The following is a 72,089-nucleotide window of genomic DNA, read 5'->3' on the forward strand; positions in this document are numbered from 1 at the left end:
TTTCAGAATATATGATAAACAGTACATATGCTCAATTCAGTATCTATGATATGTTGGGCGCAAGGCCGCAGTTATGTATGTTAGTTGGTGCAAGGCTACAGTTATGTCTGTATCCGGCACAAGGCCATGATTATTTATGTTATGACAGAATTCAAAAAATGTTATAAATCTGTTTATGTTAAAACAGTATATGATTATGTACTATATGTTATCAGAACCTGGATAATAGTTCAGATCAGTTTTTAGGAGTACAATACCGTAACTATACAGTTCAGTTCAATTCAGACTTGTTCTAACTACCCCTACCAATAGAGGGGGTGGGAGCTGGATAGTCAATGTGGCTTTTAGTGTAGAGTTGTTGACGTCTACCTAGAAGTCCGGACCAAAGTGTGGCGGGCCCATCATACTTATAGATATTTTTGACTCGGTTGTGGTTGGACAACCATTGTTAGGTCCTGCCGTCAGGCTGCACAACCCGTCATGGGGGTAATACATGACATTAGCTAGCTATTCATCTTGAGTATATTTCAGTACTACTAGTTATATCAGATGATTTTATGACCAGTGAGATATAATATGATTTAGTATAACTATGAAATTGTATGTTTATTCAGTTATGATATTATCAGTGTTTTCAAGCATGTAATATGTACTGTATATTTATTATAGCATGCAAATATTCATGACGCCACATAATTTTATTTAGTTTATTTTCCTTACCGATAGGTCTCTCACCCCAGTTTAAATCATTTCAGGGAACCTAGAAAGACAGACGGACGAAGCTCCGCGCCGTTGAGGCAATTGTTCTACCCTGCTAGAGGGGTGAGTTTTGAACTAGGGTTAGTAGGTTTTTGATGTAAGATTCTAGTTTTATCTTTTGGTGTTTTGGGGAAAACATATGGTGGAATGTAAGTAACTCTGGTATTGTATTTTATGGTTGGGTGAATGAAATTATGTTTACTGCTGCTTAGGTGTCCGCTGTGTGTGACAGGTGTGTCCCCGTTACCCACGAGTTCGAGTTGACGTTGTTATCTTATAAGTTAATGGTATCAGGATATTTAATATGGTTGATTATGTAATAAATTAAGTAGGTCGTTATAGTATAGAAATGAATTTTTAGGAAAGTAGGAGACGGGTAGATTAGAAAACGAGTTAGTTATTGTTAGAGAATGAGAATTTAGGGTTCTATCTTGTAGCCTAGAAACAGAAGTACTAGGTTTGTTTCTATGTTTTTCCTGGGGTGACGATTTTAGTAAAACCATGGATACTATCGTTGGGTCTTGTTTCTGAGTGGTAGGACTGAATCTTAAATGGGGATTGAGGATGTGGAGATAAATGGTCATAGAAGAGTAATTTATGAGTTATAGTAGTGTATTGGTTGTGTTCAAACCTCTAGGGGGATAGGAGTACAGATTCGTGGGATCATGTGTGCCCCACCTCAGTTACTATCCGCCATTCAGGCGAGGAGATTGCTGCTAGAAGGCTGTCAGATATTTTTGGCCTATGTGAAGGTAATATCAGAAGGAGAGTTGAGGATGGAGGATATTCAGTAGTGAGGGATTTATTTGATGTGTTCCTCGAGGATTTGTCAGGACTACCTTCTGATCGTGAGGTAGAGTTTGTTATTAATCTAGTTCCGGGGATAGCGCCGAAGGCGCCATATAGAATGACACTGGCAGAACTGAAAGAATTGAAAGAACAGTTGTAGGAACTGTTAGATAAGGGGTTTATTTGGCCCAGTGTGTGATGACCCCTAAAATAATATGTGGAAAAAATATATATAAATAATAAATAAATAAATAAATAATTTAAGATTTAAAATTAAATTGAATAGTAAATTAATTGATTAAATTATAGAAATTATGAATTAGGTAATATAATATATAAATATGTTAAAGGTTATTATTATTACATATATGCATATATATATATACATATATATATATATATATATATATATAAAAGTTAAAGGTTATAGGTTATTATTATTATTATTATTATTATTAGTTATATATGTTTTGAAATCTAACCTGGAGCTTCTCTTCAGAAGCTTCAGGAATTGAAAATGAATTGTAGAAGCAGAGATGCCTCCTGCCTACGCTCAACTTGCTCACCTCCGTCTCTCTCCCTTTTCCTTCAATTTCTCGACTGATTTTCGCCCGTTCAAAAATTAGAAAATACCGCTAGACTCCATTTTTCGCCACCGATATTTTTACTGGAGTAGATTTGTCATAAGAGTGGTGTAGGCACCATTCTTGGGGTAAGGTAATTTTTTCCTATTTTCTCAATTTCTCCTTAGATCTTCAGTCAAATCGACAATCGGGCACTACCACGGGATCGTAGTTGCGATCGTCGTCATTTTAGCTGGAGTAAATTTTCAATTTGGGTTTCCTAGGCACCATTCCAAAGCGAGAGTGGACTTGGGGAATTAAGTAAATTGGTTATATTTGAGGGTATAATTATTTATTTGAAATTTATAGGCCTAGGAAATATTAAAATAGTATTTTATTTAGGATTGATTTAATGCAATAAGGACTTTTGATTCAGGGTCCGGGTGAGCGACGCATGCATTAGTTTGGGATTCCTGTTGGTGTAATTCAAGAAACTAGGTAAGGGAATAAATTAAGTTAGTATTTTTCATGGAAATAGTTACTATTTTATAGCATTTTACTCTAGGAAATTATGTATAGCATAAAATTATGTTTGGGAAATTTACTATTGTTAAGAAGAGATTGTTTTAATACATTTAATGAGGGAAAATGATTTTAGTGCAGATTTTATGAGTAGAACATGATTTACTTTTGTGTGGCATGGGTATAGAATTTTATGATTTTATGTAATGGCAAAATGCTATGTTTTTTGAATAAGTATGCTATCATTGTTTCGGGAAATTGTTAAAAACAATACAGAAATATGTTTAAAGTATATTATAATGCAACGACGCAAGGGCCATAATTTATATGATACGGCGCAAGGGCTGTAATTTGTATGAAATGGCGCAAGGGTCATAATTTATATGACATGATATGCCGGCGCATGGGCTGTGATGTATGATATGCTATTTTCATGAAATTATTATTGTGTTAGATATTATGATGAAACAGTTATGTTCTGTATATGAAACATAGTATATGATATTAGAACCCAGATGACTTAGTTTAGTTTAGTTTTCATGAGCACAGTACCGTAGCTATATATATTTAGATTATGATAGTGCAACCACACGATCAGAGTGTGGTAAGGTGGCAGTCGATGTGGCTTTAGTGTAGTTTGGAGATGTTCCCCTAGCAGTCCGGACCAGGTGGGGCAGGCCCATCGTACTTACATATTAGAGCTTTTGATCTAGCATGGTCAGCCAGCCATTGCTAGGTCCCGCCTTCGGACTGCACAACCCAGTGATGTGGGGGTAATACATGACACCAACTAGCGATCCATCCTAAGATTTATTTCACGTATTATACAATTGTATAAGATGATTTACATGTACAGAGATATAGCATGACATGTATGTTACTTTTAAATATGTTTATTCAGTAAATTATCACACAGTTTTCATAGATACGATTTATATACGGTATATGCTTATGACACATGAAAATACCCATGTTGTCACACACTGATATTAGTTTATTTCCCTTACTGAGAGGTGTCTCACCCCAGTTCTAAAACATTTCAAGGAATCTAGGTAGAGGAGCGGATAGAGCTCCGCGGCGTTAGTGGTCGCTCGATCTACCCTGCCAGAAGAGTAAGTCGCTATGCTAGGGTCAGATGGATTTTTGGGTAGTGACCCTAGGGAACTTTATGATCATTTTGGGATGTGTGTATATTTATATGACTGGTTGTAAAACTCTGGTATTATATTTGGACGGTTGGTTTGTTATGTACATGATGTATTTTTTTCGCTGCTAGGGTGTTAGTGATACATGACAGGTTTATTCCCCAGTACCAACGAGTCTGGGTGGATTATGTTTATGGTTATCATGATTATTGGCATGCTATTATGTAAATATATATATATATATATATATATATATATATGGTAAATTAGATAGGTTTTTACAGTTTGGTAGCAAAGCTTAGGTTGCTAGGTTCTGCAGATTTTAGTAAACAACGGAATACAATACCAGAGTCTAGGAATGAAATTTGAGGAAAATATGAGATGGGTGGATTAAAATGTGAGTTAGTCATTATGGAGGATGAGATTGGAAATTTAGGGTTCTATCTTGCGGCCTGGAGGCATGAGTTCCATGGTTGTTTATGTGTTTTTCCTGGGGTGACAATTTCAGGAAAACCATGGATACTATCACTGGGTCTTGTTTCTGAGTGGTAAGACTGAATCTTAAATTGGGATTAAGGATGATAAAATGAATGGTCATAGAAGATTATTTTTGGATCCTAGTGTGTTAAGTGTTTTAGTGGTATTATGTAGCGTCACCCAGTGGGTGATGGTAGAAATGGTCACGAGCTCAGGGAAGCGGAGCTGCACAATCGAGTAGTTTACGCGTATGCGACCCCCATCATTTGTTGAAGGAGTGGACCCATTAGTAGTAGAGAACTAGGTCCAGGATATAGAGGATATACTTTCAGTCCTCTCATGTACATATGAGCAGAGGGTGTTATTTGCTACATTTAAATTGACTGGGGAAGCAAAGCGTTAGTGGAGGTCGGTAAGATTGTTGGAAGAGCAGAGGCCTGACGCTGTAGTAATGACATCGAGTCGCTTTGGGGAGATTTTATTTAAGAGGTACTTTTCCTCTATGGTCAAGAGTGCAAAGGCTTTCGAGTTTCTATATTTGACATAGGGGCCTTTGACGGTGCAGCAATATGTAGCGAGATTCATTAAGCTATCCTGATTCACCCCGTATCTAGTGCCAGATGAGGAGAGGAAGATGAGGAAGTTTGAGGAGGGCTTAAGACAGAATTTATATAAGTAGGTGGTAGGCTTCTGGGCTCAGATCTTCTTAGAGATAGTAGATAGAACTATAGTGATTGAGAGTGGCCTACAGAAAGGCGCAGCGGCATAGAGCTAGGGAAAGAGGCCCGTGCCTCCCGATTTTCAAGCGGGGTCCAGTCAAGGGCCATGGAAGAGATATGATAGCAGAGGGGGATGACAACAAGGAGAAAGAGGATAAGAAGTACAAGGTAGACAGATGTCCCCTCCTTGTCCTAGATGCTACAGGAGACACCTGAGAGAGTGCCGAGTGAGGGAGGTTGTTTGTTATCAGTGCTATCAACTTGGGCATATATAGAGAGAAACTGTCAGGCATTGCCAGCAATAGCGGCCGCTCCTCGATCATATAAAGGAGGCTATCAGGTACCTTGAGGCGGACAACAAAGGAATACTATTCTGACGCAAGTTTATGCACTGACGCCGATAGATGCTGAGGCAGTAAGAGATGTGGCGATAGGTACTGTTTCAATAGTGTCATTTAAAGTTACTGCCTTATTTGATTCAGGGGCAACTCATTCTATTATCACCCGGGAATATGTTAAGTTGTGTGGGTTGAACCTCAGCAATTAGATATTAGTCTGTCTGTTGCTATGCCGACTGGGGATGTAGGGATATACAGAAAGGTATTTAGGGACTGTCCAGTGGGTATTCAAGGAGGTCTTTGTTAGTTAATCTGGAGGTTTTAGATATGCATGGATTTGAGGTAATCTTGGGCATGGACTGGCTAGCTGCCCACTATGCCAGCATTGACTGCCATCAGAGAGAGGTAGTGTTCAGACCTCAAGAGGAACAGGAGTATAGATTAGTGGGATCATGTGTGCGCACCCCACCTCAGTTACTATCTGCTATTCAGGTGCGTAGATTGCTATTAGAAGGCTATCAGGGATATTTAACCTGTGTAAAGGCGGTATCAGAAGGAAAGTTGAGGATAGAGGATATCCCAGTAGTGAGGGATTTTCCTAATGTGTTCCCCGAGGATTTGCCAAGACTACTTCCTAAGCCTGAGGTAAAGTTTGTTATTAATCTAGTTTTGGGGACAACGCTGATTACGAAGACGCCGTATAAAATGGCACCGATAGAGCTAAAAGAATTGAAAAAACAGTTGTAGGAGCTGTGATATAAGGGGTTTATTTGACCCAGTGTGTCGCCCTAGGGAGCGCCAAATTTTTTTTTGAGGAAAAAGGATGGGCCGATGTGGTTGTGCATTGATTATAGGGAAATAAATAAAGTATCAAAAATAAATACTCGCTCCCTCGTATCATTGATTTGTTTGATTAGTTACAGGAGACATAAATCTTTTCGAAGATAGACTTACGCTCTGGGTACCATAAGGCGAAAGTTAGGGTGGGATATGATCTGAAGATGACATTTAGAACACGGTATGACTACTATGAATTTCTGGTTATGTCGTTTGGTTTGTCAAATGCTCCTGCAGTGTTTATGGATTTGATGAACATGGTTTTTCACCAGTATTTGGATCAGTTTGTGGTAGTATTTATTGATGATATACTGGTGTATTCGAAGAGCTAGTGGAACATAAGGAATATCTGAGGATAGTGCTTCAGGTACTGAGAGAAAAGAAGTTGTATGTGAAGCTCAAGAAGTACGAGTTTTAGCTGGAATAGGTTACCTTCCTTGGACACATTATATCCATGGGTGGTATTTCTGTTCATCTGAGTAAGATTGAGGCGGTAGTAAACTGGGTACGACCAAAGAATGTGCACGAGATCAGGAGTTTCTTAGGATTAGCTGGGTACTACCACAGGTTTGTTGAGGGTTTCTCTAAACTATTAGGCCCATTGACCAGATTGACCAGGAAGGGAGTGAAGTTTAAGTGGTTTGAAGAATGTGAACAGAGCTTCCAGGAATTGAAGTAGCGACTCATCACTGCGCCTGCGTTGACGATTCCTTCAAGAGAAGAGGGATTCATAATTTACAATGATGCATCCCATAAAGGACTCAGATGCATGTTAATGCAGCGAAGGAGAGTGATAGCCTATGCCTCATGACAGATGAAAGAATATGAGAAGAACTACCCTACCCATGATCCGGAGTTGGAAGCGGTTGTTTACACGCTAAAGATTTGGAGGCATTATCTATATGTGGGTAGGTGTGAAATTTTTACTGACCATAAGAGCTTAAAGTACTTCTTCACATAGAAGGAGTTAGACATGAGGCAGAGGAGATGGCTAGAGCTAATAAAGGATTATAACTGCACTATCAGCTACCACCCAGGAAAGGCTAATGTGGTCGCTGATGCTTTGAGTTAGAAATCAGTGGATTCATCTGTATCTGTAGTGGAGATTCAACATCCAATCCAGATAGATTTAGAGAGATTCGGTGTGGAGCTGGTAGAGGGCGATCACTAGGCATTTATTGTTAACCTGGTTTTGTAGCCAACTCTACAGGAGAGACATAAAGTAGCTCAGAGGAATGATGCAGAACTAGTAGAGCTTACATATTGGTTGAGTTATATATCCAGGAGATAGTTAAGCTCCATTGCGTCACAGTGTCCATAGTTTCAGACAGAGACCTACAGTTCACATCTCGTTTTTGGAGGAGTTTGCAAGGGGCCATAGGTTCTCAGTTGTCATTCAGCATAGCTTTTCATTCTCAGATAGATGGGAAGATGGAGAAGATGATACGGATTCTAGAGGATATGTTGCGAGCATGTGTGCTGGACTTTGGAGGTCTTTAGATGCAGTATTTGCCACTAGTCGAGTTTGCGTATAATAACAGCTACCAGGCCAGCATTAAGATGGCACCGTATGAGGCATTATATGGTAGGAGGTGCCAATCCCCATTATACTGGGAGGAGATTGGAGAAAGACAGATTTTGGGGCCAGAACTGATACAACAGACTTAGGATAAATTCAGACTCCTTAGAGACAGGATCAGAGCAGCATAGAGCCAGCAGAAGAGTTATGCAGATACTCGCCGATGAGAATTGGGGTTTGACACGGGAGATCATGTTTTTATGAAAGTGGCACCATTGAAGGGAATCATGAGATTCGGGAGGAAGGGTAAACTGAGCCCTAGGTATATTAGACCATTCGAGATTCTTGAACGAGTGGGTCTAGTTACCTATAGGTTGGCACTACCACTGGTCCTACCTAGGATCCATGATGTATTCTATGTTTCTATGCTGAGGAAATACGTCCCAGATCCCTCTCATGTGATCAGTTATTAAGCACTAGAGTTGGGTGATACCTTAACTTATGAAAAAGTGTCAGTGCAGATTCTTGTCTATAAGGAATAGGAACTACACACAAAGAATACTCCACTGGTAAAAATTTTATGGGGCAATCATGCCATTGAGGAGGCTTCCTGGGAATTAGAGGATCAGATGCGCTAGAGATATCCATATTAATTCAATGGAGTTTAGAGTTGAGCCAGTCAGAATAAAGTAAATAATAATGTTGTATTTTGTTTTGTATAGTGTAATATAGGATAAATTGAATTTTTGGTTTTGGGGTGTGAATGGTTTTGGGAGAATTTTGAATATTTGTAATCTTCCTGAACCCTCTTTGTAACCATGGTGTTCCTCCGTCATAAGTGAGGGTAATTAATAAAATTGAGTATTCTCTCTAAGGATAGGAAGTAGATAAATAAAAATTTCGAGGACGAAATTTTTATAAGGAGAGGAGAATGTGACGGACCCGAAAATAATATGTGGAAAAAATATAAATAAATAAATAAATAATTTAAGATTTAAAATTAAATTTAATAGTAAATTATTTAATTAAATAATAGAAATTATGACTTAAGTAATATAATATATAAATATGTTAAAGCTTATTATTATTACATATATGTGTATATATATATAAGTTAAAGGTTATAGGTTATTATTATTATTATTATATTAGTTATAAAATTTTTGAAATCTAACCTGAAGCTTCTTTTCAAAAGCTTCAGGAATTGAAAATGAATTGCAGAAGCAGAGATGCCCCCTGCTTGCGCTCAACTTGCTCACCTCCGTCTCTCTCCTACTTCCTTCAATTTCTTGACTGATTTTCGTTCGATCGAAAATCAGAAAATATCGCTAAACTCCATTCTCCGCCATCGACATTTTTACTAGAGTAGATTTGTCATAGGAGTGGTGTAGGCACCATTTCTAGGGTAAGGTAATTTTTCCCTATTTTCTCAATTTCTCCTTAGATCTTCAGTCAAATCAATGATCGGACACCACCACGGGGTCTTAGTTGTGATCGTCATAATTTTGGCTGGAGTAAATTTTCAATTTGAGTTTCCTAGACACCATTCCAAAGCGAGAGTGACACTTGGGGAATTAACTAAATTGGTTTTATTTGATGGTATAATTATTTATTTGGAATTTATAAGCCTAGGAAATATTAAAATAGTATTTTATTTAAGATTTATTTACTGGAATTAGGATTTTTGATTCAGGATTTGGGTGAGCGCCACAGGCATTAGTTTGGGATTCCTATTGGCGTAATTCAAGAAACCAGGTAAGGGAATAAATTAAGTCAGTATTTTTCATGGAAATATTTACTATTTTACAGCATTTTATTCTAAGAAATTATGTATAACATACAATTATGTTTGAGAAATTTATTGCTGTTAACAGGAGATTGTTTTAATACATTTAATGAGGGAAAATGATTTCAGTGCTGATTTTATGAGTAGAGCATGATTTATTTTTGTGTGGCATGGGTATAAAATTTTATGATTTTATGTAATGGAAAAATGCTATGTTTTCAGAATAAGCATGCTATCACTGCTTCAGAAAATTGTTAAAAACAGTACAGAAATATGTTTAAAGTATATTATAATGCAACGGCACAAGGGTCGTAATTTATATGATACGGCGCAAGAGCCGTAATTTATATGAAATGGCGCAAGGGCCATAATTTATATGATATGATATGTCGGCGCAAGGGCCATGATGTATGATATGTTATTTTCATGAAATTATTATTATGTCATATATTATGATAAAACAGTTATGTTCAGTATATGAAACATAGTATATGATATCAAAACCTGAATGACTTAGTTTAGTTTAGTTTTCAGGAGCACGGTACCGTAGTTATATATATTTAGATTGTGATAGTGCAACCACACGATCAGAGTGTGGTAAGGTGGCAGTCGATGTGGTTTCAGTGTAGTTTGGAGATGTTCCCCTAGCAGTCCGGACCAGGTGGGGCAGACCCATCATACTTACAGATCAGTGTTTTTAATCTAGTATGGTTGGCCAGCCATTGCTAGGTCCCGCCTTCGGGCCGCACAATCTAGTCATGTGGGGGTAATACATGACACCAGCTAGCTATCCATCCTAAAATTTATTTCATGTATTAGACAGTTGTATAAGATGATTTACATGTACAGAGATATAGCATGACATGTATGTTACTTTTAAATATGTTTTATTTAGTAAATTATCAGACAGTTTTCACTGATACAATTTATATATAGTATATGCTTATGACACATGAAAATGCCCATATTGCCACACACTGATATTAGAGCACCGCGGCGTTAGTGGTCGCCCGATCTACCTTACCGGAAGGGTAAGTCGCTATGCTAAGGTCAAATGGGTTTTTGGGTAGTGACCCTAGGGAACTTTATAATCATTTTGGGATGTGTGTATATTTAAATGACTGGTTGTAAAACTCTAGTATTATATTTGGACGGTTGGTTTGTTATGTATATGATGTATGTTTTTCGCTGCTAGGGTGTTAGTGATATATGACAGGTTTATTCCCCAGTACCAATGAGTCTAGGTGGATTATGTTTATGATAATCATGATTATTGGCATGCTATTATGTAAATAAATAAATAAATTAATATATATATTTATATATATATGGTAAATTGGGCAGGTCGTTACATAGTGTGTTGCCTTGGGGAGCATCGGTTTTATTTTTGAAGAAGAATGATGGGTCGATAAGGATATGCATTGACTACAAAGAGATAAATAATGTAACTATCAAGAATAAATACCCGCTTCCTCGTATCGATGATTTGTTTGATCAGTTACAAAGGACACGGATATTCTCAAAGATAGACTTATGCTCTTGGTACCATCCAGTGAAAGTCAGGGCGGAAGATGTTTCGAAGACGACATTTAGAACACGATATGGCCACTATGAATTTCTGGTTTTGCCATTTGGTTTGACAAATGCTCCTGTAGTATTTATGGATTTGATGAACCGGGTATTCCACCAGTATTTGGATCAGTTTGTGGTAATATTTATTGATGATATACTGGTGTATTCGAAGAGTCCAGAGGAGCATAAGGAACATCTAAGGCTAGTGCTTCAGGTACTAAAAGAAAGGAAGTTGTATGCAAAGCTTAAGAAGTGCGAGTTCTGGCTAGAACAGGTTACCTTCCTCGGACACGTTATATCCAGGTGTGGTATTTATGTTGATCTGAGTAAGATTGAGGCGGTAGTAGACTGGGTACGACCGAAGAATATGCGGGAGATTAGGAGTTTTCTAGAATTGGTTGGGTACTATCGCAGGTTTGTTTAGGGATTCTCTAAATTGTCAAGCCCACTAACTAGATTGACCAGGAAAGGCATGAAGTTTGAGTGGTCTGATGATTGTGAACAGAATTTTCAGGAGTTGAAGCAACTACTCATCACTGCGCCCGTGTTGACAATTCCTTTAGTAGAAAAAAGTTTTGTAATTTACAGTGATGCGTCCCATAAAGGGCTCGATTGCATGTTGATGCAGTGAGGGAGAGTTATAGCCTATGCCTCACGATAGCTGAAAAAATATAAGAAGAACTACCCTACCTATGATTTGGAGTTAGCAACAGTGGTTTATGCGTTAAAGACTTGGAGATACTATTTTTATGGGGGTAGGTGTGAGATTTTTACAAATCATAAGAGTTTGAAGTATCTTCACACAAAAAGAGTTGAATATGAGGCAGAGGAGATGGCTGGAGCTGATAAAAGATTACGACTGCACTATTAGCTACCACCCGGGAAAGGCTAATGTGGTCACTAATACTTTGAGTTGGAAATAAGTGGATTCATCTATATCAATAGTGGAGATTTAGCATCTGATCTAGATGGATCTAGAGAGGCTCGGTGTTGAGCTAGTAGAGGGCAATCACCAGACATTTATTGCTAACCTGGTTTTGCAGCCAACTCTACATGAGAGAATTAAAGCAGCTCAGAGGAATGATGCAGAATTAGTAGAACTTGTGGAGAAGGTACATGATGGTCAGGAAATAGAGTTTAGCATCTCAGATGATGGAAGCTTGAGGTTCCATATTAGATTGTGCATTCCTGTGACCCTGAGATCAAGAGAGTTATTCTAGAGGAAGCACATCGGTCCCTGTATACTATACATCTAGGTAGCACTAAAATGTATAGGAATCTTCGAGAGTTTTTTTGGTGGAGCAGCATGAAGAGGGAGATAGCCCAGTATGTGGATCAGCATTTGACATGTCAGCAGGTGAAATTAGAACATCAGAGACTGGTGGGATCATTGTAACCACTCCATATTCCTAAGTGGAAGTGGGAGCATATAGCGATGGATTCCGTCATAGGATTACCGTCAACATTACATGGGCATGATGCTATTTGGGTAGTTGTGGATCGACTGACGAGGACTGCCCACTTTTTGCTGATCAGAGTTACCTACTCCATGGATAGATTGACTGAGTTATATATCGAGGAGATAGTTAAACTCCATGGTGTCCCAGTGTCCATAATTTTAGACAGAGACCCACAGTTCACATCTTGTTTTTGGACGAGTTTGTAAAGGGCTATGGGTTCTCAATTGTCGTTCAACACAACTTTGCATCCTCAGACAGATGGGCAGATGGAGAGGACAATACAGATTTTGGAGGATATACTACGAGCATATGTGCTGGACTTTGGAGGTCATTGGATGTAATATTTTCCATTGGTCAAGTTTGCGCATAACAACAGCTACCAGGCCAGCATTGGGATGGCACCGTATGAGGCATTATATGGCAGGAGGTGCCGATCCCCGTTATACTGGTGAGAGACAGATTTTGGGACTAGAGCTCATACAGCAGAAGAGTTATGCAGATATTCACCGCCGTGAGAATTGGAGTTTGATGTAGGAGATCACGTATTCTTGAGGGTGGCACTGCTGAAAGGGGTAATGAGGTTCTGGAGGAAGGGTAAGCTGAGCCCTAGGTATATTGGACCATTCAAGATTCTTGAAAGAGTGGGTCCAATTGCCTGTAAGTTGGTATTACCACCAGTCTTATCTAGAATCCATGACGTATTCCATATTTCTATGATGAGGAAATATGTCCCAAACCCTCCCATGTGATCAGCTATGAAGCATTGGAGTTGGGTGATACCTTAGTTTATGAAGAGGTGCTAGTGCAAATTTTGGATTGGAAGGAACAAGAGCTGCGCAATCATGCCATTGAGGAGGCTTCTTGGGAATTAGAGGATCAGATGCCCCAAAGATATCCATATTTATTCAGTGGAGTTCAGAGCTAAGTCTGTTAGAGGAAAAGTAAGTAATGTTGTTAGTATTTTGATTTGTATAGTATAGGATAAGTAGTATTTTGATTTTTAATTTAAAATGGTTTTGGGGAGAATTTTCTTTCAATGGTTGTAATCTCTCAGAACCCTTCTATGTAACCGCGATATTCCTCCTCCATAAGTGAGGGTAATTAATAAAATTGTGGTATTTTTCTTTAAGAATGGAAAAGTAATGAATGACAAATTTTGAGGTCGAAATTTTATAAGGAGGGGAGAATGTAGAGACTCGAGAAAATAAAATAATAAAAATGAGGAAATCAGTTTGGGAAGCCAAATCGTCGACGAGTTCGTGAGGGCTGCAGAAAACTGTTGATGGTTTTCTTTTTACCGCGGACTGGTAATTGGTGAAATGGTGAAAATGGGCAGGTTAAAGCCCAAACTGTCGATGGTTTTGTAAAAAGTGTAAAAATCGTCAACGATTTTCTCTGCAGTGGGCGTGATAAGGAAGTCCCGCGAGCCTCATTTCATTTAACAAAATAGAAAACTCTCTCTTTCTTTCGTAAACCTATGGCTCTCTCTCTGCCTTCTCTTTATGATTTTCCTCCGATCGTAGTCCGAATCAATGATCCGAAACCACCATGAGATTCTTGGGAAGATTCTTTACAACTTAGGCGGAGCTGATTTTCAACTTGGAGTTCTGGGGCACCATCCCAAAACCAAGGTAAGTGGAGTATTTTAGGGTTTTAATATTAATTTGGAGTATATACATCTTGGGAAATACTAAAGGTCAATGTTGTCGAGGTTATGTTGAATAATTTGGGGAAAAATAAATTCTAGGTTTTTGGGTTGTGAACGTCATGGAGCGTATGACTTAGGGTGTTAGGGGACCTCTCAGTAAGTTAGGTAAGGGGAATAAATTTGTAGCAGTATTCTTAGAGCTATTAATCAAATTGATATGTGAAAATGAGCATATGATATTTTGCTTGAAATTATTATGATATGAATATCAGATAAAGTTGTGTGGCATATGATTTATGTTGAATTGTGGTGTTTTTGTTTTTGAAGTATAAGAGACGATGAAAAGTGATAAATATTAATGAGTATTTTCTGAGAAATATTGATATGTGAAACATTGATATGTTTACAGGAAAATGATTATGAATTGAAGTTATGTTTTATAGAGAAATGTTGAAACATGTGAAACATTATATATACTATTATGAGATGATAAAATGTGCATAGAAAATGATGAGAATATTTTTACTGAGATGAAATGTGAATATGAAAATGGGTATATTGCAATGTAAATTCTGCAATATGAATATTGAAATATGGAAATTGAAAAGTGATTTCTGAAATGTGAATATTAAATTGAGAATACTGATTGTAAATACTGGAAAAATATGAACATTACAAAGTGTGAAAGCTACAATGGGATCATTGAAATATAAATGATGAAATGCTAATACCACATAATGATTGTGGTATGTGGTAATGATAACCTTGACAGAAGGATATGGAAACCCTAATGATGGGTAGTGATATTGAGCACGGTACCGTTGCTAGTGGAGATAGTGCAACCACACGGACTCTTGGAGCGTGTGGCATGGAAGTCGATTGAGTTGTATAGTAGATTTTTTGTGCCCCCTAACTCTAGATCAGGGTTATAGGATGGTCAGTCGTACTACAAATGCGGGATATATGATATGATAATTTGATCTAATCGGGTCGGCCAACCGCGATTAGATGCAGCCTTTGGGCCGCACAACCCTATTCTTGGGGGGAAACATGACGTGAAAAAGAGATCCTTAGGGCGGCCATGAGTTACAGACGTGACATTGGTACTAGGTACTAAGGATACTCATGTGCTAGATAGTGAAATAGAAAAGAAAGAAATAATGGAAAATGAGAAATAAAGAATGATGAAATTGAGAAAATGGATATAGGTGAGTTAATAACATAAATAATTAAGGCAAAGTAAAACTCTTTGCCTGAGAGCTTACTGAGTAAGGTGAGTGCTTTGATAAGTATCAGTTGTAGCTGAACCCGAGTTATTTGGGTTAGGATACAAACGACATTAGGGTAGAGGGAAGCCACTTGTATGGATAGGTAAGCTTCTCTATTCTCGGAAAATATGTTGGTAAACATGGGTTGCGTGAGAATGTTTTGGAAATGGAATTAAAAGCTTATAAAAGCTTGTATTTTATACCTATATGATTATGAGCATGTATATCAATGTATTTTCTCTGATGAATTAATAACTTGAAAAGTAAAATATGTTATAACTGAACTCATATTGCCACACACTGTAAGTAATTTATTCCGTCTTACTGAAATGTGTCTCACCCAAATTATCTAAACTTTTTAGGGAACAGAGACAGACTAGGTGATAAAGCTTCGGGTTAGTAGGAAGCTGGGACCTTGATATATAGGGTGAGTGTTTAGACTAGGGAGGTGTGATTCCCCTAGGGCTGTATCGTATTTTGGGTACATGATAGTAATGTATGTATATGGATATTGTTACTCTGGGTATTGTATTCTGGATGGAATGTACATTATATCTTCCACTATTAGGTTAATATAAATAAAATGCCCGTTACTCGGTACCCAAAGCGGGTCGGATCATATGAGTGGTATCAGGGTTGTTGACGTGGCCGATGTGTATGATTTAAATTATTATTGATGATTTAAAAAAAAATGGTATGATAAATCGGGGCATCACAGAAATTACCATCCAATTCCCAAATTGTATTGTTATTTGTTATGATTCGAGATTTTCACAAAACCATAAGAGCAATAACAAATCATAAGTCGACTAGGTGGGATCGGTTATATGAATCCCTTTTCACCAACTTACATGGTCAAAATCATTTTTCGTGACTAAGTTAAAGTTACTAAATTTTTTCTCACTACCTTATTCAAAGTTATTTTGAGTTTACCTCTACCTCTTCACAAAACTACAAAATCCTAATTATCTTATTCAAAGTTATTTTAAGTTTACCTCCACCCCTTCACAAAACTCCGAAATCCTAATTATCTTAGATTTTTTTCTAATTTCCAAAGCAAATCCCCTTTCCCCAAGTGGACATCCAACTCAACAAAGGGGCATGCCTAGTGAGCAAAATCCTCAACACCCGCCCCCCCCCCCCCCCATGATGACAATTTAGGAGTATATTGTACTAAGTCACAAAGCTTCAAAACTACCGCTACAACAAATTTGTTGACCCTATTGGTCATATCCCATTTTTATTATGACAAATACTTTGGTATTTAATGATTAATGAGCTTGTGTGTAAGACCAATCGGAAGTATCATATGGTGCACGCACATGTCACATGAAGTGAAAACCTGAGGACCCTGAACAATATTTCATGTTGTATTATAATTTAGTCCTTCATTTGGGTTTGTAATTGTAACATAGGAACATGGTTTGTAATAATTAATGCCTTACCTGCATGGTAGGATGGATAAGTCCAAGACCATAGATGGACCTTAGGGAACACCAGGTCGATCAACGCTGGATTTTTTTGGTTTCTTCAAAAAGACCTAAAATAACCCTAGGACACTCATATATGCATAAACATAATGTGTTTATAAGGATAGGGTGATTGGATAAGGAAAAAGAACTGAAATGCATTAAAAATGCATGTTCGGTTGACCAAACCTTCACAATGAAAACCTATCGGTCGACCGAATTGGTGCCCAGGTCAACAGTTTGACCATTGCCCAGTCGATCGAGCCATGCCAGCTCATTCCCTCCTGGTCGACCGAACTCCCTCCGAGTCAACTACTTGACCATAAGGTCAACCGAGCCCAAATTGTATGCCAACCACCTGGTCGACCGAGTTCACATGTGGGAGAACTCAACGCTCCGGTCGACCGAACTACTCAGTTCAAAAGCTCCCGATCAACCGAACCGCAAAGAAAATAAAAAATCACCTTTAGGACGCCATGTCCGGTTGATCGAACTTTTAGTTCAAATTATGCCCGATCGACCGAACGTGCACAACTCGGTTAACCAAACCTTGCTTCAATTGATCGATGCTCTCGAGTTGCCCCAATATTTTTACCGTGGTTAAAATATTTAAATGAGGTTAATTGTATTAAAATATCTTAAAATATTTATAATAATTCCATATGTGTCCTGAACGGTTATATTATTGGGGAACTCTATATATACCCCATCATTTGCAAAAATTAGTGCATGATTAGCAAAAACAATTAGCAAATTTTCTATGATTTTCAGAAGCTCTATGAGAACATTCAAGCTTCATTTCTTCATTCTTACTTATCCTCATTGCAAACCTTGCTAAGAAAGAGTGTTATTGTGAGTTTTTGGTTAAGCTTACACTCTCGTTAGTTCTAGTTGATTGAGATACATTTTTAACCGAGAGTAAGCTTGAGCTTTTTCTAGAAGACTTCATTAATAAGTCTTCCGTAGGAAAACTTCGTAAAGCTTGTGAGTTTTGCATCATCATTGCAATACTCAAGAGTTCATATTGCTTTTTGTTTATGAAATAAATTTTTATGAACCGTTTTTAGGAGCAAAAATTGTTGGCAAAACTAATAGTGTAAAGGGGAGAAAAATCAGGCTATAGGAGAAGAATCAGGCCAAACAACTTGTGTATGAACATGAGTATATTTCATTTGGAATCAGGCTAAACAACGTGTGTATGAACATGAGAATATTTCATTTGACATGAGCATATTTCACTTACTGAATATTTGATGCATTATTTGAGGGGGAGCCTTGTTAGGCGTAACCCATTTTATTCTATATTTTTGCTTATGTATTTGTCATCATCAAAAAGGGGGAGATTGTTGACTCTATGAGTCCAATCCGGTTTTGACAATGACAAATCACTTAGTATTTGATATGTGCATTGAGATTGTGAACATGAACTATATTAAGCATGCACGGAAGGATAACAAGTCATGGAAGCCATAAAGAATAAAGCATACATATCTGGGCAAGATCTATGGAACTAAAAGAGTTGAAGAATGAAGATACAAGCGAAAAGTTCAAGAGCGTCATGGGAATGGGTACTTAGAACTAATGTATTTACATTTCATATGATTTAACTTGAGATTCAAATCATAATTTAGAATGACCTTAGGACTCATACATTTCATGAACATCATTAGGAGACATTCATGGACTTAGAAATATTTTCAAAACTCCAGAAAATACTTTTATAAAAGAGCCAAGAAAGAGAGCAAAGTAGAATTTTAAACTAGAAATAAAAAATTAAGGAAATGGTAACTTCAGTAGACCGAACTCAACGGTCAGTCGCTCGAAGTCGCAACTTCAGAAGATCGAAGTTAAACTCAGTCGTCTAAAGACTTTCTTCAGAAGACTGAAGATTAAGTTCAGTCGCCTGAAGAATTTATGGTGAAACACAGAAGCTGGCAGAAGCACTTCAGAAGACTGAACCCCAAACTTCAGTCGTCTGACCCTATGTCTAGGTAAATTGTTTAAATCTCTAAGGAACTTTAGTCATCTGAGCCTTTAACCTCAGTCATTTGAACTTGCAGGAAAGTTTAAAATTTTAATTTTTAATGAAAGAACACGCGAGCTATTTTCTAATCCAACGATTGAGATTTATCCTAAGGGCAAAATACCTATTTATACATCATCTAAACCCTAGTGTTGGAGCTAAGACTTTTGGAAGAGAAGAGAACATCGTTTTGACATAGGTTTGAGAGACTTGAACATATTGCTATATAATTGCGTGCACTCCAATTTATACTCATCAAGCTTGGGCAAATCAACTTAAAAAAACAAAAAGGATTTTATTTACACATCTTGATTTCAACTTGGTATTGAGGTTTGGTAAATCGATTTATTATTTTCAAGAGTTTCCCATCTCATAATTTATTATTGAATATTATTAGAGAGAAATCGATCTTGAGTTTTCATATACATATAGAGAGTGTTTTGACAAGTTCATTACTTGAGAAAGTTTTTCTTTTGCCATTGATTAAATATTTATCATTCAAGTGTGTCCTTAGTTAAAGATTTGATATTTTGGATACTTCAAAGCCATTTGATTAAATATCTTTAGAAGCTCATGACTATATATATTATTGAGGGATATTTTTTTTGGGAAAACTTTATATTCAATATTTTAATCTTTGGAATACATATCGTATATATATACATATATATATATATATATTAAGTTGCATATTACAAAGATCATATTGTGGTTGAAAACTTGAGAGAAATATTGTTGTCACAAAGTGTGTTTCAAATCTTTGCAATCTTCAAAGTTTTTTTTATGTATTCAAAGATTTAACCTTAGTCCTCCAAAGCATTGACTTATATAAATATTTTTGAGAGATTTGATAAAAGGAAAAGTTAGTGAATCATACTCTTGCATATAACGATTATATCGTTACATACATTCTGAGCTTCAAGTTTGATCATATGATTATGTATTAGGAATTTCAATTGTACTTACTAACTTTATTAGAAGCAACATTGAGTGTTTTGCAGATTTGATTGTAATCACGGTTTGGGTTGTGAACCGAGTTTGAGGAGAGAGTTGTATCTCTTGTAAGCGGGAGATTAAGAGGAAGTTGTACCTCTTGTAAGTAGTGGATTGTAAAGGAAGCTCCTTGCCAATTTAAGAAGTAGGGATTTTAGTAGAATCCTTGAATGGGTTGCTCAAGGCGAGGACGTAGGTCGGGTTGGCTGAACCTCATAAAATCGCGTTTGCATTCTCTCTTCCCTTATTTTTTTATTTTCCGCACTACATTGCATTACTCGTATTGCACGTGTATGTTGAATAACTCCACATGCACTTCATTGGGTAAAAAGGATTCATTGATAAAATAAATTTAAATCAGTCTCAAACTCTTGCATCTAATTTGTTAAACATAGAAATCGGGATTAAGTGGTAAATAAGTTTGAAAGATTTTAAAATACCCAATTCACCCCCCCCCCCTCTCTTAGGATTACACTTAAATCAACAATTGACATTCAGTATTCCCCAAGCTATATATACTCCAAATTAATATTAAAACCCTAAAATACTCCACTTACCATGGTTTTGGGATGGTGCCCCAGAACTCCAAGTTGAAAATTGGCTCCTCCTAAGTTGTAGAGAATCTTCCCATGAGTCTCATGGTGGTTCCGGATCGTTGATTCGGACTACGATCGGAGCAAAATCGTAGAAAGAAGGGAGAGAGAGCCATGGGTTTACAAAAGAAAAAGAGAGAGAGAGAGAGAGAGAGAGAGAGAGTTTTCTATTTTATTAAATGAAATGAGGCTCGCAGGACTTCCTTATCATGCCCACTGCAGAGAAAACCATCGATGGTTTTTTACATTGTCCACAAAATCGTCGACGGTTTGGGCTTTAACCTGCCCATTTTCACCGTTTCACCAGTTACTGGCCAGTGGTAAAAAGAAAACCGTTAATGGTTTTCTGCAACCCTCACGGAACTGTCGACGACTTGGCTTCCTAAATCGATTTCCTCCTTTTTTTCTCAATATTTTTATTACTTTATTTCCTTGGGACTGTACATTCTACCCTCCTTATAAAATTTCATCCTCGAAATTTGCCATTCATTACTTTTCCGCTCTTAAAGAAAAACACCACTATTTTATTAATTACCCTCACTTATGGCGGAGGAATACCGTGGTTACATAGGAAGGTTCTAAGAGATTACAACCATTGAAAGAAAATTCTCCCTAAAACCATTTTAAATTAAAAATCAAAATACTACTTATCCTATACTATAAAAATCAAAATACTAAAACCATTACTTACTTTTCCTCTAACTGACACAGTTCTGAACTCCACTAAATAAATATGGATATCTCTGGCGCATTTGATCCTCTAATTTTCAAGAAGCCTTCTCACGGGCATGATTGCACAAAAAAACTTTTACCAGTGGAATCTTCTTTATGTGTAGCTCTTGTTCCTTCTAGTTCAAAATCTGCACTGGCACCTCTTCATAAGATAAGGTATCACCCAACTCCAGTGCTTCATAGCTGATCACATGGGAGGGTCTGGGACATATTTCCTCAGCATAGAAACGTGAAATATGTCATGGATCCTATATAGGACCAGTGATAATGCCAACCTATAGGCAACTGGACCCACTCTTTCAAGAATCTTAAATGGTCCAATATACCTAGGACTCAGTTTACCCTTTCTCTCGAATCTCATAACCCCTTTCAGCGGCGCTACCCTCAGGAATACGTGATCTTCTGCGTCAAACTCCAATTCTCGTAGCAGGGAATATCTGCATAACTCTTCTGCTGGATCTGTGCTATTCTAATCCTTCTCTGATAAGTCTAACTTTATCCTGAGTCTGCTGTATCAGCTCTAACCTCAAAATTTGTCTCTCACCAATTTCCTACCAATAATTCCTTATACAGTGCCATCCCAATGCTGGCCTGGTAGCTGTTATTATACGTAAACTCGACCAGTGGCAAATACTGCATCCAACGACCTCCAAAGTCCAGCACACACGCTCGCAGCATATCCTCCAGAATCTATATTGTCCTCTCTGTCTGCCCATCTATCTGAGGATAAGAAGCTGTGTTGAACGATAACTAAAAACCCATAGCCCCTTACAAACTCCTCCAAAAATGAGATGTGAACCGTGGGTCTTTATCTAAAACTATGGACACTGGGACGCCATGAAGTCTAACTATCTCTTGGATATATAACTTAGCTAATTTGTCCATGGAGTAGTTAACTCTAATCGGCAAAAAGTGGACAGTCTTTGTCATTCGATCCATAACTACCCAAATAGCGTCCTACCCATGTAACGCCAACGTAATCCTATGACGAAATCCATCGCTATATGCTACCACTTCCACTCAAAAATGTGAATTGACTGCAATGATCCTGCTGGTCTTTGATGCTCAGCTTTCACCTACTAGCATGTCAAACACTGATCCACATACTAGGCTATCTCTCTCTTCATGTTGCTCTACTAGAAAAACTCTAGAAGATCTTTGTACATTTTAGTACTACCCGGATGTACAATATACAGGGACTGATGTGCTTCCTCCAGAATAACCCTCTTGATCTCAAAGTCAGCAGGAACACACAATCTGGTACAGAACCTCAAGGTTCCATCATCTAAGATGCTGAACTTTGTTTCCTAACCATCCTGTACCTTCTCCACAAGCTCTACTAATTCTGCATCATTTCTTTGAGCTGCTTTAATTCTCTCCTGTAGAGTTGGCTACAAAACTAGGTTAGCAATAAATGCCAAGTGATTGCCCTCTACCAGTTCCACACCGAGCCTCTCTAGATCCATCTGGATCGGATGCTGAATCTCCATTATAGATACATATGAATCCACTAATTTTCGGATCAAAGCATCAGTGACCACATTAGCCTTTCCCGGGTGGTAGCTGCTAATGCAATCGTAATCCTTTATTAGCTCAAGCCATCTCCTCTGCCTTATATTTAACTCTTTTTACATGAAAAAATACTTCACACTCTTATGGTTTGTAAAAATCTCACACCTTCCCCCATAAAGATAGTGTCTCCAAGTCTTCAACGCATAAACCACTGCTACTAACTCCAAATCATAGGTAGGGTAATTCTTATCATATTCTTTCAAATGTCGTGAGACTTAGGCTATCACTCTCCCTCGCTGCATCAACACACATCTAAGCCCTTTATGGGACGCATCACTGTAAATTACGAAACCCTCTTCTCTTGAAGGAGTCGTCAACACAGGCGTAATGATGAGTCGCCGCTTCAACTCCTGAGAACTCTATTCATAATCATCAGACCACTCAAATGTCACGCCTTTCCTAGTCAATCTAGTTAGTGGGCCTAACAGTTTAGAGAAACCCTCAACAAACCTACGGTAGTACCCAGCCAATCCCAGGAAACTCATAATTTCCTGCACATTCTTCAATCCCACCCAGTCTCCTACCGCCTCAATCTTACTCAGATCAACAGAAAGACCACCCTTGGATATAACGTGTCCAAGGAAGGTAACCTGCTTTAGGAAGAACTCGCACTTCTTGTGCTTTGCATGCACCCTACTACATACGACTACTAACCCTGATAGTGTAGCCACTGCTAATTCAGCATCTAATAGTTGTGCCTCTAAACCACATAATTTAACGAATCCACAAGAAATAAAGGAATGTGTCACTCCTAAATCAAATAATATTACAGCTTTATTTGAAAACATATAAATATTATCTGTCACCACATCTCCTGCATTCTCTGCGTTGTCAAGAGTTAGGGAATACACCGTCACCTGGGTCGTACCCTCTGATATCTGCCACATGGTGCCTAGGCACCTCCCGGATATAGCTGATGTAGGGGTGCATTGCTCCTCAGCGTGCCTTACTCACGCGTCATATACCCTAGTCTGCCACACTGATAGCAAACACCTAAACCCATCATGCACTTCCTTGTATACTGTTTGCCACAAGTAGGAGAAGCAAAGGAAGATGTGGTACCCTGAGATGTACCACCACCAGTCTCTAGTCACTAGCTTTCGCCACCACCATATTTCTTCCAAGTGCCCTATCTTGCACCTGAATAAGAACTGGAAGGTGTTGGCCTCTTCTTCGGAACCTAGACCTATGTATCTTCCTTCAAGCTCTCCTCTGCCATAGTGGCTTTATCCACCAGAGTAGCAAAGTCTTGAATCTGAAGTATCGCCGTCTGCTTCCAGATTTCCTTCTTCAGACCCCTCTCAATCTTCCAAGCTTTCCTTACCTCATCTGGTACCATAAACAGAGCAAAACGTGATGACTCCATGAATCTGGCAGTGTATTGCTGCATCGTCAACTGCCCTTGAGTCAGGATCATGAACTCCTCCATCTTCACATTCCTGACAGTGGCTGGAAAGTACCGCTCAAAGAACACCTCTCTGATACAACCCCATGTTATCGCCACCTATTTCGGCCTCTGTTCCTCCAACATCCTCACTGATTCCCACTATCTCTCCACCTCCCCTGTCAACTTGAACATCGCATAGAGCACCTTCTGCTTATCCGTGCAACGCAAAATAGCCAAGATCTTCTTAATTTCCCGAATCCAATTCTCTACTCGGATCATGTCTGCACTGCCTACGAAGGTAGGAGGCTTCAGTCTGGTGAACTAATCAATAAAACCTCCCATCTCAATCGTGGAACGGTCTTGCCCCCTAGAACTCTGCATGACCTTTGCCCTAAACTGCTGGGCGAAGTCCCGCAATACCACTGTGGAGTCACTGCCAGCCTCATGGCCAGCCCCCTCACTGCTACTGCCTCCAGTAATAGTAGTATTATCCCTAGACTCCATTTTGAAGAGATAATTGAGAAAATTGTTTAGAATCTTGGTACCTTACATATCTGCTACAACTACAATAATATAAAACTCGACATAATAAACCAATGTCCCTAATGACCATGTACTCTGCCAACTTAATACCCTCATTCTATTCAAATTCCACCCCTCCACTTGGAAACAAAACCGTCAATGGATTGCTGTGATTTTATGAACTTGTTGATTGATCTAGAAAAACACAGAAGTCCACCAATGGATTTATGTCTCCAAGCTTACGAAGCAAAACTCGAAAGTCCTATCATACTCATTCCTATCCTTGTCCTACTCTAACACCTATACTTTGGTAAGATCTCCTAACCTCGTCTAACCAAGTCTACAAGACCTAAAAACCTGGTTAGCTTTGATACCAACTGTAACACCTGACCCTCTATGTAGGCCTGGAGTGCTACTAAACATACATAACATACATCTCTCTGATACCATATATATACAACCTGCATAAACAAAGGAAATATGGATGTTCCATACATATCTGTATAAACATACACAATAGAAATACATACATCATCTAATACTTACCAGAGTCTCTAACTATTTCCCATATACATCCGTACACAACTAAAAACATAATCTACTATTATAATCCCCAAAAGGAACATAGCTACCGTCTACGACTCACCGGCTCTGAAAAAACAATCGACGATCAACAACCAACCCGGTGGTACGCTAAACTCGATCCCTTGGAGGACCTGAAACAATATTTGTATGCTAAGGTGAGACACCTCTTAGTAAGACAGATTATATTATCATCAATCTATGGCTTGCATGAGATTTCGTGTGTACATATACTGCTAACATTGAAATACATTTAATTGGCATTTTAAAATTTGTATTGCTCTATAAACCTGAAAATACATACCGTTGGCTCAATATAGCCCCTTTCTATAGTAAATATGCCCATATATGCCTAGAAGATACAAATTGGTCTGTAGGACTAGCGTCGTCACACCATCACATAGACGTGCGACATGCTTCCCCCAAGACGGGTTGTGCGACCCAAAGGCTGGACCTAGCAAATACTCGGCCGACTAATGCTAAGCCAAACATAAAGTAGTATGATGATGCCTACTCAATTTATACCCGAAGGCCGCCCAAAGGCTTAGTCATTTCAAAATTTCTACATTGGATGGAGCCCCAGAATTTCTACATCGGGGAGTACTTTACCCAGGCCACCAATCGCCTTTCCCATCCACACTCTATTTAAGACATGTGGTTGCACCCCTACATACATATAGTTACGGTACCATGCTCTTACCATAAGATCATTATAACAGGGCTCTACTATCGTGTATGACAATTTACATCATAATAAAACTAAAACATAATCCATTTCATAAAACTGTATACAATATAATATGTACATATCTCTGTAACATATCTATCAGATACTATCTCGGTAAAAACCGGCGTATCATAAACTCGACTTTTATCCGTCATATCTCATATCGGCATATAGCCACCATATCCCGTATCTCGGCATATAGCCGTTACATTTCAGTATTACACAAAACTTGCTCATTTAATACCAATTAAAACTATACTCATGCCACACAATTTTCATTTGGTAACTAATAAATAAATCATCTACTTGAAAACGTAAATACTACTGCTAAAGCTGGGGTATGAGTATCTCTAGGTTGTAATTTTACTAAATATAAAGATATAGCTAAAAACGGGAAAAATGGAGATAATCAACCCTACCATCTTTGGTTGGTTTTAAAATAAGTCTACGGTTTGAAATAACAACTTTCCAACCAGTGAAAACATTCATAAAGTCCAATACTATACTTTAAAAATATCATACTTAAATTTAAACTGTTGGTTTTGAAAATAAAGTCAGTTAACCAAACTCTAGGACCTGAAACCCTAGAAAAGTCGTAACTGTTTATCTAAAAATCGTTTTAACATTTCATTCCATTAGAACTCATAAATATAGCTAACATAATATAATCCCCTTACCTATTTCCTAAAAAACGACCTGAGATGCTCGAAAATCGAACCCTAGCTTTTTCTCAAGTTCACGAATCCACTCCGCTAGACTTGTAGATATTCATTCCCTGATCCTCGTGGTAACTTCTGATCGTTGAAACGGGAAACGATCAGCAAAAGATCGAAGAGAGAGAGAGTGTGGGCACTGGTTAGAGAGAGAGAGAGATTTCCATTTCTTAATGAAGAAGCAAATAAAAATCCTATTTATAGACCCTTGACTCGGTCAGCTTCATTGGCAAAATGGTGCCTTCGTCAATGAACTACAAAAGGTCGTTCGTCGACAAAAGAACGGCTTCGTCGACGAACCCTAAACCTGATATTTTTGGTCGTTCTGGATCTCTTCGTCAACAATGCTCTGAATTTCGGCGACAAATCACATAAGGGCCTTCGTCGATGAAAACATGGACTTCGTCAACGAAGCTTGCTAAAATCCCCTTTTTCATTTTCTTATTTAATTTCCTTATTTTCTTGATTCAGATCTCTATAAGTCTTGTACATATCATGACATACATTAAACTCCCCACAACACTTACACAAGGGACCTTTGACATGTCCCAGATTTCATCATCTGTCCTTAGGCATTTAGTGGTAGACAATTTAAAGTGATTTGCTAGAGGTGTACATACTGGTTTAGCATCAGCCATGTTGAACCTTTCCAACACCTTCTCCACATAACTGCCTTAAGATAACCACAATCTCCCTGCAGTTATGTCGCAGTGAATCTCCATCCCAAGTATCTTTTTGGTTGAACAAATATCCTTCATGTCATATTCTTTATGCAACAGATCCTTTAACTGATTTACCTTAGTTAAATCCTTCATAACTATTAGCATGTCATCAACATACAGCAATAAAGAAAATGAGAGAACCATCACCAAGGTTCTTCACATACATACAGCAATCGTACTCACACCTTCTATAGTGTATCCGAATCATGTAGGAATTAAATCGTTTATACCATTGTTACGGAGACTGTTTCAGCCCATAAAGAGATTTCTTCAACTTGCAAACTAAGAAATCTTGCCCGGGTTGACTGAATCCCTTTGGTTGTACCATATAGATCTACTCCCTAAGTCACCATGGAGAAATTTCGTCTCCACATCCATTTGTTCCAAATGTAGATCATAATGAGCTACTAATCCCAACACCACCTTGATGGAAGTATGTCATACAACAAGTGAGAAGATTTCATCATAATCTACTCCCTTCTTTTGTGAGTACCCCTTTGCCACTAACCGTGCCTTGAATTTCTCTCCTTCCTTTTCTGAAATTGCTTCCTTCTTCTTATATACCCATTTTTACCCTATCATCATCTTCCCATCTAGAAGCTCCACCAAATATCAAGTCTGATTCTTATGTAGTGACTCCATTTCCTCAATCATTTCACTCATCCACCTACTTTTCTCCTACCCATCCATTGCCTCATGAAAAGTAGCCAGATCCATGCAACTGGTAATGAAAACATAAGATACTAGAACATTAAATCCATACCTTGGTGGTGTTTGACAGTGCGTCTGGATCTTCGTATAGAAACACCGTTGACTTGCTGGTTTCCCGAGTTAGAATTCCCTGCAACCAGGGGACCATGATCATTGCTTTGAGTTTCTAACTTTACCTGCACAACATGCTCATATCTACTCCAGCTTTTTGGCTCTTATTTCTCATAATCAAATTCTTGAGTACAATTCACCATAGCTTTCTCGTAGAAAATTACATCTGTACTGATCACCACCATATTTGCCATTGGATCCCATAGCTTGAACCCCTTCACACCCTTTTGATACCTCAAAAAGATGCAGCGTTTAGACTTTATATCAAGTTTTGATCTCTCCTCACTAAACACGTGGATATAGGCTAAGCAACCGAATACCTTCAATTCAGAATAGTCTACCGCATTTTCCGTCCAAACCTCCTCTGCCACTTTCCCCTCTAGTGATGCCCTTGGCAATCAGTTTACCAAGAAACAAGTCATACTAACTACCTCTTCCTAGAAGTTTTTTGCTAGCCTTGCATTAAGCTTGAAACACCGAGCTCTTTTAGTTAGAGTTTGGTTCATCCTTTCAGCCACACCTTTTTGCTGAGGTGTCTGATGAACAGTAAAATGTTTCCTAACACCCGGTTTGGTTTTCCACCTCAACTTTCCACAATTTAAACCTGGAAAACGTATCTGACTTGTACCGCATAAAGTATACCCAAACCTTTCGTGAGTAACCGCCAACAAAACTTACAAAATAAACATATCCTCCCCTTGATGCTACTCTAACCGACCCCCAAACATCAGAATGTATGTAATCAAGAATACCTTTCGTCTTATGTATAGCCGATTTGAAACACACCCTGCTTTGTTTTACGAGAACACAAAACTTGTAGAAGTTTAGCTTGTATGTTTTCATACGCTTCCAAAGCTTCCTTTTCTAAGGTTCTTTCATACCATGCTCACCCATATGCCCTAGCTGCATATGCCACAAGACAAATTCATCAAATTTAGAATCTACAGTTGCAGCTCCACCTGCAACCGTAGTCCTTAGCAGTGAATAAATATCTCCATCTAACTTTTGCCTTTTCATCACCATTAGGTTGCCTTTGCAAACCTTCATAACTCCACTTTCATACTTGTGAGTCCATTACAATCCAAAGTACCTAATGAAATTAGACTCTTCCGTAGGTCCAGAATATGTCTTAAATCACATAGAATTCTTACATCGCCATCTAAAATTTTGATTTTAACATTTCCTATACCAATGATTTTATATGATACATCATTGCCTATAAATACTGAACCTGAATTTACTAACTTGTAAGTGTTGAACCACTCATTGTTTGGAGTCATGTGGTAAGAACATGCCGAGTTTAGGATCCAAGAGTCATTAAGGTGATCAAACCCCGATGAAACTGAATGTATGTCACCATCACTGCAATCTAAATTTCCTTCTTGAACTACATTTCCTAATTTTGAAGTCCCTTCTTGCTTTTCAGGATTCCCTTTCTTCCAATTCGGACACTCCGATTTGATGTGCTCTTTTTTGTTGCACTTATAACACCGAATTTCCCTTTTCTTCTTGGATTGAGATCGAGATTTTTGACTCGATCGATTTCTGAATTTTCCTCTCCTACACTAGGCCTGATAAACCCTTTATCCATCAACTCCAGCAATTGGTCTTTTAATTCTTTCAGTTCAGTTGGAACCATTTTGTACGATGCTTTAGATACTGGTGCAACCTTGGTAAAAGATCCACGGTAAATTCAATCTCCCAGTCTGGTGGTAAACTAGGTAATTCCTCTTGGAACACATCTGGAAATTTTCTAACTACTGGAATATCAGCCTGTTTCATTTCTTCCCTTGGCAACTCCTTTATGTAAGCAATATATCCCTGGCAACCATCCTGAAGCAATCTCCTTATCTGAATAGTTGACACCAACTATGGCAAGGTGTGCACACGTGAACCCATAAATATGAATTCTTACTCACCTGGGTGTCTAAAAATCACTTCTTTTCAATGACAATCTATACTGGTGTGATTAGTTGCCAGCCAATCCATACCTAATATCACATCAAACCCCTACATGTCTAGTACCACGAGATTGGCTAGTAGTACTTTCTCTTGAGTGCCCACTGAAAATTTTTTAAGTATTCTCCTACATCTCATTACTGATTCAGTCGGCATGACTACTAACAATTCAACATCTAACTATTGTGCCTCAATCCTAAATAACTTAACATACTCCTACAACACGAAAGAATGGGTGGCACCTATGTCAAACAAAATAACAACTTTATAAGATGAAGCAATAAGAATACCTGTCATGACATCTCTGGCAGCCTCAGCCTCTCCCAGTGTCAATGCATAGACCCTTGTCGGTGCTGTATTCCTCTGCTGGCCTCCACGGGGCACTTGGTAACCAGCCCAAAATGGTCTGTGAACTGGTGCATGGGCCGGTGGTCTCTAACATGACAAGCCCTATAACCGGGTCTCCCACACCGATAATAGATGTTCTCTCCCTTCCTACACTCACCTAGATGCCTCCGGCCACATCTGGGGCAAATGGGATAAGTCTGCCCACCCTGAGAACCATTGTGCCCCGTCATCTACCTCTGGCATCCTCTATAACGGTCTCCTCTCCATGGGCCCCGACTGGAACCCACCTCAAAACTCGGAGGTGTGGGCGTTTTCCTCTGGCTCTATACTCCCACATCTGTTTGCTCGCTCTCCTCGGCTACTATGGCTCTGTCTACTAACTCAGAGAAGTCTTGTATCTTTAGAATTGCCACCAACTTATACATATCTCGTCTTAGACCTCTTTCAAACTTCCTGGCCTTCTTAACTTCATCTAGTACTATGTATAGAGCAAATCAAGACAGCTTTATAAACTTTGCCACATACTACTAAACTGTCAATGGCCCCTCAGTCAAACCCAGAAACTCCTACACTTTAGCCTCTCTGATAGTGGAGGGAAAATATCTGTCAAAGAATATCTCTCTGAACCGGCTACAAGTCATAGGCTCTGGTATGGGTCTCCGCTCCTCCAATAATTTCATGGTCGTCCACCGTCTCTCAGTCTCACGTGTCAACTTGTACATAGCATAAAGGACCCTCTGCTTGTCGGTGCAATGAAGCACCGTCAGTACTTTTTCTATCTCCTGCATCCAATTCTCAGCAATTGCAGGATCAACTGCTCCTGAAAACGCTGGAGGGTTTATCTTGGTAAAATTCTCTATCGTGCACCCCTGCCCTATAGATGGACCACCTTGCTCCCTGGAGCTCCATGCAATCCCAGCCATGACCTGTTGAGCTACGCTGTGTAAAACAGCATCTGAATCTCCGCCGCCTATACTAGAGGGCCCTGCCCCATCATCGTCGCTAGCGTGAGCACTACTACCTCCAGGGTCCATCCGGCAATAATAACAAATTATTCTGAAAATCTAAGCCTCATAATACTATTCTAACTAAATTATCCCTATACCTCCTATTACTAATTTAAGGTCTAGTCCTACCATATGGAAATAGAAATCGACGATAGTTTCGTATGGTTTTCCTGAAATCGTCACCCCATGAAAAATATAGAAACCACCCTGAAGTTCCTGCTTCCAGACTGCAGAATAGAACCCTAAATTCTTATCCTAGGTTATGTTTAATAACTCACTGAAATTTTGTTCTATCCTTCTCAAAATTCCATTCCTATATTCTGGTATTGTTTTCCGTTGTACTCTAGAATCTATAGAACCTAGCAACCTAGGCTCTGATACCAAAATGTAACGACCTCAAAATTCATGCCATTTTTTTTCATTTACTCTGATACCCCTGTAATGATTACTGAAATACACCTATGCAGCGGAAAACATAAAATTGTACAACCATACACAATACCAAAATTCAATATCTCGCCAAAATATACATACACAAAAACATTACTCTCCAATATCATCTATAAAGACTCCTAAGATTTACCCAAAAATACATCTTTCTGATAACACTTACCCTACAGACAAGGTAGCGTAAATAACCTCTCTACCTCTGAGTCTGATCTGCTCGTTTAATTGGATCACTTGAAAAATGTTAATTTACTAGGATGAGACAACTCTCGGTAAGAAGAAATATGCTATTACTAGTGTGTGGCAACTGAGTTTACATAAATAATCTACTGATAAATAACTGAACTGTGATATCATGTAAAATGTAATACTGTGCAACTCACACCTATATGGCTTAAAATACAACTGCATTATCTGAGCTTTCTATTTATTCATACTACTAGTAATATAATATATCTATCATTATTCTATAAATCTGTATATATATATATATATAAATAATTGTGAAAACTATCTTGAAAATATGTATGTCATGATTTAACCCCTCATGACAGGGTTGTACGGCCCGTAGGCGGGACTTAACTCTAGTTAGCCCACCATGATAAGTCAACTGAAACTCTATCAATCCTCATACCGGCCATACTGCAATCCCTCCAAAGGCTTGGTAACTGGCCTCTCCCTCGTCAAACCGGCCACCTCTACCCAAAATTTTGGGGAGCCTACAATCCCTCTAAGGCACGATTGACGGAAATTCACACACTATCTGAAATATGTGGTTGCACTCTGATCTAAAATAGCTACGGTACCGTGCTCTGTTGACTGAATTTGACTAAGATAATTCATCAGGGTCTGATACTATATAATACTAATATATATAATTATCTTACTGTTTCATCATGATTCCAAAATAACCATAACACTGTAAATTTGATATGAAAATACTATAATATCTGACTAAAAAAACTGTAATATCTAATTTGTAATATCTGACTGAATAAACTATAATATCTAAGTGTTATGGTTTTGAAATTTTGAAAATCATGGTATTCTATAAATACTGTAAAACATCTGTCTGTATATACATTGTAATTAAAAATTCTATAAAATAAAGGTAAAGCATATTTCTGTACAAAAATACTGTAAATCATGATATTCTAAAAAATTGCATAAATTCTGAACTATTCTAATATTAACTCATGTCACACAACTAAATAAAACCCCCTGTACTGAAATCTGCATTTTCTGATAATGAAGATAATTTATACTCTGTAGATTTTATCCTAAAACACATATATATTACTGATAAAATTTCTAAAATTCCTAGCATAGCATATTTCCCTTACCTAGCTAATTGAACTCGCCTACTGATTCTAACTCACGCTCACGGCATTCATAATTCCATAATCCTGAAATTACTCATATATATTTCCCTATCAATCAACTGAATTTCCCAGAATAGTTTCATACTCACATTCATTGAATTATAAGCTATTTATCATTTACCTAGGTCCCTGAGGAAAACACCTACTAAAAATCCTAGCCTGCCTGCCATGTATACACCAACCTTGAATTTTACAAAATCCCAATTTTTCAATTTAACCTCATAAATACATTCACATTTAGGCCTATACCTTAAATAAATTAATAATCAATCCAAAAATACCCAAATAACACCCTTACCTCAGTTTTGAGATGGTGCCCCAAAACCCCAAATTGAAATTTTACTCCGCCTACGTTGTAGAGAATCTTCCTAGGAACCCCCTGGTGGTTCCTGATCATTGAAATGAGGTTTATTGGAGCAATTTTTGTAGAGAGAAGGGAGAGGGCTAGTGGGTTTCTAAAGAGAGAGAGAGAGAGAGAGTAATCTGATTTATTTAACAAAATGAAGCTCTCGGTTCTTTATAACTTTCAGTATTGGTCAGAAAATCGTCGCCGATTTTCTGTGCTTCTCGGAAAACCATTGCTGGTTTTCTATTAACCAGATAAAAAATTTACCATTTTACCTTTACCTGGCCGTGGCAACTTCCCAAAATCGTTGCCGGTTTTCTGACTCCTTCAGAAAACCATTGCCGATTTTCTCCTGCCTTAGCCAAAAATCCATTTTTCCATTTTCTTTTATTATTATAATTTTCGGGTCACTACACACAATCATAGTTACCTTTCACCACAAGCCCTTCCCTGTCTGAGATGTCATCGCAGATTTTTATTCTTTGATGAAACTCCAACAACGCACTTGTCACATCTTCCAAATTTAGGGTCTCTTTACCCCAAGTAAGAGTCGTAACTAGGTTCTCATACGTGTAAGTCACTAGTAGGGAATTCGGTAGCAACAATGCCTTATCATCTTCTTCTAATCTCACATCAACCCCCATTAAATCATTTATGATTTGATTAAATGCGTTGATGTGTTGGTTCAAATTAGGAACATCCACCATCTTAAGCCGATAAAGCCTTTTCTTAAGAAAAAGTTTATTTGTAAGAGATTTAGACATGTATCGGCTTTCAAGCCTTTTCCAAATCGTCACAGGAGAATCATCTTCCATGATGTTGTACAACACGTCATCCACCAGACATAATCTGATAGCAGACATCGTCTTAGCCTCAACCATGCCATTCGGTTGAACACCATACAAGGCCTTCACCATCCCTTGCTGCACAAGAAAATCCTTCACCTTTCTTTGCCATAAACCAAAGTTACCAGTTCCATCAAATTTGACAACGTCAAATTTTGTAGATGAAGTACCCGATGTCATAACAACAAGTGCTCTGATACCAATTTGTTGTATAAAACACAAAAAATTGCACAATGGAATTCTAACATAGCAATTAGTAAAGTACAAAGATAGAACACAACCACAAAAATCAAATGAAAACAAGAACAACACAAGGAATTACGTGGTTCGACAATGCCTACATCCATGGGAGCAATCGGCAAAGAAATTTTACTATCTTGTGTCAAAGACACTTACAATGCAAATACACCCAGATTATATAAACACCGTGAAGGCATTCCCTCCAAACACCCAACCAACTTATTTCTTGTCATTTCTCCCCACTGGTGAACAAAATTGCAAACCTTTTCAAGAGCTGGCCTGGTCATATGATATCATATGCAGGAAAACTGGAATTAATCAATTCTATTATTCAAGGAGTAGAACATTTTTGTCTTGCCAACTTTCCAATTCCAAATAATGTATCGGAACATGTTGTTAAGTCGTGCGGGTCCTTTCTTTGGGGTGGAAAGAAGAAACCATTAGTGTCTTGGAAGGAAATATGTCTCCCAAAATCTGAAGGTGGCTTGGGGGTCATTGATCTTAAAATATGGAACAAAGCTCTTCTTACTAAAGCTTTATGGAACATTCAAGCTAAGAAGGATTCATTGTGGTCAAGATGGGTACATCAATACTATTTAAAAGGATATAATCTTTGGGAGATGTCATCTAAACATGAAAACTCATTGCTCTTCAAGAAAATGATTGACATCAAGAATCAAATTCTATAGAGGTGTAATGATCAAATGAATGCAGCATAAAATTTGTTGAATGAGTGAGGAATGGATCATAATGGCTCTTCCAAATGCTATGATTTCTGGAGGCTTAAGGGCTGCAAAGTTCCTTGGGTTAAGGAAGTATGGAGAAATGGGAGTACCCCCCAAGTATTCTTTCACTCTTTGGCTGGGAATTAAAGGAAAGCTTCTCACGTGTGATAAGCTGTGTTGGGATAATGGAGACAAGCACTGTGTTTTCTACAGAGATGAGATGGAAACAATTGATCACATTTTTTTCAAGTGCAGGGACAGGGATTTATGCAGTGGGTAGGAGGGTTGGTTTTGTCACTACAGTTTACTTCTTATGGCATTTTAGAAACAAGAAGAGATTTGATAATAAAGATATTGCTTTAAAGGAGCTAATTGAAATTATACAAAGACATATTTATAGAGTGTTTTACGACAAATTTGACCTTTACTTTATAAGCTAGTCATCTAGTTAATGTATCAATGTTTTGTATGACTTGTATAAAGTGGATTAGATGATTTTTTGGATAGTCCCTAGTTGACCAAGCATTATGTAAGTGTGTTGGATTATCCTGGGTATGCCTAGAGTATTTGTATATATACACATTTTGGTCAATACATATTTACCCTTACTAATAAAAAAAAAAAAAAAAAAACTTTAATGTTCACATTCAAATTTTGGAAATCTGCGCTGGGTTACCGAGCTAAACCGTCAATGGTTTGAGATACAAAGAACAAACCGTCTTAGCAATATTCAGACAACTGTCGGTGGTTCCTTTTATGGAAAGATACTGAGAGCATGCCATTCTGAAATTCAGTGAAACCGTCAACGATTTGAGCAAACCGTCAACAATTTCCCCCAGCATGTTGATCTTACTATGCTTTTCTTCCTTGTGTATGTCATCCACTTAAACATATGAGCCATAAAATACAACAAGATCATCTCATGGACTCTTGGATCCCGGATTCAACGTGCTCCTATCATATGATACCAAATAAAGATTGGTTCATCACCTACAAGTTAGTAAATTCTGATCATGTTCTGAAGGGAAATCATGTTTCATGAAAAATTTTTGGAATAGGGAATATTACAATTAAAATTTTTGATGGTATTGTTAGAACGTTATGTGATGTTATGCATATACCGGATTTAAGGAAGAATTTGATTTCATTGGGCACTTTAGATTGTAATGGGTTTAATTACAACTCTGCAAGTGGTGTAATGAAGGTGAGTAAAGGTGTTTTAACTATGATGAAGGGGCATAAATAACAAGAAATATTTGTACATTGCTAGGTAACACAGTTATGGGTGGAGCTGCAACTACAGAGTCTAAGTGCACTTCATGAGTTTTATCGATGACTACTCACGAAGGTTTGAGTGCACTTCATGCGGCACAAGTCAGAGATGTTTGCAAAGTTCAAGGTTTGGAAAGATGAAGTGGAAATCTAGATTGAGAGGAATATCAAATGCTTCAGGTCCGACAATGGTACTGAGTACACAAATTCAAAGTTCATGGAGTTGTGTGCGCAGCATGACATTAAGAGACATTTCACAATACACAAGACACCAAAACAGAATGGTGTGGCAGAAAGGATGAACTGAATAATAGCTTAAAGAGCTCGGTATCTCAAGTTGAATGTAGGGCTTGCAAAGAACTTCTGGGTAGAGGCAGTGAATGTGACATATATCTTGATTAACATATCACCAAGGGCAGCATGAGATGGGAAAGTGGTAGAGGATATGTGGACAAGCAGCGCAGTAGACTACTACAGTTTGAGAGTGTTTGGATGTACAACCTACGTGCATGTTTCTAGTGAGGAGAGATCGAAACTTGATGCAAAGTCTAGACAGTGTATCTTTCTAGGGTATCAGAAAGGGGTGAAAGGGTTCAAGCTGTAGGATCCAAAGGCAAACAAGGTCGTGATAAGTAGAGATGTAGCTTTTGATGAGAAATCTATGTTGTAGTGTACTAAGGAAGAAGAGAAATAGGTGCCATAAAACTACAGCAGCAACGAGCATGTGGTGTAGATGGAGCTAGAGACTCAAGGCAGAGATGACAATGTTCAAAAGGCAAGGAATTCTCGCTCAAGAGACTAGCAACATCACAGTATAGCTATAGACAAGCCCAGACGCACTATCAGGCCACCCCCCCCCCCCCCACAGGTATGGTTTTGATGATTTGGTTTCTTATGCACTCATTACTAGTAGTAGTCGCACTTTTCAAGAGGCGGTGCACATCCAAGAGAAAAGTAGATGGATGGGTGTTATGGTGGAGGAGATGGAGTCTCTGAATAAGAACCAAACATGGGACTTGGTGGAGCTTCTAGAAGGGAAGAAATTGATAGGATGCAAATGGGTGTATAGGAAGAAAGAAGTTGTATCAGAAAAAAAGGAGAAAAATTTAAGGCGTATCTAGTAACAAAGGGTTACTCACAGAGGAAAGGGGTTGATTATGATGAGATCTTCTCCCCCGTAGTCAGACACACTTCCATCAGGGCACTATTGGGATTGGTAGCACATTTTGATATGCATTTGGAGTAGATGGATGTAAAGATAGTGTTTCTTCATAGTGATTTGGAGGAGGTGATTTACATGGTACATCGAGAAGGGTTTAGTTAGCCTGGACAAGAACACTTGGTCTGTAAATTGAGGAAATCACTTTATGGGCTGAAGTAGTATTTGAGGCAGTGGTACAAGCAAGTTGACTCCCACAAGATCCATATTGGCCACAAGGGATGTGAGTATGATTTTTGTTTTTATGTGAAGAGCCTTGATGATGGTTCATTTATTCTTCTGTTGCTTTATGTGGATGACATGTTGATTGCTGCGAAGAGTATGAGTGAGGTTAACAAGTTGAAAACTCTATTGAGCAAAGAATTTAACATGAAGGATTTGAGTACAGCGAATAAGATTCTTGGGATGGATATTCGCAGGGACAGAGATTCCAGGAGATTGTGGTTATCTCAGTGTAGCTATGTTAAGAGGGTGTTGGAGAGATTCAGCATGGATAATGCAAAACTAATAAGTACGCCTTTGGCAAATCATTTTAGATTGTCTACTGCCCAGTGTCCGAAGGCAGATGATGAAGTTCAAGACATGTCAAAGGTTCCATATGCTAGTGCAGTGGGGTGTTTGATGTATGCTACGGTTTGTACAAGACCGGAGTTGGCATAAGCTATCAGTGTGGTGAGCAAGTTTCTTTTAAATCCAGTACAACAACATTAGGATGCAGTCAAGTGGATTTTCATATACTTGAGGGGTATTACAGACTATGGCATCATGTTTAGCAGAAAATAAGGTGATCCTTCAGTTGTGGGATATGTAGATGCAGACTATGTTGGGGACTTAGATGACAATAGGTCTACCACAGGGTATGTATTCACTCTTGTGGGAAGGCCAATTTGTTTGATGCCCATGGTTTAGTCTTTAGTTGCACTATCTACTATCGAGTCATAGTATATGGCAATGACTGAGACTGCCAAAGAAGTGTTGTGGCTTACAGGATTGGTCAAGGATCTGGGTATTCAGTAAGGTAGAGTTTAGCTGCATTATGATAGTCAGAGTACCATTTATTTGGCAAAGAACCAGGTGTATCATGCGAGGACCAAGCACATAGATGTGAGGTTTCACAGAATCAAGGAATTGGTTTCTTCTAGTGAACTATTGCTTGAAAAAGTTCACACTTTTGAGAATGCAATACACATGTTGACAAAGCCTGTTACCACGAACAAGTTCAAGAACTGCTTGGACTTGATTAACGTCTCCATATGCTGGATGGGAGGCGTCCCAACCTATTGTCTCACGTGGAGTTGCAGGTTATGTTTTCATTTTTCTCCTAAGGGGTGAATATTTGCCAAGGTGGAGATTATTGTAGTATATGGCTCATATCAAGTGGAACACATATACAAAGAAAGCATGTTGAGGAAAAACAAGGAAGTTGGTGTGAAGAAAATTGTCTATGGTTTGAATAATGAGTTGACAGTTACATCGACGGTTTTAGGCAGAAGCCAAGTTAGGAAGAAAACCGTCAACGATTTTGCGTATCCCATTAACGGTTACATTGACGATTTCAGAGAGAAGCTAATTTAGAAGGAAACCGTCAACGATTTTGTTCGGTGCTGTTTTTTAATTTTGAATTAGGAACATCAATAGGTTGGGGATACGGAGGTAAATCTTCCGGGGATTGATACTGAGGTATTTAGGGAACTTTCTAATCCATCTATACGTGTAGGGTTAGTATAAATACAATGTTGTAACCCTAATTTTGATAGATAGTAAATTTTAGCTACCGCTTGCTCCCGTGAATGTAGGCATTCTGTCGAACCACATTGAATCCTTGTGTTGTGTTTATTGCTTTTCTTATCTGTGTGTGTTTCCTTATTATTCATCGTGATTGCTGCATTGCACAATCACTATTTCCGCAACAACAAAGCTGTTCCTTTTCCCATAATTAAGTCACAATATAGTTGGTTAACAAAGCGAATTAACTTTTAGGGCAAAAAAAAAAAAAAATTTGTTAATATGTAAATCTAACCTTTAATTAAAGTATCAAACTAAAAATTTGATTGGGACATAATTTTAAAATTTTTGAAAACATAAAAAAAAAAAAAAAAAAAAATCAGTAGTACGACCTCATTTAATATATGATAAATTAATTTTGAGTTGTGGACCCATCTAGTGAGAGCTAATGCTTGATTTGTCGTTGTTGTTGGTATTGTTTATAAATTACTTTTGAATATTAGTAACCTTTTAACCTATGTTTGGAGGGTCTTAAATTTAGATTTGTGTTGGATTAAAATAAGATATAATAGAAAATTAAAATAAAATTTGTCTAAATTTACTCAAATTTAAATCTAAGATCATAAATCTATACTCCGTTACTTAATTTTTTAATATTTTAATTTTAATAATTTAAATTATTAAACTTTCACGCCCCATTTATGATAAGAATCTCAAATCAATATAACCCTTAAATTCTTTGAGTGGTGTTTGGATTTCATTGCCGCAAACACAAAGATTAAAGTCATCAACAAACTTAATCTTATATTTGGAAGTTTAGATAACATTAAATTTAAATTTAAATTTATATGAATTTAAATAAAATATAATCTAAACTTATAAGATTTACAATCTTGAGTCCATACAACTCCCAATCCAAACCCAAATCTGCACTCCCAAACCCAAAACATCTCTCAGCATTTAATTGTTAAAACAAATGGGCTGACGTAGGGATTTAAACAGCCGGGCTTCGTCGACATCGAGGCCCAATATATCCGAGGCCCTTTGTGGTCTCCGGTCCAGCCCACCGAGTAACGATCAAAACTGGGTCATACTTATTTGGACACCCACACTATTAACACCCACTAACTAAGGCACCGAACGGTCAAAAATACCCTCAACTCCAAGCCTCTTCATCGCCTTCCCCAAGCTGCAACTCGGACGTCGGAGATGTCATTTCACGTCACGCTATGCCCGCACGCGGTGCGACTACATTAAAAACCGGAGCGGCGAAATAAAAAACGTTGAATATCTTTCCTATACTAAAACCCTAATCCTGTCGAGTGTCGAGCAGCGTGGCAGGTGGGTCCCACCCTAACAGAGGTTGAAAAACGCTCGTATAAATAGTTAAGCACACAGGGGCAGAGTTTTAACCTCAGAGGCAGAGCCCTTCTTTACCCTCATCACCTCATATAGCCCAGAAAGTGAGGAAGCTGAAAACCCTCCCACTTCGAGCTCTGCTCCCTCTGCCCCCCATTCGTCCCAATTTTCCCTCTTTTTCCTGAGAAGCAATCAGGGGTTTCAGCTGCAGCTTCGGTTGTCCGGTTTCTCGAGAAATGGTGGCTGACAGGGGCAAGAAATCCAAGGTTGAGGAAGAGGATTCTGATCACGTTGATGGGGACCTCGTTCTCTCCATTGAGAAGCTGCAGGAGGTTCAGGATGAGCTCGAAAAGGTTACCTTTCCACCTTTCTGCACCTGCAATTCTCTTAATTATGATTTTTTATGCGTGGAACATGCAAGCTTTGCATGTGTTTTTCTTTTGAATGTGTGAAATCGCCTTATCTGGGGGTTCTTATCTCGTTGATGCAATTATTTTTGCTGAGTGGGTTTTTTTCTAGCTTATGTTTATTTTTAACCACCGTTTGTGACCCTTTTTTTAACGCATGCTCTTGCTTGTGTCGATTGTGTGTTAGCGATGAATTTCTTCTACATTGTTTTTGTTCTTCCCACATATTTTGGATTTTTGGGTTATTTTTCTTAGCTGTAAAATGCGATAGTCTGAGTTTAGTTTCGTAAGGCATCGGGTTCTGAATGTTTCTGCAGTCGTATAAAGAGCCAAAGGTAGCAGATTGTGAGCGGAAATTGAATTGGGGTTCTTGGGATATTATTTTCAATCAGTTTTTCCAAAATTGGGTTTCTCTACAGTATACATGAACTGTTATGTAGTTTCCGTTGATTTTATTTCTGTCCATTCTAATGCTAGTCTGACGAGTTCGACCAGTTAACCTACATTATATCTTTTAATTACCATTTAATGCAGTAGTTGTTTAGTTTTAACATATATAAATGATTACAACCGATTTTGTTTATGCTATCTTTTTATAAAAAGCTACAGTCTTTTGATTTATTGTTCTCGCATGTATGGCAGCTCATGCCAAAGCTTGCTTAAAAATAGAACATTTTGCTAAATATTTTACCATGTATGATTTTAGTGGAGCTTGATAATTGCATTGCATCTGACAGGTTAATGAGGAAGCGAGTGACAAAGTGTTGGAAGTTGAACAGAAGTATAATGAGATACGCAGGCCTGTCTACAATAGGCGGAATGAGATTATCAAGTCTATTCCAGACTTTTGGTTAACTGCTGTTAGTGACCCTCCACCCTCTTGTTCTTTTGTTTCTGTTTCATTTGAGATGATTGAATGTTCAAACTTCAGCAGTACATATAAGGACACTTTGAGAATCATATTATCTGAATGCTTTGTGCATTATTGCTCTTTGCAGTTCCTGAGTCATCCTGCACTTTGTGATCTTCTGAGCGAGGAAGACCAGAAGGTTTGACACATGATTTGAGAATTTATCAATTGCAGTGTTCATCTATGATTTAAACCAAGAATTGAAGCCAGTGAATTCCTTCTAATTTCCTTGTATATATTGATTCTCTGGATTTTGTGTTGTGTATTGGCTAATTCACTGGGGTTCTTTCACACTGTGGATGTATTAATAGGATATTTCCTTGCTGAAAAATATTAGCGATATGTTATTGATTGTTATATTCCATACAAGAGGGAGAAAAAATGGCATGATAATGACCTTTTGCCTAATATCTCATAATATTAATGCAACACTGATGATATCTTTAGCAACATTTAAAATTTCTTAACACTGTGCATGCTAGTTCAAAACCTCTGACATCCATTAAAAAACTTATCTATATATGAATCCATCTACCTAAAAGAGTTTTAACATTTCTTTACCCCTTTGTTTTGTTTAGTTTTCTGCATTCTTCGGTCTCCCTTGTTCCTCCCTCCAATCCTGGGAGCAGCTACCAGAGAAATAAAATCCATATTCCAAAAGTCTAGTTAGTTCAAATGTCCAATACACATCCCAACATGACCTAGGCAACATACCATAATTGGATATCTTAAAGAAACTTAATGGGTCCTTTCTCGACTTCAATAGCTCCATGCTGACCTTGGATCTCTGCGCCACTTGCAAATATGAGAGTACGGGCTCAAATCAGAAGATCATGGGATCTAGTCTTGAAAACAACTTTTCTAATTGTTCTCATGAGAACCTTGTGTGTTAGGTGTTGCGCTTGACGTTTTTTGGCCACAAAGCCATTGTGGTAGGTTTCTAAAAATGTTATTGTAGAAAATATAACATTTCAACTTTTTGAACTTTCAGATATTCTATCCTGTGTTAACCAGACCCTCGATATAGTGTGAGAGCTTTATGTATTGGGTGTTGCATTTTAGGTTCATGGCCAAAAAACCATCATGATAGGATTTTGAAAACAAACTTGTAGAAAATATAACAATTCAAATATTCTATCTGATATTAATCGTGTTGACGAACATTCTGTATAAAATATGTTACCTATAAATGAATCATTATTTTTAAATAATTAAATGAACATGTGAATGGTATTGTTTTAATTAATATTTATTGTGTATATAGGTTGGCATGAGATGACGAAGCTTACTTTGCGTTGATACTTTGGTAATTGGTCCCCCACTTTTGGTTTTGCCCATCGTAAAAGACTTTCTACTGCTTCTGCCCAACATGCCACTTTCTTTGGACATGGTGGAATTCTCTATAGCACAGTCAGTCAAGCATTCCATGGCAGCCTTATGGAGTTGGCAAGTCTTGGACATGTCATGGGCTGAACACTTCACACCTTGTGAAGGGCCGCGTGACAATAGTTATAACACACTAGCTTAACTTGTCATTCCAACACCCTCCATGCTACATAGCTCCTAAACATGCACTCATAATTATTGTAGAACACTAATACCCTACCAATTCCAAAACCGTATGAATGTTCCAAAACATTGTACACTTCATACAAGAACACTAAATATAGTAATCCAAGATTATGATTCAGAATTTTCCATAGGATGAATATTTTGATTAATAAAAGTAAACACTTCTAGTTCTTGCATTATAATTTTCTTTTTAGTCATTATTAATCTACTTTATCAAAGGAAGTCTCTTTTAAATTTAGAAACACGTCAACATCATCTCTTAAATGTACGATCATCATTAAACATTTTTTTGCATACATTTCCATATTTACATACCCATAGTAAAGCATGCACCATGCTGCGATTCCAAACTGTAATGTTCAATTTCTAGGTAATCATAGAATCTTCAATTGTGTCTTAGTCTTTTAGCATTCCCAAAGTTGTATTGAAAATTTACGAGTTTGGCTAATAGCTTCCATCAATATCTTTGTATTTGGGATATTCATTATTTCCATGTATGTTGACTTTCTAATCATTGGATCCGTAGTCAAATTGGGAATGAAAAGTTTTCTAATTTCACTATTTACTTTTTTCATTTTTAAACAGATTTTTAAGTATTTAGATTCTCTTGATGTGGAGGATTTTAAGGACGTGAAGTCAGGATATTCCATCACATTTGTAAGTTCATACTTCTGACTTGTACTTATTTATTTTTTATTATGCTAGGGGTCATCTATTTTTCACATTTGTGTCTCTATTTGGATGCTGATGATATGGGAATTTGCTTAATTACTTGCTCTGTTTTTTCAAAAAATTCTAATATTTTCTCTTTGTTTCCAACTTTCAGAACTTCAAGCAGAATCCGTATTTCGAAGATACCAAGTTGACAAAAACTTTTACCTTCTTTGACGAAGAAGGGGCAACCAAAATAACTGGTACAAGCATTAAGTGGAAGGATGGCATGGTAATGGTGATGCTTAAATACCTTCTTGCATATTTTACATATTTAAATATCGTATAAATAATGAATTGTAACTTGTGAAGGGCACCGCTAATGGAGTTAGTCATGAGAAGAAAGGAAACAAACGGCCAATTGCTGAAGAGAGGTAATTCTCGTCATTAGTTTTACCTTTCAAGCTTCAGATAATTCCTTACTTGTAGCTGAAAGACCAAGACATGCATTGGAAATTCATCAATATGAACGATCATTACTCTTGTAAAATTAATTAATAAAATCTATAGAACCACAGAAAGATTAGCAAAGTAAGGCTAGCGGCTTATAGAGTTGCTATGCATTTTATGGAAGCTCTGATAATATAAATTTACTCTTCTGTAAGTATACATATTTATAAAAAGAAATTTGAACACTTATCTGTTTTGAAATTTGGATTCAACAAAATTATTTTTTGATTATGCAGAACTCTTAACACCAAACTACTATCAACTACGTTGTCATAGAGAAAAAGTTAGATGCATTAGCTTCCCTGCAAGGATCATGGATGAGACAATCACATGGCTACTCAAAAGAAAATTAAAGCCATTTCACGCAGTGGGAATGAATTATAGGGTTTTTCTTTGTAGCTAGCTCCATGCTAAGCCCAATGCATTCAATTAAAAGTGGTTCAAGAACGCAAATCAGTGCTCTAACCACCATACCTGTTAAACCACATAGTTTTGAACATTTACTTCTTTCTATATTCTGCTCACAGTTACCAGAAAACACTAACACCCTAGCAAACCAAGTATTGGTGTGAATGTTCCGAAACATGGTACATTTTTGTTCTAGAATGCTAAATCTTACGATCAAAAGTTTTAATTCAATATTTTTTGCTTAACACAACTTTTTATAAGTTAGAAATGGGGATTTATCACACTTCAATTCTATTTCTGTCATTATTAATCTATTCCACGCTAAAAAATCTCATCTAGATACCTTAATGTCCTTTCCAAAGTATACAAGTACCATTACACTTTTTCACCAATATATCTATTTAAGTATGTATACCCCCAATGTTCAACATTTTAGAACATGTGCTGTACCGCGATCCCATCCACATTCCACAAGTGGGAATGTTCCCCATTCTAGGTAACATTGATTCAGCTACTGTCTGGCTTGCTGATTAGAATATAAAATAAAAAATAATGACCTAGAATAATCATGTAACATAAATTGTATGCCCAGCACCTTCTAGTGCATTGAGTAGGGCCCGTCGGGATGTCCTGGTTTGAAACTCAAGGTCAGGGTTTGAATCCCTTCAATTGGGGGAATTTTAGGAGGGAAGGGGTGAGGTGGGATGGGATGAGGGTGGGATTTGGGAGTCAAGTTCCCAGTGAGGCTACCAAATATATATCAATTATAATTAAGTAAACATTTGAAAATGGATTCCTGAGCAAAACAAATGAATCCTACAAAAGAATGCATATATAGTAGGTAGAAAGAAAGGTAAATATTTTAGTGTCACATTGTCACCAGTCTAGCGAATTTTTCTCCTTTATTGTACAAGGTTCAAGCTTCAAATAGTCAGAAAATTTTTTTCTATAAAAAAAATAGTAGGCCTATTTTAGTTTTCCCTTCCTCTTGTCTTCTTGGCACCTTAATTTGAATTAAATTTATTCTGCATACTGTTAAGTTCATTCATATGGCCTACGGGTCTGTTGATGTTCAGATTATTGTTGAATTTACTGCCTTTCTCACCTGTCTTGTTTTAGACAACTATATTGACTAGTGATTTAGCATCTTACTATTTGTTTTATGTCTGCCTTTCGAATTTATTGATTTGGCTTTTATCATGCTGAGGCATTTATATTGTATCTTACCTCCTTTGTACTTTGTTAACATTGTGATCATGTAATGGTTTCTGGTCAATTTTTTGTTGTGTGTGGCGGTAGTTTTTTTTTTTCAATACGTTTTGTCCTCCACAACAACATTGCCGGATTTCACAAAAAATTGTATTCATTGTATTCTCGCTTCATTAAACCTGTGTAACTTGATTTCACTGTATGGTTATTGAACGACAAAATAAAGTTGTGCTTACTGCAGAGTATTGGTGTAAGTGGATTGCATTTTTATTCATCTGAAGTGTCTGTCATAGCAGGTTTTTGCAAGACATCATTGGTAGCTTCCAGTTTTTCTTCTTATTTCTTTTTATGATTAGGAAAAATGTGACACCCAGTGGTCTGTGCACTCGTCATATAGGGAGGGCAAGATGTGCCCATGCCCGCGTTGATCTGGGAGCTTTGTGCACAGGGTGTTACTTTTATTTACTAGGACAAAATAATTTCTGTGATTGTTTTTCTTGTTATTTTTTTGGGTTTTGTATGGAGTTGTTTCAATAAGGCATTTTTGGAGTCTGGGCAGCTAGATGCACCCAGATCCCCATTGGTATGGGTGCCTTGTGCATGAACGTTACATTCATTTATTAGCACAAAGTAATGTTATTGTTTTTTTCTTTTTTCTTTTTTTATGGATTTTGCACATTCAGTTGTTTCAGAAAGGCATTTTTTTGGTTGTCGAGATAATGTTCTTCCTGTATGAGTGCATTTTGTTGTCCAACAATAGAATGCTTATTCCATCACTATCTCACAGTAGGAAAAGAAATGAAAGAGGAAACTAAGTTCTGAATTTTTCTGTGGGTTGATGATCTCAGAAAATTGTTTCTTAATTACCTTTCCATTTGCATCAACACTGTGGACAATGTTGAAAAGCATATTAATTTCTAATATTGGAAAGAATAACAAACAAGAATTTGCATGCTAACATGATATGATATACAGGTTAGTACTGCCTGGAAGCTGTATGCTAAAAAACTTGACATTGGGTTGATTTCATCTGCAGCCTGCTTTTATGATTTTATCCTTTAATAGATGTTGTTTTTGCTGAATTTTTCTATTCCATAAGAATGTCATTTCAGAGCCACAACTTGTAAAATGCATTTTTTTTTATAAAAAATTGCAAAGAGGGTAAAAAAGAGCCCCTCAACCCCATAGTTTCTTGTGGTTTTATGTATGTGCATATGTGCTCTGTTCCTTATTTCTTTACACATTCACAATGCAGCTTTTTTAGTTGGTTCAGCGAAACTCAACAGAAAGAGGTTATAGATGGGCTTCAAGATGAAGTAAGTTGTTTTGCCTCAATCAAATGGATTTTAAAGTGTAATTTTTTGTCTCAAGATTTTCAATGAAAATATGATTTTGAAGTTCTTACCCGGAGGCTAAATTGATTATGAACTGTATTTTCAGTTGTCACAGTGTTTGATGATTTGGTGACATGTTTTCCCACTTCCATAACTTTTATATGCAATCTTTTGATTGAGATGCTTTAGGATTGAAATGGGAATCAGTCAAAATATTTTCTTCTTTCCCATCTTTCTCTGTTGATTCTAGTTTTTGCTTTGCAGGTGGCAGAAATAATTAAGGAGGATTTGTGGCCCAATCCTCTCAAATATTTCAACAATGTAATTTTTTAAAAATCCGTGTGCTCTCCTTTTTTTGTTTGATTTGAGTTTCTTTTTTGATGCTAAAGGTGCTTTATAATTTGTTGGCACAGGAGGCTGATGAAGAGGACTCTGATGGAGATGAGGAGGATGACGAGGTAAAGGAATATGGAATTTTGTTAGTTGTAGATAACTTTTCTTAGTGTTAGTGGTATAATAAATGCTTCATTTGATAATTAGTACCCGCACCTATCCTCTCATGTTGCTTTTTGTTATATACTGTAATTGATTGGGTATTCTCCTATCACATAATTCACATTGTAGCTGTTTCTATGAACTTGTATTGCATTTAGATTTTTGAGTGAAAGAAGATCAAACCTCTTTTGACATATAAAACCTGAGTCTAGGTTGAAGCTGCTCTGATTGTAGGACTAAAAAATGCTTGCTTTTGTGGGGTTCTATTGTTGGAGCATTAGGAAATACCCAAATGAATGAACAAATGCATGATGAAACTTCCCATAAAATGTATAGGAGCTAGATTACCAGGAGAACATTAGGAGTAGAATTGGTGCGAGTGTAGAACTACAGAAGAACTTGCCCTTTTTGGGGGGTCTTAACTTCTCAGGTTTTGAGGAAATGCTCAAACAAATATAATGCACTCACACATTATGAATCATCTGTAAAAGAATATTGTGAAATGCAAAATTATAAATTGAAGGCAATGATTTATCTAGGTTGAAGCTGCTCTGATTGTTGGACTAAAAAATGCTTGCTTTTGTGGGGTTCAATTGTTGGAGCATTAGGAAATACCCAAATGAATGAACAAATGCATGATGAAACTTCCCGTAAAATGTATAGGAGCTAGATTACCAGTAGAATGTTAGGAGTAGAATTGGTGCAAGTGTGGAAATACAGAAGAACTTGCTCTTTTGGGGGGTCTTAACTTCTCAGGTTTTGAGGAAATGCTCAAACAAAGAAACATGATGTACTCACACACATATTTTGAATCCTCTGTAAAAGAATTTTGTGAAATGCAATATTATAAATTGAAAGCAATGGTTTATCTTTTATGAAGACTGTTGGATTTTATTTTCTTTAAAATATAAGAAATTAATTATTTATTTTTGGCCTATTTTTTTATTACTGTAGTTTTCCACTTTGCTGTTTGAGATGGCTTATGGAAAGGACTTGGGCATTCATTATGATTAATGAAAGTAACTCATGCAAAAGTTGCTAAAACTTAGTTTAGTTCATTTTATTTTTTGTTTGGGGGTGGGGTTCTTAGGTACTGTTGTAGCAAATAACAAGCTATGCAAAGTTATAATTTTAACGCACCAGAGACAAAAAGTAAAAGTTTCAATAATATGACTCCTGGTTATGACTAATTTATGCTTTTGATAATGAAGTAGTACCCCCATTTGTAGAAGGTTTGCATAGTTCACCTCGGGATTTGCATTTGTCTGTTAATTTTTTTGCTTTTATCTATTTTAAGTATTATTTTGAGTTTGTGTCAATCTTGGTCTTGGAGATTTGTCACCAAGTAGATAGTTCCCATTTGTTTTTCCCTTGCAAAGCTGATTGCTGGAAGATGCCTTTTCATTAGGGGAAGGGCCATGATGACATGGAAGATGAAGAAGAAGAAGAAGAAGAAGAAGAAGAGGAAGAAGGTAACGAGGATGACAACTGAACTCCTACCAGCCAGCTTTTGCTCTTCTTGCTTTCATGGTTCTGGCCTTGTGCAATTTGAAGCAAGAACATAAGTTATTGCAGATGTTTCTGGTTGCAAGACAAACAAATGACTGTCTTTAATGAGTAGCTCTTTTGTAGGTAACAGGCTGCTGCCATGGTTATTTAGTCATCCTTTTGAGCTTTGTTTGTTCTAGGTCCTTTTCTCCTTTCTCCATGCATCTGTTGATGCAGCCCTTTTTCCTTTAATTTTCTTTGGTTCATAGAGGGAGTTCACAATGATGCGAAGCCATTGGTGCTTTATGCATTACTGAGCTTCTTTACATACTGTCCATATGTTCAATTTCTATGAAGCTTTTAATTTTGGTTTTACGCTTGAATAACTTGTCCTTGGAATTTTGATCATGTCTAAAATGAACATATTTTACGGTCTTTGCTTCGTTTCCCACCTGAAGGAAAAAGGAGGGGGAGAGGAAGAAGAGGGGAAAGGTGTTTGTGGTCATGTCTAAAGTGAACATATTTTAGGGGTCTTTGCTTCTTTTCCCACCTGAAGGAAAAATGACTGTGGGGAGGAAGAGAGGGGAAAGGTGTTTGGTGGTCACGTTGTTGGTGGAACACGGCCAGAAGCACCGAAAAGTAAAACAAAGAACCAAATGGAGCTCTCTCTTAAGATGCTTATGTCGCATTTGGTTTAAGAAATAGAATGGAACGAGAATTTAAATGCGACATATGCAAAGATAAAAGCGTGATGAATTTGATTTCATATCATTACCAAACGCATAATTTCAATCTGGCACCATTAGTGCCCACAAATAGGAGACTGAAACCTTGACAATTTGTATCTAGAAAATCTCCCTTGGACCTGAGGGGAGGCTCGTGGTTGGAACACGTCTTCAGCCAGGGCAAACCCTGAACATTGCATATGCCCTTAACCCATGCAGGAGAACAAAATGGCACCTGCAGAATTATCATTACTATTATTGTAGTTGAGGTTATTTAAGCTCGGTAATAGGATAATTTGAAAATAACAATGCTGTATTTGGCTCATTGGCTGGACTTTAAATCATATAAAGTTGAACCCAGAAAATAAAATAATTACTAAAATTTGTTGAATTTTACATAGTATTTTATCTCAAGTTCAAGATTAGTGCATGAGGGTTTTCCACAAGAATAGGCGGATTGAATTTCTGTTTAGTCATGGAAATTGAATTTCAAGCTCACCATAGGCAGTGTAAGATTTTCATGACTGGTTGAACATTTCGATGGGGGGCCATATGGTTTTAGTTATTATACATAATAGTTACTACACAAAATTTTAAGCTAGTTGAAATTACAATTGCATATTCACCAAACCACAATGAAGTTGTGAAACATATTTTTAAGCTAGTTGAAGTTCAATTGCATATTCAGCAAACGACAATGTTTCATGAGCATTGAGCATTAGTTGTAATTATGGTTTAAAAGGCAAACTAACATGTTCATTTCATTGTGCATTTATAGGAAAAATGTATTTATATAAGGAAGGTACCTTGGTTAAATATGGTGTCCATTAATAACTAAATAAGATTGATAAGCATTCATTTACTTTATAGGCTTTCTATGCATTTTTTGCTCAGACACAAGGAAACATCATATTTTGTTCTCCAAACCTTCACATGTTTAGATTATAATCCAAAACATAAATGTTGTCATGCACAAGGATATACTGTGAAGGGATACAAGATAAGGGGCCATGGACAAGAATAAAGCCTTGGACAAGGTATTCTCTATCATTGCATGTTCAACATCCTCTTGCACATTGACACTACATATGGATAAACTTTCTCTGTGAACAAATGCGTTTCATTTGCTTTAATTGGTTGACTACATATTTGATTGATCTATTAAGTTCTTTGTTACATCAAATTTAATTGGAAGTTCTTCTCTTTACCTATAAATAGAGATACTCAGAGAGTTGTTGGGGGAGGAAAATTTGGAAAAAAAAAACTAATTATCTAAAACAAAGAAAGGGAAAACTAAAGGGGAATTAGCTATTGGAAATTGAGATTAGAGAAATTAAGGAAGGTTGAAGATTGAAAGGCTCAAAGGGCAGAAGCAGCAAAAGCTTGGTAGTAGAGGATTAAAGAGGCTCGGGCAAAAAGAAAGCAAGCTTACAGATTGAAAGATCCAGAAATAGATTTGTACCCATTTCTTTTGATCCTATTGTTCTTGGTTGTTGACTAAATTTTTCACAATTAAATTGAGATGGATTCAAATTGAATTCAAAGGGGTCAGTAATCCACAAGATCATAAATTTAAAATCAAATTCCTAAGATTTTAATTAAAAAATTCTGCATACCAGATTCGGGTACTTGAACCGAATTTGGAAGCCTTGACCCAAAATTCAGATCCAAAAAACCTACCAGATTCGACCCAGTGACCTGGGTCAACTTGACCCTGGTCCAAAAACCATTAGCTCGAAAACCCCAAGATCCAAGTCAACCTAGATCCATTGACCCGTTGAGCTACAAGGCCCATCACCCGAAGCCCAAAACCAATTTAAACTAAACCTAAGCCCAATCTAAATAAACCTAGGCTCATTTTGGTGTTGTCCAGACCAAGCCCAATTGGGTTTTAATTAATTTTGCCCAAACAGTGCCAATTAAACTTGCCAGGGCCAAAATTAGCCCGTTGCCACATGAGGCCCAATTGGGCCTAATCCACTTAAGTTCAAGATATGCAAGGCCTAATTGGGTTTGGCCCCATTTTCCGGACAAAATTCAACCACCAAACCAGCGGCCCAGCCTAATATGTAACCAATCCTGGAAACCTAGTCCAACCAAACCCAGGTAAACCAGACCTTAAAGCCCTAAGCTTAACCCCGGGTAAACTCAAATCCCTGTCCTACTTGCTTGGCTCACGAGAAAATGCGAGAAAATTCTAAGAGTGACCAAAATTCACAAACCAACCTTAATTAAGAGAATAGGAGATTGGGACATAAGAGCTTCAAAAAGGACAAAAAAAAAAAAAAAAATTTCCGCACCACACGTCCAATTAGTTGACACGTGGTAGTCTCTTCCTCAACCTGTTAAGTTGGTTTCACTTAAGTCAACTTGATTTGACCCATTTGGCCTTGGTTAAAATGGATTTACTCTTGGATTGTGAAATTCATGTTTAAATTTAAATTTTGATAATTGTAAAAAAAAAAAAAATAATAGAAAATATTAAGAAAAAAATATAAAAAATTAGAAAAATAAATAAAAATTATTTGAGTTATTTTTTACTCAAATAACAAAAAAAATAGAAAAATAAAATATCAAAAAATAAATAAAATAGGAGAAAATCATTTTTAAAATCCCAGAAAATTGTTGAAAAATATTGAAAACTTTCATAAAATTCTTAGGAAAATTTTGGAAACGTGGGAATGTTTTTAAAGACTCTTTTTGGTTAATTTTGATGAATTTGTTTGATCATTTCATGTTTAAATATCTGTATATACTTTATTTTGTATGTGTGCGTCTCAATGATTAAATAAAGGGTAGAAAGATATTTCAAATCTAATTTATATTAGCTCTGAGGGGGATTTAACTAATAAGATCCTCTTTTTTGGAGGTCTTATTAGACATTTATAAATCATACCTTATTTTATTTATTTTCTTTTTAAATTTTAATATTTATTTATTTATTTAAAGTTATTTAGGAACCATTCGATTCAATTTAAGGATAATTCATAATTAATTAGGTACCGTTCGTAGAACGAGTGTGTAAGGGGTGCTAATACCTTTCCCTTACATAGTTGTACTCCTGATCCCAACTTTAGTAAAAGTAAACCAAGACTATTGTTTCATTGACCTTAAGATTAGTCTAAAAACTAATCAACGAGTAGTAATTAATTGAACTAATCATATTTAGGAAAATAACATATTAGTAATGACTCTATCATACCTTTAAAATCCAAGAATAAAATTCCACAAAGTACTGCCATAAATTTAAAAAAACTGTCCAATTAATTTGACACATTACCACTAGCTTGTCTCCTTTAGAACGCACACAATGGTTTTAAACAAATTATTTATTATAATATCTAGGTCACTCATGGAGCACTTGAAATCCATTGTGAAATTTTGTTTTTTATTTTTTTAAGAAATTATAAAAATATTAACGTATTTTTAAATCTTTTTAAGATTCGTGTGAAAAAAGTAGAAATAAATGGTCGAAAATATGACACCATGACATGTGATTCCCACATTTATTTTTTCAGCATATGAGTCTGATGTGTCGGAATGTTCAAATTGACAAATACATATACGGCATGACACGGGAAAAAAGGGTCAATTTGTTTGCTAACATTAAAATTACCAGCTTAAATTGCAAAAATACTAACTGCAATCTCTAAAGATTGCAAAAAACAAAAAAATAACAAAAAAATAATTAAATCTTTAAAACAAATACATTCTAATTATTTGATACATAAAATAAAATAAAAATTCATTCCATTCTAGCATACCAAATTTTACATATATTCCTATTTATATCCATGCTTCATAATAGCTACAAGACTAAAAAGGAAGGTAAGAGAACTATTATAAGAGATTTCGAGTTTCCGCTTGCTCGCGGCTCTTTAGACTGAGGAACGATTAGAATGTAATCATGTATGAGAGAATTAAATTTATCACTTGTCATACATTTGATACAAAGAAATGGAATTAAACTAGTCAAAAAAGAATCGAATAAATCACTTGATTTTACCAGGCCCTCCATTCAAAATTTCATTTTATGAGATTCTTACTTCATTGTATTTCAATGATGGAACATGACATTATTTTTTTCACTCTTCTATTCAAAATTTCATTCTATTTTTATCCCATTTTATTTTACAAACCAAACGAGAGGTAAGAGAACATTAACAAAAATATGAGACCAAATTCTCATACGTCATTACAGCTCATTTTAACCTCATGGGAGAATATTATCAAAAGATGAGACCAAATTTCCCTACTATAATATACAACTCATTGTTATAAATACAAAGAATTCAATCTCCCTTGGCGAATCTTTATCCTCTCAGAATCACTCTTTTGTATTATACAAACTAGATCTTACCCAAGAAGAAAATAAGGATCAAAATTATCCCATGCATCATCTCCCCTTGTTTCGGGGATATAGTGGTCAATGGTGCCATTGAACACTTTCTCATGTACTTTAATCACTAGCAAATAAAGGTTATAAATTAAGGGGTTTCGGAGAAATGGGTTGATAGTTTTTCCAACTTCAACAACATCACGTATCAGAGGTCTTCCATCCTCAGTTCCTACACTGAAAATGCATTTAGAGAGGGCATAAAAGCCAAGCAAACTCACATAAAGTGGCAAAAATGTATCCTTGTGATTGCCCACACCCCCAATCCAATCAACTCCGCTCTGTATTTCACTATGATCCTTAGCAAAGCCCACCAGCTGATTGGCGAAATTTGTTCTCCACTCGAGCAGAAAATTCCATACCGAATGTTTGTCAGTGAAATCCACCCAAGATTTTGAAACTGGAAGCTTCTCCAAATGGAAACAACATATCTGACTGATCAACAATTTTTCTTCATGATGATTATCAATTTCTTTGTCAAAAACTCGTCTGACAAGATCTCCTCTGGATACAACATAATTTGTGGCATTGAGGACCCATCGTGAAAGATGATTGAAGTACTCAAGCCAGTGGCCAAAAATTGAAGACAGAAACTCAAAACTCAATTCAATTACTTTTTCCACTTGTGTTGGAACTGCTCCAGCCCCCAAGTTTCTTCCATATTGCTTGGATGCAAAACAATTCTGCACATGAATGGCAAGTCTCTTTCTGACGCCAACGTCCTCATCCTCCAGCAGCTGGATACATACGAACCATGTATCGAGTATCATACAAGCATAAATAGTAACAGCTTCTTTTGGCTCAAAAGAAGAACATTGATTTGCAGATGGGACTTTGTCACTGACGAGATGGGAACCAACAACCTCAGCTTGCTCCAACAAACCACATGCAACCATGGATTCAGCAGCCGCTTTGCGCATGTTTACTGGCTCAGATGAGGCACTGCATTGTTTAATTAGATTACAAAAGTAATTGATGCGTTCGTACAAGTGATCCAATCTGTGCAATTCAAATTTTCTATTTTCGATGCTTTCCTTCCTCCCAACATCAGAAATAACATAACTCGTAAAGGATTGTGAAAACTGCTTTATGCATATCCCCATGCAGCAGATAAGAATTTCCCGAATTTTTTGATGTCTTGCACGCTCAAACAATGAGACCAATTCATCCCAAAACAAAACCACAGAATCAGAGTCCATGTCACCAACATAAATTGCACCTGTGCATTTTTGGTCATCCATTTTCTGAAATTGCAGCAAATTCCAAGTGAAAAGAATCCTCAGAAGGTAATGCGTACATCGGTGGTTCTTCTCCCTGGTTAGGAGATTCATCAATGTCGCCTGGAGGTTGGTCTTGGCCCAGCAATGAATAATCTCTGTTCCATGACTAGATTGATAGTTGGCTCCATGAATAGAATCTGTTGACTTTAGGAACTGAAGAAGCCACTTCAATGTAGCAAGTCGAACTTCATATGATTTATCTGACAAGCAGAGAATCAGTCTTTCTTGAAGCCCATCAAAAGCATTTTCCATTTCAGGTAGATTCATCAAATTTGGAGTCGGTGGACAATATCTTTGTGGCATGTGGAGAACTTCTTGTTCCATCTCTTTAGATGCTTGAAATACACAACTGAAATAGGAAATGGCCGCTTGTTTGCGTAATTCTGCTATAGTTGGGTCATAATATGAAGACCTGGAAGTGTCCACATCTAAGCATTCTGAAGATAACTCCAGAAGAAGATTGTAAATGACACCAAAATTTTTGCTGGTCTGACATTTTCTTACAATACTGAGCATTTGATCTAGCACCACTAGGAAAGATGTATTGAGAGTTGGACATGGGCACAATTTGGGGCTCCCAATCCACGAACGCACCACAATAATCTGAATCAGGTCACCTAGAATCTTATCTTTCTTGGAGAAATCAGCCAGGTTTCTACAATTGGTATCTAGAAGAGAACCTATCTGCAAGAGCATTCCATGAATGGAATTAAAGGAAGCATGGGAGGTCAAGCTGGATGATGCTCCAGTGGTTGTCATTTGGTTCTCTATACAAGGCAACTCAGAGGCAATATTGAGCAAGACACTTGGCAGTTTCTCATTAGATACCAGGCCTGTTAAAGCTCTCGAAGCAAGTATGCGTACTCTTAGATTACTTTGGGTTGAGCACCTCCTAATGAATGGCATATACAAGAAAGGATCCAGGGAATCTCCGGCTTCACTTGCCATTGTAGAAGGCTTGAGCCTGGATAAAAGTATTAGAATAGGGCACAAGCTTGGATGCACAACACTCGCCAAGTTGGAAACAGAATTTTCAGAAGATCCATCTCCAAGGAACTCAGTTGCAGCTCTCAGCTCATTGAATAGAAACGGATGCAGGGAAGGATACCTAGAAGTAAGAAAATCCCAATAAATTGATGCTCAACAAGCATGCTACTATAATTTAATACAACGAAGAACCATGGCAATAAGATTAATCACAATATCAATCACAATCAATATAGGAGAGAACCAATCAGGGCCCAGATAGTCCATGCCCTTTATCATAACAGGGCTCCCTAAACCACTACACAGGGATTTTAAGATTATTTAAGAAGTGAAGGATTAAAATATTATTGATGCCACCACCATACAACTATGTGATGTCTAAAAAGAAGACCAAAAAACATATAAATTAAGCAATGGTAGTAAAATGACAGATGGACCAAATTTAATCTTCTCCTGATATTTAAATTGTTTTTTGTGTCAAAGTTGCAGGAGCAACAGAAGGTATATCTATACATGCCAGATTAAGAACTACTGATCGAATGCCAAGGCAGAGAGGGACTGAGCTGGGGGCAAGACAGGCAAAAATAGGTCACAGAGGGTTCCATGATTCTAAGGCTGATAAGCTGTACATGTAAAATGTACAGCATAAATTACTATTATATTTGAAAGTGGACAAAAATTTACATACACAAGTGTACCTTGTTCTTTTTCATTCTCAAAACCTAACATTAGTTTTCTTAATCAGACCAATTTTTTAATCTTTTACACTTCTTTCATATAAAGAGGAGGTCGCCAATGATCAAATTCAGTGCAAAGGTTAAAAATTCCCACTGGACCTACAGCTTACTGAAGCGTAATGATTATTAAAAATTATTTTAATTATATCATAAAACATAGAGCTAATTTAAATGAATACATATAGGTTATTTTAAAATATTGAGATTACATTGAGAATTCATCAATGGAAACACAATATCCTGAATATGATAGCTAAAAGCAATTATTTTAATTATGCAATGCATCCTATCAGGTTGAATTCATTAGACAGTCAAAAAGCCCAACCAAAATGAAGTTCATCTATAATCAGGTTGTTTTAGGTCAACCTGTTCATTATGTCACCTCTCTCTCCCTTGTACTCTCAATCTCCTTTACTATGCACGTGTGTGCACTTGCAGTATAAAGCAACCAAAATTTTGTTCAACACTTTTCTTTAAATCAAGTGGGTACAGATGCTTTTGAGTACATTTGACCAATTACTAATTCAACACTTGAACTCTATTATCATATCAATTTCTAAGGCAACATTCTGACCTCAGAGTCATGGAAAGCCTGAGCAGAGAATGGGAAAATTACAAAATTAAAAACCTCCTGGCTGCTAGCACAAACATAAATTACATTACATGAATTTTCAGAAAAATTCAAAGAAACATTTATTTGACACCAGCTAAACTTCACACAAACTCTGGGAATGGTGCAACTTTCTGAAATTCTACAGAGATCTAACACACACAAAAATAAAAGGGAAAGAGAAAATGAAATCAAATTAAAAATCAAGAGAAATCATACCTATGAAAATATTCAAGCCCAGTTAACGCATGACGTGCAGATTCTCGCTTTTGTACATTGAGGAATCCAATCATGCGACGAACCAATGCAGTGTATGCAAGACAAGCACTATTCCTCACCTCCCAGTACTGTGAAGAAAAAGAACGTATTGCAATAATCAAAGCCTCCGCAGCAAAACCTGAAGTATCAGCTGCTAGGTTGGTATCATTGAAAGCAGCTCTAAGGACATTGAATGCATGTACAGTTGGAACAACACCTTCATCTCGAATTTTTGAGGTTTTTTCGTTCACATTTGTGTCCAGTGAATGTCCAGAAATGATTTCTTTGTTTGCTTCTACTGATAAACTCTTGTGTGAGCCATCTTTTGCCCCACTGGCTTCAGTTGTATCCAGCAAAGACCTGTCAGCTACATCTATTAGCCACCGCAAAGCCCATGGAAGGAGTTTCTTTGGTGTGCCTTCTGGTTCTGAGAGAAAAAAAGCAATAAAAGCTGCAGGAATGCCAGCACTTCTCCTCAGGAGATCATCCACTATTTGTCCCTTGGCCACAGTTCTTTCCATGAGTTGCTCCATCCATGATTCTGTCAACCTGCAAAGTCTGAGAAGGTAGAGTAGAGACCACCTTAGAAAATGAGCTCAAATAAATCTCTAAAGATAATATATATATATATATGTGTGTATGTATGTATGAATCTATGAATGTATGAATGATAATGGAGTGACCTAGCCTCATAAATTAACTGGCTACCTCCAGGACACATAGTGCAGCAATGCCCACCATTAGCATCCACTTAAAGACGATTGATCCCTCAAGGAATCAAACTAATTCCAGGTTGACAGTTCATCCCAGGACTTGTCCTTACCACTGTGCTTGCCCTTATCATCCAGCCACATTGTTTAAATATTAAAAACAGTCTGTATAAGATTTTTTAAAGAAAATGTTCCAGCCAAATATTAAATGTTGTTTATGTTTATGTTTAATTTGGTACCTTGTAATTAAGTATATATTAAAAATGATTTATGCTAAATGTGCTTTACATGGCCAAGTGTCAAATGGCTGGCACATTGTTAAAATGTTGAACGTGTTTTAAGTGAAATTTTGTTTGCCATTTGTTCATTCAACCAGAATGGTTCCCAGTATAACTTCTTTGAAAACAACAGTAATAATCATGGCCACATAATAAGGAGCCAACTAACATATTTTAAAGAGAAGTTGCAACATTAAGCCTAGTGGTGCAATGTTAATTAAATTATAAATTACATCTTCTGCATATTAAGTGGTGTTTGTATAGCTGAGTGTCAAAAGGCAATGAGAAGAAAGTATAATAAGAAACTTAATAACATAATTTAAATACTGGTACATTGCACAGGATTACAATTAATTAGGTTCAAAAGGTAAATTCAGGCGTATACGAAAGAAAATTTACTAATATATGTAAGGATAAATTATAGTTCATGACATAAACATATCTTGATCATATAAGATTTGAAAAAGTCATGTTTACGGGTAATAAAAATAAAAAACCATTGGATGTCCAGAAAACAGTCAAAAACTTTTAGCTACACTTTTTTATCTCAAAGAAAATATGAATTTTCTTTTTACCCCTGTTTCGAAAAATGAACAATAGATTTAGGAAATTTACAAATAGTCCAAAAAGAACAAGAGATGGGGAAATGGCAGGTAAGAGTAGGTGTGTGCCTATTTTTCTCCCTTCCCTCGTTAAAAAGCTGGTACTAGAAAGGAAGAATGTTATAGTCTGTTATGTTAAGAACCTCTTTGAAGTTGCGTTCACCTCAATGAAAGAAATCAAACCAAGGAATACTGTCAATCTTCAAGTTTAAAAGGGAAAAACAATATATTAAGGGGTTTAGTCCATTAAACTAGAAAATTAACTGCTATAAACTTGTAAGCAGACAACATGAGCAATTAGGTATACCTTGGATCATTTGAACAAAGTAACCGATTGCAAAGAGCTGTAAATCCAGCCCTTGTCTTATCTATAGCACCATTATGCTTCATTTTCAGAAGCACCTCCAAGAAGTGGCCCCCAATTGTCTCAAGTTGGTTCAAATCAAGCACCATATCAGATATCATTGTTGTTGCAGTATCAGCAGCACCAGAAAAATTGTCGTGTGACATTGATGAATCTGGAATTTCACTTGGCAAAGGAATTTTTCTTATGATGGTTCCCAGAAGAAGACTCACCTGAAAAGTAAGAAATATTCCAACTTCATATTTTTCTGTTCATTTGTGTACCTCAAGAAATCAACAAGCCAAAGTATGCACAATCTTCCTCAATCCTAAATATTAGCTACTTAAAGGATATATCAACTACAAATCCAATTTCTAGGCATCAGATAATTTGTTTGTAGCTCTGTGCACAACTGACTCTGTCAGTGAAAAGGATAAAATAACACTGGCAAGCATTATAAGCTGCACTCAATGGACAAAGTCAACAAACAGTAATCAAAAGAAAGTCAATAAGAAAATTACCTCCTTCATAGCAAGCCAGCAACCAATCATAACAATCTGTTCAGGTGGTCTGACATCCTGTAAAGGTTTTGAATTTTTAACATCCTGTTCTGACGAAGACACAGGCATATTGGTCTCAAGGGGAACCCCCAAGTCATATGTATCACCATCAATCATATCATCTGTGTCCTCGGGCAGATACCAAGCATCTGAAGAAACCACCCAAAGCGCCAATGACGTAATCCGCATGACCAACTCTAAGAGCATCTCCAATGCACATCTCATCTCAGAGATATTTGACAAGATAACCTCAGAATTCCAATCCAATTCCTCAAAAGTGTATCGAAGAGTAAGCAATATGCCATGAACAAAGCTATCCCTGCATGCTTCAGAAAGATCTTTCTCTCCTTCCTCAACAACAAAATGTAACCAATTGATCAGTGATTTTATATATTCAATCAAAGGGTAGCTACCTTTGCAAATTTGATGATCCCTGCTTAACATTTTCGACTGAGAATGAAAAGAAACGTCATTGATCGAGGCCCTGACCATCCATCCAAGCTCCACCACATACTTCTTGAATACAAGCCTCAAAGTCAGCGCTCCAGCATCACTTTCTCTAACGCGTGGACTGCATACTAATTTCTCGGCCCATATAATTACTTTCTGGACCATCTCTGGACTTGAGATTCCAGGAAGTGGGGTAGGAAATTGAATCAATATGCGGAAAGAGCTCTCCCTCAGCCTGTCCCAACTATCAATTATTGACCCAACCAACAACAAGGTTGAATCAGGTAAAGTTAATCCTTTATTGTAAGGATAAAGACATTTATCAGGAGAAACACAACAACCCTCTCCCTCTGCAGGAGGTATTATAGACCAAACATCAACCATTATCAAGATGAGCTCCATGGCCATTATTTTTCTCTCATATGGAGCAGAGGGATAGCATGAAAAAAACAGAAAGCAACTCAACCACTTCATATAATGAAAAAGATCTTCTGCTCTGCTGTTTGCAATTTCCTCTGTTCTGTTATACTGATAGACTTCACTATTGTTGCTGAATCCAGTGGGTCTCCAATTCCCCTGCTTAAATTGTCTCTCCAAAGCTGTACGAACCCGAGAAAAGAACTTTCTAAACAAGCTTGTCCACTTCATCTGAAAAGCTGTAGAGCAACATCTCATGTTCAGCGGCACTGCTTCTTTCATCAAGCTGAGCTCTAGATGGGAAGGCAAACTAGATGTCTTTGGATTTAATAAAAGCAATTCTGCAGCATCTATACGGAGAGATTCATCAACATGGGTCAGTGCCAGCACTAGCCACTCAACTCGGACTTTAATGCTTATCCCCTTTATGCAGACAAGAGCATAAAGATCAATATTATCTTTTCCCACCCTACTCTCTTCTTGACTCCTTGAATTTTTATCCAACCAATCAATATCCCCTTCAATCAATGCAAGCAAGCGAGAGCCCTTGAGCAACGACACTAAAATGGCCACTCTTTCTCCAACTCCTAGATCCATGTTTGTGCCACTAAGTTCAGGATAAACCAGTCCAGCGTCTTCTGCCTTTTGTTCAGCAGAGATAAATTCAAGCATTGGAAATATACAATCCGCATCCATTTCAAGTAAAACTGGCAAAGTGTAGGTGTTTAGATTTGAGCGGAGCTTGGAAATTCCAGAAGCAAGTCCATACAAAAAGGGAGGTAAGCAATGTCCCCTATAAATTGCATAGCCCCTTTCAATGCCATCACTGCCCCAACACTCATCCCGTAAATACTCAAGAAAACACTTCAGGAATGATGTGGCAGCAGAGCAAACATCATCATCAATGTATGCATGTATTGTTTCAAACAGCAAGTTGGGATTCATATCCAAAACAGCCTTTGCTCCCAACCTCTTCGTCAGAGAAGCTAAAGGTACATATCTTCCCTTGCAACGTGGCCCCAGCCGGAGAAGATCAGCTGCAATCTTCCGCAAGAATGATTTTATTCTCTCACTACCCTCTGCCCAATGGAGGGTGGATTGAATGTCCAAGAAAAGATCAAAAATGAGATGAACTTGTTTGACTGTCTGACTTAGAGGATCTTCCAGGTTATTCCATATAACCCTCAATATGCGAGTTCCCATGCCCTCTGGGATTGGGTCATAATTTTCTATAGGATTAGCAAGATTAGCTAACAGAGAAGTCTTTATTTGTTGCAAGCAGATCTGCAACACAGTCAATGCATGAAAGTTAAAATGGCTATCAATGGGGTTTTCACAGTAGTTACATAGCTCAGGCAAAATTCCATCATATAGAATAGTCTGAACCAGGTTACAACCATTTTTCGGATCCTCAAAACCAGTCAAATTATCTTTCAATACAGAAAAATGGGTATTGAGTACTGTCCTTGAAACTGCTGTGAGAATTCCTCTTATCAAGCACAGTCTACTCAATACAGATAAATTGCCAATCTCATAATATACATCCCCATTATACGGAACTTTCAATAAAACATCCTGGAATTCACGCCTACAACTAATAGAGCTACAAGTTTTTTGATAAAAAATACCTTCCATGATAAAAACACCCAGCACCTGAGGGTCGAGACATACTTGAATTGCTGCACAGAAACTCACGCCTGCAGCCACAAAGCAATCCCTTGAAAATGCGGATGATTTCAATATATTTAAGATTGTAGTCACAATACTTTCCAAAACATTGGAATGTTTAGGAACCAAACCACTTTCAACACTCTCCAAATCCACAAACTTCGAGGGAAACCGCTGAAGCAAGTAATACAAACACGACAAAGCCTCCTGGCATTGTTCCATAACAATAGGCGAAGGCCGAGACCAACCAATAGTCTCCGAAACCACAGCATTCAAACCAAACAGTACGTCCAAAGCCACCAATATAGCACACTCCTCCACAACTTCCACTAAATACCCCAACTTGGGCGAACTCATCATCGACAATGCCGCCCGCGACACGCAAAACCTCTTGCCTTTCCCACCACCATACTCCTTGCAAAGCGACCGAAAGCACCCACCAATCAAAGACTGAAAATTTCGATTCTTGGCGAGCACGGAAACCAGAGTTCTGTGCAGGGGAAGTGAATTCTCGAGAAAGAGAATCTCCAAGTAAAACCTCGCTGCCATAGACACCAAACCCTCTTCGCCATTCCCCAGTAAATCCCCAAAAGCTGAGGCTACATTCTTCGCATGATTGACTTGCGCATAAGTGGAATTAAGAGAAATCAATTCCTTCAGTTCGAGGAAAAATTTTGAAGGTGAAGGTGAATCTGAAGTCAATGAGTTTAAAGATTCAACGTAAGAGTGGGGGAAAAATACGGCGCTATAAGTGTAACGATGCCGGTGCTGCAAGGCTCGCCATTTTGCAGACATGTTCAAATCTTCAAGCTCCAATGATTAGGTTCAAAAATAAACTTAGATTTCAGCTAAAGGATTATTCAACGAGTGAAACCTAAGCTTGTCGTGCGGATGATTCAACGAGTGAAACTTAATATTGTTTTGCGGATGATTCGACGAATAAAATTTTTAGCGTTTGAAGCTTGTTAACCTGAAAAAGAAGAGGAGGAGGAGGAGGAGGAGAGGAGGAGGAGGAGGAAGAAGAAGAAGAAGAAGAAGAAGAAGAAGAAGAGAGTTGAAACAAACAGCAAAGGAGGCGGCTTTTGTCTCCGTCAATTCAGGCTTTAGGGGTTAGAGCCGTAGCAGGGGATTAGGGCAATCACTGTAAATATTTTGCTGTGAATTACGGTTTTATACCCCCATAAACTAATTTTATAAAAAATTATATTCATCATAAATTTCATAATTTACATTTAATCTGTTAACAAAATATAATATAAAATTATATTAAAAATTAGTCCAATGAATAAGCAATTCTCAACAACAAATTTGCAAGTGCATGAAGAAAAAATTTCAGAACAACTTAAAATTTCATTCAAATATAAATATTTTTTTAAAAATATTTTAGTTTTTTGTCTCAAAGTCAATAAAAGATATTTAATCAAAATATGCTTCAAGGTATTCTAATTCTTGTTGCATTTCTCTCGAAATATTCACAAGAATTAGGGTGGACAAGAAAAAAAAAATCAAACAAAACTAAATTGAAAAAGTTGATTAGTTATTTTTTCAATTTGGTTTCAATTCGGAATTTTTAAAATTTTGGGTTAATGATTCGGTTTTGATTCAGCTCATTCAATGACCACGATTATCAATATAAATATAAATTAGTTACATTAATGAGACATTTAAATTTTTGCTCTCATCTGACGACCCGAAAAAAAAAATCATTCAATTTCTCTGATATCACTTATAATAACCTATTCACATTATAATAATCACTGAAATAGACAACGGAAGACCTTAAATGCAAATTATCAGAGTACTAAACTATCCCAATATAACAATATCAATCAACTACCACAATAAAGATTTGAACTCATTACAACATAAATAATATAATATAATTCTAAACACGACATTCTATCCCAATCACGCTTCATTGCGCTACTCTGATACTATTATACTCTACATGATATCTGAAAAATATTGAATGATCATGGGGTGAAACACCTCTCAATAAGACAGAATAGATTATTGTCAGTGTGTGGTAACATGAGTTCTGGTATTGCATAAATATAACTTTTAAATAATTAACTTTAATTGATAATATCACATAAATCTGTACTCACACCTATATCTCTGGAAAATACATACTTTGTCATAAGAAGTTTCCCTATATGCGTAAATCATCTGATATATATATATACATAAAATAATTTCCCTTGATGGACAATCATATAATATCATGTAATAACCACACACGATAGGGTTGTACGACCCGTAGGTGGGACTTAGCAATGGTTGGCCTACCACGTTAACCCAAACATAACACGTCTGTAAGTACAATTGGCCTACCCAGCCTGATCCGAACTGTCAGGGGGTAATCTACTCTTCTCTTAGCACAATCAACTATCCATACACCAACACTCTATCTGAGTAGTGTGGTGGCACTAACTGATTTGACTAGCTACGATACCATGCTTTGAATATAATTAGTCCATCAGGGTTCTTATACCATATAATACTGTCTATTCATGTAATAAAATTGATACATGACTTCATTTCATAAAACCTATCTAATTACTGTCATATAAATATGTCTGAATATTGTCATATCATAATTTTGCCTGAATACTATCATATCATGATTCTGTCTGAATACAATCATATCATGAATATGTCTGAATACTGTCATAACATAAATCTATTTGAATACTGTCATATCAGATAATATCATAAATCTGTCTCGAACATATTTTGTCATAAATCTGTATAAAATCATACTTTGTTCTGTATCTTCATAAAATATTCTGACATGCTTATCTATACAGTAAATATAACCTAACTCATGCCACACAATTTGAATGATAATTCATAATATAATAACTACCTGAGAAATATATATATATATATATATATATATATATATATATATTGCTGAAAATTAGGGTATGATTAATTTCATTTATTTAATTTAATTCCATTATATTTTAAGAAAACCTGATATACTCAAATCCTTGCAATTTAATTTAATTTCAAATTATTCTCAAAAATCTGATTTAATCAAATCACTACAGTTTAATTTAATTCCAAAATATTCAAAAAAATCTGATTTAATCAAATCCATACAGTTTAATTTAACTCAGACATATTTTTAAAATAAAATCTGATCATAGATATACTTAACTTCACATACTCAATTTAAATCGGGCATATATTAGATAGCATAAATCTAATTAAATTCATGTACTCAAATTTAATCAGAAAATATTTTTAAAATAAACCTGACATAATCTATTCCCTTTACCTTAACCCTAGAGTGGTACCAACGACGTCCCAACGACAAATCCACTCCGATTAAAGTGTTCAAGAGCGGAGCTAGTACCCAGATATGATGTTCGTTTTTCAATTTGACCGGGAAATGAAGAGAAATCTTAAAGAGAGAGAGAGAGAGAGAGAGAGAGAGAGAGAGAGAGAGAGAGAGAGAGAGAGAGAGAGAGAGAGAGAGAGAGAGAAGGAGAGAGAATTTCTATAGTGATCCCAAAAAAATAATTAAATTAAAATTAAAATTATTTAATTGATTAAATAATTTAATAAATAATAAATAATTATTATTCACTTAATAATATAATATAATATAATAATATTATATATATATATATATATATATATATAAAAGTTATAACTTCCTCAAGATTACAATTTCTCCGTCTCTTTCCACAATCCCTCTCCCTCTCTCCTCGATTTTTTCGATCAAACGTGCGTCAATCGAAGAATGGAAAATACTCCTGCATTCTATTCTCTGCCACCAACATTTTAACTAAGTGGATTTACCGTAGGAGCGTCGTAGGTACCACTCATAAGGTGAAGTAAGGGGATTAAATTATGTCAGAATTTTTTATAATTTAACCGATTAAATTATAACATGAGATTGTAGGAATTATATATCCGTTTTTCTGAATATTTTGGTATATAGAGATGGGATTTTGGATTATTACTATTATTATGAATTGATTAAATTGGTATTTGTGAGTTTAAGGATTTTATAATAATTATTATTTTAAAATTGAACCGATTGAATTAAAGTATATGATCTTACTGAGTGTATTAGACTATGATTTTATTAATTAAATATGTGGCATGATATTATTTCATATTATTGTATAAATTAAACCTGTTGAGATCATGGGAATTGTTGATAGTAATGTCGGTAGACCTTTATGAATATGGTACCATGATATTATGCAATTGTATATTAGAGAGATATGTTTGGTGATATCAAGGCAAAGGGGGACACGATCTTGATTGTGAGACCTGATCCTCAGGACTTAGCCAAGGGTTTGCTGGTGGGAGATGACAAGACATAACGCCTCACAGTGAGTGTCTGGGTATGCATCAGATGTGGTCACCGAAAGATAGAATTACTTATACGTAAACATGATTCAGGGAATGAGAAGAAAGAAATATTGGTTTATGGAACTGTTTAGTTGTTTTATATGTAAACATGAATGTTACAATATTAAATGTCATTTATATACATTTGATACATTAAAACTCATTGGTCACACAGTAATAATAATTTATTTCATCTTTAATGAGAAGTGTCTCACCCCATTATTATCAAATATTTTTCAGATGCCCTATGGAGAGAGACAGGAATTAGAGTAGCGCAGCGGAAGCGTGGTTGAGGTTAGAAATAGTAGTTTAGATTAATAATTAAATTTGTTATTTATGATTTATCTTAAAATTTCTAAAAATATATTTAAATTTATTATTGGATATTTTTTTGTAATAAAAAGTTTTTAGTACTCTGGTATATAAATATTGAGGTCTTCCGTTGTATAATTATTTGGTATCAGAGATTTAATTATTTTTAAATAACACTTCGAACCCCAGTTTCGAGTTCAAGGCGTTACAGTTTCGGCTATTCAATTGAATTCTCCTTTGAAATTCAATGAGGAAGCTTAAAGAAGAAGCTTTCTTATGTTAACTTATTATTATTATTATTATTATTATTATTATTATTATTACATTATATATATTACCTTTGCATGGATAAGGAAATGAACTGGAGATTTCTCAATCTCCTGGTATCCCTAAACTATAATATATATATATATATATATATATATATATATATATATATATATATATATCTAGTTGCAAATAAGTATTATCTTATTATTATAATATTATTTATCTATTTTATTATTTTTCTATTTAATTAATAAATATTTTTTTTAATATTATTCCATTAATCTTGTATATATATTTTTGGATTCATTACATTCTCTCATCCTTATAAAAATTTTGTTTTCGAAAATTGCTACATATAACTCCAAATAAAATTCATCGTTAACTCAACAAATTTTGAGTTAATCTCGTAAACAACTCTATTAAAAACCGATAACTAACACGAACCGATGGATTGTACATCCTGGTTTAATGCCCCTTGCTTCAGCATCAATACTCAACAACTTTAATTCTCATTTCCAGTTCCCAAAGATCTAACTCCAACATAACATTTCTCCCTTTATCATCCTATAATTCCAAATAAAATTCTTTCTGAATAAAGAGGTATTTAAGACTTTTATCGTCTGAATATAGTTCAAATTTGTTTCCATATATATATTTGAACACTATAATTTTAATGTAAACATAATAGCAGCTAATTCCAAGTCGCCGGTTGAATAATTGCGCTTGTGAGGCTTTAAGTGTCATGATCCATAGGCAACCACCTTTTCCTTTTTGCATCAATACACATCCCAATCCATTCAAGGAAGCATCTATGAACACAACATAACGATCCTCATTAGTTGAAAGAGTTACTGTTGGAATTATTGTTGATTGATGTTTTAATTACTAAAACTCTCATTCTCATTCTTCACTCCACACAAATTTCTTTCCTTTCCTTGTCAACTTAATCAGTGGCACAGACATTCTAGAAAAATTCCGCACAAACTTGCGATAGTACCCTGCCAAACCCAAGAAGCTATGAATATAAGCCACATTTTTAGGGGTTTTCCAACTCAATACAATATAAACCTTAATAGAATCAATAGATAACCATTCTTTGATTATGATATGACCCAAAAAGTGTCATGATCCATAGGCAACCACCTTTTCATTTTTGCATCAATACACATCCCAATCCATTCAAGGAAGCATCTATAAACACAACATAACGATCCTCATTAGTTGAAAGAGTTACTGTTGGAATTATTGTTAATTGATGTTTTAATTACTAAAACTCTCATTCTCATTCTTCACTCTACACAAATTTCTTCCCTTTCCTTGTCAACTTAATCAGTGGCACAGACATTCTAGAAAAATTCTACACAAACCTGCAATAGTACCCTGCCAAACCCAGGAAGCTATGAATATAAGCCACATTTTTAGGGGTTTTCCAACTCAATACAATATTAACCTTAGTAGAATCAATAGATAACCATTCTTTGATTATGATATGACCCAAAAATTTTGCACTAGTTGTCCAGAACTCACATTTCCCATTTAGCATATAACTGATACTCTCATAATGTTTGTAAAATTAATCACAATTGTTGTTCATGCTCTTCTTGAGTCTTTGAATATATCAAAAATCATCCATTAAAACTATAATAAATTGATCCAAATATAGTTGAATAACTTGATTAATCAAATCCATGAAAATGCAAGGTACATTGGTAACCCCAAATGGTAACACAAGAAACTTATAGTGATCATACTATATACTAAATTCTGTCTTTGGGATGTTTAATTCCCAAATCTCAATTGGTGATAATTTGATTGCAAATCAATCTTTGAAAATTTTGAGATTTCGCCAATTGATCAAATAATCCACCAATTCCTAGAAATCGATACCAATTCTTAATGTAACCCGATTCAACTTCCAATAATCTATGCATAGCCTCAAGGACCCATTATGTTTCTTAGCAAACAACACAGGTGCAACCCATGGTGATACACTAGATCGAATAAATTCCTTGTCGAGAAGATCTTCTAGTTGCACTCTAGGTTGCGTTAGTTCAGCTAATGTCATTTTATATAAAGCAGTCGATATAGGCCCTGGTCCCTTTTGGACGCAACCTCGATAAATCATTTGGAAAAATATCTAGAATTCATCATCTCTGGGTAAAGAAGTTGGGGTTTCATTAACTTGTGTATTTTCTTTCATTGCGGTTACAAACCCCAGACATGTGCCCAAATTTCATCCTTTCACAACCACTCAAGATATCAAACATGAGAGCTAGTTAGTTGGAAGAAAACCGTCACTCCATTTGGATCTCCGAGTACTACTTTCTTTTGGAAACAATCAACTAAGTGTATGATAAATAGATAACCACTCCATTTATAGGATTACATCATAATCCACAATATCCATGTTAAATAGTCAACTAGGAAGTTATTCCCACCAATATTTAAAATGCATGTCTGCATATTCTGTCCACATTTATAATCTTCCCCAGTACAATTAGTTTATCTGCAAAATAACTTTTAACCAAGACCATATCATCGACTCCCAATTCAACTTATGAAACACAAGGAAATGGTGCACCCTATGACCCTCATAATAGTTGCTTCATTTTGTAACATTATATTTAAGGATATATGAAAATAAAAACTTACCAAAACTAAGGTATCTGAAGCCTTCGTTATCTTGCATCACCTCACTAAATATTTTGGAACTCTCGGCTCTGGAAACATAACTGTAAGACAAAGAAACTTTCCTACATGCAGTGATACAAAATCAATATCCAACAACTTTAATTGTTCATTACAATCCCTCAAAACTAATGTATGTGGGCCTTTATAGACTTATGCTTGAAAGATAAGGAAACTGAATTAAGCAAACCAATTAAACAAAAATATCAATTTCCTAAATAACCTAAAATCTTACTTCTTAGGCAATAGTATTCTAGAATTCCGAAGATTTGCCCCCAATGAAATCACCATCAATAAATAACTGAAT

At 36.6% G+C, this 72,089-nt stretch overlaps 2 protein-coding genes across 4 annotated transcripts; one reads left to right on the forward strand and one right to left on the reverse strand.

Moving 5' to 3' along the window:
* Positions 1-40,976: 40,976 nt before the first annotated feature.
* LOC131160043 (NAP1-related protein 2-like) lies at positions 40,977-50,500 on the forward strand. The gene is made up of 10 exons (XM_058115344.1): positions 40,977-41,486; positions 42,278-42,400; positions 42,539-42,589; positions 44,608-44,679; positions 44,849-44,965; positions 45,046-45,107; positions 48,056-48,116; positions 48,399-48,455; positions 48,548-48,592; positions 50,038-50,500. Exons 1-10 carry the CDS (start codon positions 41,370-41,372, stop codon positions 50,119-50,121), a joined length of 789 nt encoding a protein of 262 aa, XP_057971327.1. The 5' UTR covers positions 40,977-41,369; the 3' UTR covers positions 50,122-50,500.
* Positions 50,501-55,079: 4,579 nt separating this feature from the next.
* LOC131165981 (uncharacterized) lies at positions 55,080-65,222 on the reverse strand. Of its 3 annotated transcripts, none has more exons than XM_058124194.1 (5): positions 61,565-65,213; positions 61,008-61,276; positions 59,328-59,668; positions 59,072-59,249; positions 55,080-57,626 (listed from the first exon to the last, which is right to left on the reverse strand). In XM_058124194.1, the coding sequence occupies exons 1-5, from the start codon at positions 64,931-64,933 to the stop codon at positions 55,199-55,201; spliced, it is 6,585 nt and encodes a 2,194-aa protein (XP_057980177.1). In that variant the 5' UTR covers positions 64,934-65,213; the 3' UTR covers positions 55,080-55,198. The 3 variants fall into 3 exon arrangements, with proteins under 3 accessions (XP_057980177.1, XP_057980182.1, XP_057980169.1); XM_058124199.1 differs by having other exon boundaries at positions 59,072-59,668; positions 61,565-63,754; positions 64,099-64,173; XM_058124186.1 differs by having other exon boundaries at positions 59,072-59,668; positions 61,565-65,222.
* Positions 65,223-72,089: the final 6,867 nt, after the last annotated feature.

Source organism: Malania oleifera, chromosome 1, assembly GCF_029873635.1.
Source record: "Malania oleifera isolate guangnan ecotype guangnan chromosome 1, ASM2987363v1, whole genome shotgun sequence".
Classification (NCBI taxonomy): domain Eukaryota; kingdom Viridiplantae; phylum Streptophyta; class Magnoliopsida; order Santalales; family Ximeniaceae; genus Malania; species Malania oleifera.

Coding starts and splice junctions, on each gene's coding strand:
- LOC131160043 (XM_058115344.1), top strand. CDS start 41,370: ATGGTGGCTGACAGGGGCAAGAAATCCAAGGTTGAGGAAGAGGATTCT. Junction 42,590..44,607: donor TGAGCGAGGAAGACCAGAAG/GTTTGACACATG, acceptor ATTTTTAAACAG/ATTTTTAAGTATTTAGATTC. Junction 48,117..48,398: donor TAGATGGGCTTCAAGATGAA/GTAAGTTGTTTT, acceptor TTTGCTTTGCAG/GTGGCAGAAATAATTAAGGA.
- LOC131165981 (XM_058124186.1), bottom strand. CDS start 64,933: ATGTCTGCAAAATGGCGAGCCTTGCAGCACCGGCATCGTTACACTTAT. Junction 61,277..61,564: donor GCTGGCTTGCTATGAAGGAG/GTAATTTTCTTA, acceptor CTTACTTTTCAG/GTGAGTCTTCTTCTGGGAAC. Junction 59,669..61,007: donor CTTTGTTCAAATGATCCAAG/GTATACCTAATT, acceptor CTACCTTCTCAG/ACTTTGCAGGTTGACAGAAT.